The sequence below is a fragment of the Choloepus didactylus genome, chromosome X, assembly GCF_015220235.1.
Source record: "Choloepus didactylus isolate mChoDid1 chromosome X, mChoDid1.pri, whole genome shotgun sequence".
Lineage (NCBI taxonomy): Eukaryota > Metazoa > Chordata > Mammalia > Pilosa > Megalonychidae > Choloepus > Choloepus didactylus.
Window position 1 is genome coordinate 152,381,129 of NC_051334.1, and position 72,089 is coordinate 152,453,217.

General features: G+C 38.1%; 1 protein-coding gene and 1 pseudogene across 1 annotated transcript; one reads left to right on the plus strand and one right to left on the minus strand.

The window, feature by feature from the left end:
- The first annotated feature begins 3,894 nt into the window (after positions 1-3,894).
- On the plus strand, positions 3,895-19,751 carry LOC119522401 (annotated as a pseudogene).
- A 1,650-nt stretch (positions 19,752-21,401) lies between these two features.
- Positions 21,402-21,984, minus strand: LOC119523640 (small ubiquitin-related modifier 2). Its single transcript, XM_037822445.1, has one exon. It carries the CDS (start codon positions 21,899-21,901, stop codon positions 21,614-21,616), a length of 288 nt encoding a protein of 95 aa, XP_037678373.1. The 5' UTR covers positions 21,902-21,984; the 3' UTR covers positions 21,402-21,613.
- Between the last annotated feature and the right edge of the window lie 50,105 nt (positions 21,985-72,089).

Consider the following 72,089-nt stretch of genomic DNA (forward strand, 5'->3'; position numbering starts at 1 on the left):
GCCCTAAGCGAGTATGAGCTGCAAACCATACCCCTCCCCCGCCCCTATTCTCCCAGTGGCGAAATAGACGTTGAGAGGACATTTACTAGTGGAGTGAGATCGTCTGTCCCCGCAGTTGTAAACAAACGCCTGCAATGAGTTAGCTGAATTGTTTAAATGTACTCTTGACTGCAAACACATCCACTCACCAAGTCGCACTAACAACCTCCCCTTCACCTCTGGGAAGAGCATCCTAAAATTGAATTGGCAATCTGCCCGTTGTGGAGTGGAAGAAAGTGAGGTTACATTTTCCCAGGCATGCCTAGAAGGTGCTTGGCGCTCGGCAGATTTGCTGGCCGCTACTGGATCCCAGGCACCATGTCTCAGGGTGAAACGCGAAAATACACAAAACCGCACTGCTGAGGTAGTGGCTAAAGCCAACACAGACGGCTCCTGGAGCATCGACTGCCGCGTAACGACTGTCTCTTACGAAGATTGGGGTATAAGACGGACGCATCGGGTGGGGCCCCTGACGGCATAGGTGAGAAGAAGGCCCTGGAGATCCCCCCAGAACCTGGGTTCCCCGAATGAGGTTCAAAGAAAAATTGAGAAGCTAACGGGTCCTAGGGAGACGTAGGGAACGGAAAACCCGGGTGGGCAAGCCCCGAGCGTATACTCCAGGTGGGAGGAAAGCTAGAGGAGACCTGCCCCCTTCTTTATTCTAGGAACGAGACCCTCTCTCCACCCCCCACCCCACGAGCGTACAAATCCACTTGTTAGAGCGCCTGGTCTCCGGCCGAGAAAGCCTAGGAGAGTGGGTCCAATCTAGGAACCCGCAGAGTTGGTTGGCAAAAGTGCCTCCCGAGAAGCCCAGCGAGCTCTCGAGAACACCTCCAGGGCCCGCTGGAAGCCTGAACTGCCGCCAAGGCAGACCTCTCATCTCCCCCGGGGGTCCAGAGCCCTAGGGCCGGCGGAGACAGCGAGAAGAAGGAGGCAGAGAGGCTCTGCCACCTCGGGCAGGATCCCAGAACGGAGGCAGCTGGCCGTTCACATCCGAAAGCTGCCACCCTTTGCCTGCAGCCTTGGGGACAAAGTTCGCTTGGAGTCCTTAGAGTGGGAGGGGGTGGGAGAGCAGGACGGAGGTGAGGGCCAGGAGAAACGCACCTACCTAGTCCAGGTGTCCAGGCGCAACTTTCAGTGGTGTCCCCAGGTACAGTGCCCCCGCCCCCTCGCCGGGTGCTCAACCACGCTGGGCGCTGGCGGTGTCTGGGACTTCGGGCTTCGCGGCCGGCTCCTGCGGGAAGCAACTGTAATTCCACACTACTGTTCAAGCTGCGGCTCGGGCCCCCGCATCGCTCTCCTCTGCCTGGCGGCGGTGGTGTTCTCAGTCAGCGGCCGCCGAGGAGGACAGGGACCGAACCTGGCCACTATGGAGCCAACGGACGACAGCTGCCGGGAGGGTGCTTGCGCCCTGGGTCGTATGTGTGTGCAAGAGACAGTGAGTGTGCGCGTGTGTCTGTGAGAGAGTGTGTGTGCGTGTGTGCACGAAAAGGAGGGAGCTCAGCTCCCGGGGCACTCGGAGGTGAACTCCGGGCTGAGCTGGACCCCTCCGAGCTCTCGGGTGCGGGGCTTCTGCACGGTTGATGGCTGTGCTGATGTTGCCGTGGTCGCCGCCGCCGCGCTCTAAGGCTGGTCGCAGTGGTGCAAAAAATGTTTCTCCGCTACTCGAGACCAAAAAACCTGTCCTGTCTACTGAGCATGCCCGGTTTGACAGCTCCACAGCCGAGGTGGGGTTTTTTTTGTGTGTTGTTTGTCTTTTTCTCTCCCTTTTCCTCTAGACTCCAGGTTTTAGCTGCAGATCAGATGGGAGAGGGGGTTGCCGAAGGGGGGAGGAGCAGAAGCTGGAGGAGGATTGAGGGAGCTGGTAGTGGGCCTACGAAGGGAAGTGGAGATGAGAAGGATCAGGGTGTTACAAGGAGGGGAGAGGGAAGGAGAGAGCTGGAGATTGGAGCAAAGGAAGGAAATATGGACCAGCAAAATTTAGATTTCGTGCCACAATGGCCAGGGTACTTGCGGGCCCAGATTTTATTATTATTTCCTCCCAAGGGTGAGGCTGAGTGGGGGCTTCAGAGGAGTGTTTGTCAACCCTAGGATCAACCTGGGACGGCGTCTCTTAGCCATGACTCAGACGCGCGCGCACACACACACGCCCGCGGGCCCGCGCGTGCGCACACACACACACACACACACACACACACACAAAGGGAGCGCAATCACTGCTGCGATGTGTAAAGCCTCAGGACTGACTTAGAAAGAATGCGAAGTCTCTGGCCATAACTTTGGCAAAAATAAAATAAAAAAAGAGAGAGGGAGAAAGCGAAAGAGAGGGGAAGATTGCAATTGTTTGGATTCCTCCTTTGCCCCCTCTTCCCCGCCTTCCAGAGAAGCCAAGTCTGCCTAGAATCCCGGAGTGCTGTGCGGAAATGACCCCCAAGCTCTGGTGGGTCTGTCTGTGCGAGAGCGCCCCCGACCGCCTCTTTTGGACAGTGTGACCCAGCGCGCCGCGGCCCGCCAAACGCAGCCCGCCAGGTTGGCCCTAACAAAGTCCTCACGGAGGGGGCCCCAGAGCTCCGGGCTCAGCCTTGCCTGGCCGCCTTGGTCCCCCAGGTTCCCAACCGGCTCCGCCCCTCACCCAGCCAGACACTAGGGCAAGTATCCTGGCGAATCAAACTCGCTGCCCCAAACCCCGGATCCCTCCCTTCCCACCCTTCTCAGCTTCCTCGAAAAAGCGGAGGAACGGAATCTGCATAACCAGAAACTCGCTTCAGGAGCCTCGGGAGTCTGACTGGGCATTATCGAGATTTAGGGCGCCTCGCCTGAAGGCACCCTCCAGCCGCCATCTGCATGGCTGGGCCAGGTGTGAGTCTGAAGTGGTAGACGTCGGCTATGGCTTGGAGCAGGCTCCGGTTCCGGGAAGGTGGGTGGCAACGTCCACAGCCGCCTTCCCCTTCCCAGCTTCCCGGAGAGCAAGACCGTGGGACATACCAAGTGCCGAGCCAGGGGAGCCGCACGAACTAGAGAAACAGGAGTCTCACGAACTCCCGGTCCCCTTTCCCCTAGGGCCACACCCGCAGTAAGCAGGTAGGGAGCGCGCAGAGCAGTGAGCGAGCCCCGCTTGTGTTCTCAAGGACTGCTAACCTCTAGGTAAAGTAAAGAGAGCTGGAAGAGTCGAGCCCTCTTTGAACGAAGGACGTTTACTGATGGTTTTCTTGAGTGAAGAAAAGAGCGTGTGTGAATGTGTGTGTGCGTGCACTTTTGTAATTTTCCTCTGCAAGAGCAGGGACAGGAACGCGAGAAGCTACTGCAGATTTGGGAGCCCGCTAGGGGTTGCAATAAGGCAGGTTTGGAACCTTGGCTGGCGCTAATTACCAGGAAGAGCTGCTCTCCGCGCAGCGGGCGCTCACCAAAGCTTCTAGCTGTTTCCCTCCCTGGGTGGCGGCAGCTGCCAGAGGAAAGCTTCCGGGCTGGATGTTCTCAGCGCTCCTGAGCAGGGGGACTAGATTCGGTCTCCCGAAGGCAGTAGTATAAGGTGATACCAAGGGGGAGATCTCGGAACCTTGTGTTTCCATATTCCCGGCTTTTGATACAGGTATTTGCAAAGAGGGAGCATTGTAAGCCCATCACACCACCGAGGGGGAGGAAATATACCGAGCTGTACTCTTTCGGGGGAAGAAACTGGAACTCAAGAACACGTTTATTCCCATCTTCCCTTTCCCAACACCGCTTTCAGTTTCAGGCGGGAATCATTTGGATCCCTGCTGCTCCGCCCTCCCCTCCCGGCTTCCGCCCCTTCTCCCCCGCCCCACCTAGCTACCTACAAAGAAACAAAAGATGACAACCCGACTCAGTAGGAGGATGGCAACTCCTTCCAGTACCGTTTCTCTGTTGGGCTTTATGGAAAAAGCAGTGCGGAAAGGATAGCCATAAGACCTGTTTCTTGCCACCAATATGTAAACCTCCCTGAAACCTTTCTAAAAGTCTTTGAACCCCCCCCCAAAACAAAACCTTTTACTAAATAAATGAAATATTCCATATTAAGAACTGCCCAAACCCGTAAGTATGGAACTGTAGGAGAAAAGACTTCTAGGATGCCTCCTCAATCCCCACATAAGAGTTGAGGAAAAAGAAAAAAATATATATTGAGTCACTTTTCCAAAAATGACTAGAAATACGCTGAGCCTAAGGAAATTCTGTGGCCAGTTATTAAGGAAAGAGCTCCTCATTAATGAAAAGGGAATTGTGGCAGAATGGGATGGAGATGCAATATAGGGTTTAAAACAATGCTCTTCTCCTTCTTAACTCTCACTATCTCATTGCTAATCATTTTTGAAGATACTGGGAGGAAGGGACACTTGATACCTAGGGATTTTGTGAAAGGGCACAGCTTGTTTAGCTCCTGAATTTAGCAATCTGTTTAATCTCTTCTCTACTGCCTCCTCTTCATATTTTCTTTCACATTCTTCCCTCTCATTTTCCTTATCCATCTTCCCACAGTTCCTTGGTGTCCTTAATTTATTTGGTCTGCATGTCTCCCTTTGCTTCCCTGAAAAACAGTGTTCCCTTCCTAATAACAAAATACAGAGGGCTCTGTCACAGGTCTTTCCCTGAGCACTGATATACTGCTTCTAGAGGTCAATATCTTGATACTGTAGGCGAACTTCCTAAAGCATTGATTCAACTTTAGAAATCCTCTAGACACATTTAAGCAACAGGAAATTGCAGAATTTTCTTATGAGACCAAGAAGTCCTATTTCAAATGTGGATAACGGTAAGAGGCACATTAAATTGCTAGTTTCAGAATGGCCAATCAAAAGGACAATATAACCAATTGTAATGGAACATCCACTCTCCATAGGGCAGTCACCCAGTTGCTTAGTTTATATTATTCAAATAATTTGCCAGGAATTTTAAAAGAGATGCTTTTTAGGTTATCAGGAGATAGAAAGAGGGCAGAATTGGGCAATCAGTGCTTAACGAGTACAGAATGTTCAATAAGGTTGATGGTAAAGATTAAGAAGGGGATAGCACAGTACTGCGTGACAGTAACACAATATTATAGTATAATGAACAAAGTTGAGTGTGAGTATGGTTGAAAGAGGAAAGCTAGAGTCATGTATGTCACCAGAAGGAATGCTAGAGGATAAAAACGGCCTGTATAACTTAGCAAAACCTAGAGTGGACAATGATGGTTGTTAATTGTATAAATATAAAAAAGTTCTTACTTGAACTAGGATAGAAATATGTCACTATTACAAGGTGTTAATAATAGGGTGGTGTCTGAGAAAAATACAATTCCTGTAAACTAAGGACTATAGTTAACAGTAACGTTGTAATATTCTTGCATTAATTGTTACAAAGGCACTATACCAAAGCTAAATATCAATAAAAGGGGGATATAAGGGGTATGGGATTTTTTTTTCTTTGGAAGAAATGAGAATGTTCTCATATTAACTTTAGTAGTGAATGCCTAACTATATGATTATACCAAGAGCCACTGATAGTACACTTAGGATAGATTGTATGCTGTGTGAATAAAACTGTCAAAAAAAGTAATGGAGGGATAAAAATATGGGATATTTTGGGTTTTCTTTTTTATTTTTATTTCTTTTTTGGAGCAATGAAAACATTCTAAAATTGATTGTGGTGATGAATGAACAACTATGTGATGATACTTTGGTTGGATTATATGGTATGTGAATATATCTCAATAAAATTGCATTTGAAAAAAATAATAATAAAAATCCAGGAACAATAACAAAAAAAGAAGACTTTTTGTTAACGAAGACACAAACAAACAAGCACGCACTCATGCACCCTTATACCTTTATTCCTGGAACTAATGTAATTACATAAATTCAATTCATCAAATGCTTATGGAGCATCTACTATGTTCCAGGAACTATGCCAGCACTGTCAGCAGGTAAAGACATTGAGACTTAAAGAAGCAAAGTGATGTTCAAAGTTTTGTGAACAACTCGCTTATCAACAAGCACATATTGAATGGCTGTTACCATGTACCTAGAACAATTCATTCCTAGAGCACAATATTTAGAAATTTTTGCCTTGACTTTCTAAAATGTATATATTTAATCTATAGGTTGCATTCTCTGTGAAGAATGCATAGTGGAAAATTTAACTTATTTCAATCTTATTTCTAAGTACCCTCATAAATAAGAGTATAAGCAGAATACTAGAAAACTAAAGTCAATAACAATTACATAAAGAAAATCAATGTGTACCATCTGAAATGAAGGAGTTTTGTTTGGTTGTTTGTCTAATGAGGAGATGTTTTCCAATGCACACTTTCAATATGTACTTGTTGGAGTGACCCATTATTTCCTATTGCAATTGATAACAATGCCATCCTGACATCAGCTACCAAAACTATGAATGGTGCTGGCAACTTAACTTTTGGCTACAATCGTTGGAAGCAGGAAAGGTAGCTTAACGATTTTCTACCCAAAGACCTCAAGTAAACAGGGTTGTAAAATTGCAATCACCAGCCTGCAGCTAGGGACGGCCCATTTCAAGCTGACTGTGGGCCCCTGTGGGGAAAGCAGCCACACTGGAGGAAGCTCACTTGAGCCTGGATGTGAACAGTTGGTAGTCAGGATTCTGCATCCATCTGTTCCTAACAGAGCCAGAAATCTTATTTCTCAGACACCCAAGTAAAGCTCAGGAGAAAATCTGACAAGGCAGTTAAAGTTTTTTTTTTTTTTTTTTTTAACCTATTCCTATTTAGAATCCAAATGAACCCCATGGATCCACTTCTGACTGGAGTTCCAGGGAGAAGCAATTTTTTTTTTTAAACTTGGGGGTTTGACAAGTCAGTTTGTATTCCACATGACAAGCCCTGCTCATGGAAGTATACATTCATATAGAAGATCCCTTGTTAGAAAGACCCCATCAATGCTGCTGTACTTTACTCTCAAAATAGAATGTATCCTTAATACAGATTAATCATAACCTTCAGAAACCATGGCTTGTCAATAGGGTGCAATGGCAATTCATTTGTATTATTGCTATAATAGATTCAAGCAACTGCCTAAAATTAAAATTATAGACAGTTAAAAGAATAACACCTTGGTCTTTAATTTGTATAAAATTCACTTATATTTGATATGCATACACATAAACAAATATGGCAATAGCAATAATTTGTAACCTCATAAAGATAACATAATGCCTTCCCTTGCAGAACTGAGAACTAGTTTTATGCTAGTGCTTGTCTTTTTATTGGAAATAATTTAAGAATATTACTTTTTGGCAGTTTTTAACTATCACGGTTGTTGAAAAGGGGAAAAATTGATTTCAAAACGCACCATGATTTCTGTTTGAGAAATGAAATTACACTCCAGAAAAAGAATTTGAAAAGAGTGTTGAACAATTAGGATTGTTCTGTTGGCATTTAAAATGCACTTGAACTTCTCTCAAACCTTGTGACCTCATCATCATAACCTTTCAAGTGAATTATTATCATGATTGACTCACAGATAACTATTAATTTATATTGTAGTAACTAAAGTATTTAGTGCTTCTGAAGCACTTGCTTTTAATAATGGCCATAAGAAGGCTTTTATAGTCACAGACATTAACAATTGCCATTAGATGCTAACAATAATTAGAATAGTCTATCATAAACAGATTTTAAAATGTATTTTAAATAAAAATTGGGAACTAGGATATCATTTTCTATACAACACAGTAAATATGAATAATTCCTTCTTAGACTGAGAAAACAGGGTCCTGAAATGCATCTTCATTCTCTCATTCATACTTCCATTCACTAAAGATTTATAGAGCATATTCTCTGGACCTACTCAGTGCTTATTACTTGAAATAGAGGGGTAAACCAAACACACCTGTTCCTTGCCCTTGTGGAGATTACAGTCTAGTGACAAGAGACAGACATAACCAATCCCACAATGAAATAAATAGTTCTAAAGTGATGAATGCACTGAAGGAAAAGAACGAGGCATTGGCAAGAGAGTAACAGAGGTCACTCAATATAGATTGGGGTTGGGGCAGTTAGGTGGGCTTCCATGAGGCAGTGCCTATTACCTGAGGCCTAGAGCATGTGTAGTAGTCGTCCTTCCAGGCACAGAGAAACAGAATCTACATGGTATCTTATCTGAGAAAGGTCATGGCAGTGTCAAGGAACATAAGGACTGCCTGTGTATCTGGAGTATAGTGAGCATAAGTAGTGTGAGGGAAGGAGTGATATAAGATGAGGCCCAAGGAGTGATGCAAATGTTCAAGGGATGATCATGGCGATGAATGTACACTGTGTGGTGATACTGTGAACCACTGATTTTATATTTTGGATGGATTGTATGGTGTGTGAATATATCTCAATAAAATTACATTTAAAAAAAAGATGAGGCCAGAGAGGCAGAAAGGAGACAAATCATACAAGGCCTTGGAGGCCTTGATATGGATTTTGGAATTTTCCCTAAGGACAATGGGAATTCAGGGAAGATGTGATATGATCTGATTTACAGTTGAAAAGATCTTTACCTGTGTTGATCAAATCTTATATTTGCTAACTATCACATAACAAAACTTTTCTATTGTTATTCTTCCTGACCATTCCATGTCATATACTAGCCATTATCAAAGTTTTGTCCAGAGACCCCTGGCATTTCCATAGTCCCTTTTAGGGTCTCTGTGCAGTGAAAATTATTTTCATAATAATACTAAGTATTATTTGCCTTTTCATTCACATTCTTTCACAAGTGTACATCAATGAATTGCATCCAGAAGTAGAAATGAGAATTTAACTGTCTTCTATTAATCCAGGCATTAAAGATATTTGCAAAAATAATGCCATTCTTTCCAATAATGTTTTGTTTTAGAAAATACAGTAATTCTTCAAGAAAATGTTGTTTATGTTAGCATGTAATTCATGTAATATTGTTATTTTACGTACATTAATGAATAAATATTTAATTTTTGGCTCTTTTAATTTCTAATACAGTAAACATCAATAGATAGAACTCACAAAGCCATTGACCTTTTATTTTTTTTCTTAAAACTCGTTGTTGTTTCCCTCATATCAATGTGTTTTACTGTTCCTAAAGGCACAATCCTTACACCCACAATAAGAAATTGATTTTTACATTGCAATCCTTATGCTTACTTACAACTACTATCTGTGATGCATTCTGAAATTATCTATTCTATTCCAACAGAATCAATTGCTTTCTTAACCTAGTAACCCACACTTTGAAAAATGTGAATGTTCTCACCCCATTTCCAGGTTTCAGTAATTGCTTCTACATTAACATGTTTCAGACCATATCTCCTGCCCCAACATTTCCCCTAGGCTCCATTTCTAACAACTGGGCTGGACATTTGTTTCAAATGTTTCAAAATTATGTTTCAAAATTACTTCAAACTAAATGTGTTTAAAACTGAACTTATCCACAATATATTTTTCAATTGAAAAAAAGGGAAATTACAAAAGCATATAATCCCATGTTTGCACAAAGAACCTGAAACTAAAATATTTATAAATAGAGGCATGGAGAAAGGACTGGGGAAATAAATCACAATATTAATAATTATGCATGGGATTGCTAGCTATTTTAATTTTCTCTTTTATATTTTTCTATACTTTATTTTTCATAACAATTATGTATTACTTCTGTAATAAGAAAGCTATTAAAACATAAAAACAGAACTAATCTGCACAATTCCCACACCTATCTTTGCCTTTCATTTTATTTATTTATTTTTTTTTTCTGGGTTTTTTTTTACATTCAATTTTACTGAGATATAGTCACATACCATACATACCATGTAGTCATACAAAGCATACAATCAATTGTTCACAGTACCATTATATAGTTGTGCTTTCATCACCAAAATTAGTTTTTGAACATTTTCATTATGACACACACAAAAATAATAAGAATAAAAATTAAAGTGAAAAAGAGCAATTAAAGTAAAAAAGAACACTGGGTACCTTTTTTTTTTTCTACCCCCATTTTTCTCCTCATCCATCCATACACTGGACAAAGGGGAGTGTGGTCCATATGGCTTTCCTAATCATTGTCACACCTCATAAGCTACATTTTTATATGATAGTCTTCAAGGTTCAAGGGTTCTGGGTTGTAGTTTGATAGTCTCAGGTATTTATTGCTAGCTATTCCAATTCATTGGAACCTAAAAAGGGTTCTCTATATTGTGTGTAAGAGTGCCCACCAGAGTGACCTCTCAGCTCCTTTTGGAATCTCTATGCCACTGAAGCTTATTTCATTTCATTTCATATCCCCCTTTTGGTCAAGAAGATGTTCTCCATCCCACAATGCTGGGTCTAGATTCCTCCCTGGGAGTCATATCCCACATTGCCAGGGAGATTCACTCCCCTGAATGTCTGATCCCACGTAGGGGGGGAGGGCAGTGATTTCACCTGCCAAGTTGGCTTAGCTAGAGAGAGAGGGCCACATCTGATCAACAAAGAAGCATTCAGGAAGAGACCCTTAGGCACAATTATAGGCAGGACTAGCCTCACCTTTGCAGCAACAGTCTTCCCAAGGGCAAGTCCCATGGTAGAGGGCTCAGCCCATCAAACCACCAGTCCCCTATGTCTGTGAGCACATCAGCAACCATTGAGGTGGGGAAGCCCAACAACCCTGTATTCTCCACCAGCTCCTCAAGGGGGCTCTGCATATTTTTTCCATTGTTTTTGTTTTTGTTTTTTAATTAACTCTTTTTTTAATTAACTATTAACTACATCAAAAAAATTCAAAAAATAAAAACATACAAAAAAACATTTCAAACAATCCATAACAAGGGAATAAGAAGAAAACTAACCTAAAATAACTACGTTATTTCCAACATGTTCCTACTCTACCCCAAGAAAATAATCTGATATAGCAACATTTTTTTGAACTTGTTCCTACCATACCCAACAGAAATTAACAAACCGTAAATGAAATAAGCTTCAGTGGCAGAGAGATTCCAAAAGGAGCCAAGAGGTCACTCTGGTGGGCACTCTTATGCACAATATAGACAACCCTTTTTAGGTTCTAATGAATTGGGGTAGCTGGTGGTAGATACCTGAAACTATCAAACTACAACCCAGAACCCATGAATCTTGAAGACAATTGTATAAAAATGTGGCTTATGAGGGGGGACAGTGGGATTGGGGGGGCCATAGGGATCACACTCCCCTTTGTCTAGTTTGTGGATGGATGAGTGGAAAGGTGGGGGAAGGAAACAAACAAACAAACAAACAGACAAGGGCACCCAGTGTTCTTTTTTACTTTAGTTGCTCTTTTTCACTTTAATTATTATTCTGGTTATTTTTGTGTGTGTGGTAATGAGGGTGTCGGGGATTGATTTTGGTGATGAATGTACAACTATGTAATGGTACTGTGAACAATCAAATGTACGATTTGTTTTGTATGACTGCGTGGTATGTGGATATATCTCAATAAAATGAATATTAAAAAAAAACATATTCATTCCTGGGCATTCCCAAGATGTTAAATCTACCCACAAAAGCTTATCTGTTCTTATTGGGTTATTGTTCCCCCTTCCTTAATTGCTCTCTATCACTACTCCCCCTACATTCTACATTATAAGCCATTTACTTTACATTTTTCAATGTTCACATTAGTGGTAGCATATAATATTTCTCTTTTTTGTGCCCGGCTTATTTTGCTCAGCATTATGTCTTCAAGGTTCATCCATGTTGTCATATGTTTCACGAGATCGTTCCTTCTTACTGCCGCGTAGTATTCCATTGTGTATATATACCACATTTTATTTATCCACTCCTTTGTTGAAGGATATTTGGGTTGTTTCCATCTCTTGGCAATTGTGAATAATGCTGCTATGAGCATTGGCATGCAGATATCTGTTCATGTCACTGCTTTCAGATCTTCCGGGTATATACCGAGAAGTGCAATTGCTGGATTGAGGGGTAACTCTATATCTAGTTTTCTAAGGAAATGCCAGGCTGACTTCCAGAGTGACTGAACCATTATACAGTCCCACCAACAATGAATAAGAGTTCCAATTTCTCCACATCCTCTCCAGCATTTGTAGTTTCCTGTTTGTTTAATGGTAGCCATTCCAATTGGTGTGAGATGGTATCTCATTGTGGTCTTAATTTGCATCTCTCTAATAGCTAGTGAAGCTGAATATTTTTTCATGTGTGTCTTGGCCCTTTGTATTTCCTCTTCAGATAAACTGTCTTTTCATATCTTTTGCCCATTTTATAATTGGGCTGTCTGTACTACTGTCATTGAGTTGTAAGATTTCTTTATATATGAAAGATTCAGCCTTTTGTCAGACACATGGTTTCCAAAAATGTTTTCACATTAAGTTGGCTGCCTCTTCACCTTTTTGAAAATTTCCTTTGAGGTACAGAAACTTCTAAGCTTGAGTTCCCATTTGTCTTTTGTTTTTTAGTTGCTTGTGCTTTGGGTGTAAGGTCTAGGAAGTGTCCACCAAATACAAGGTCTTGAAGATGTTTCCCTACATTATCTTCTAGGAGTTTTATAGTACTGTCTTTGATCCACTTTGTGCTGGTTTGAATGTATTATGTCCCCCAGAAAAGGCCATATTCTTTGATGTAATCTTGTGTCAACTGACGTATCAGTGTTGATTAGATTGTAGTTCTTTGAGTGTTTCTGTGGAGATCTGCCCCACCCAACTGTGGGTGATGACTCTGATTGGATAATTTCCATGGAGGTGTTACCCCACCCATTCGGGGTGGGTCTAAGTTGAGTCACTGGAGCCATATAAATGAGCTAACCGACAGGGGGAACTCAGTGCAGCTGAGAGTGACATTTTGAAGAGGAGCTACAGCCAAGAGGGACACTTTGAAGAACACACAGAAGCTGAGAGTGTAGCTGAGATGAGAGACAGTTTGAAGACGGCTGTTGAAAGCAGACTCTTTCTCTGGAGAAGCTAAGAGAGGACAAACATCCCAAGAGCAACTAAGAGTGACATTTTTGACGAATGTCAGCCTAGAGAGGAACATCTTGGGAGAAAGCCATTTTGAAACCAGAACTTTGGAGCAGATGCCAGCCACGTGCCTTCCCAGCTAACAGAGGTTTTCCGGACACCACTGACCATCCTCCAGTGAAGGTACCTGATTGTTGATGTGTTACCTTGGACACTTTATGACTTTAAGACTGTAACTGTATAACCAAATAAACCCCCTTTATAAAAGCCAATCCATTTCTGGTGTTTTGCATCCCAGAAGCATTAGCAAACTAGAACATACTTTGAGTTAATCTTTGTGTAGCATGTGAGATAGGGGTCCTCTTTAATTCTTTTGGGTATGGATATCCAACTCTCCCAGCCCCAATTGTTGAAAAGAATGTTATGTCCCAGTTCAGTGGCTTTGGGGGCCTTATCAAAGATCAGTCAGCCATAGATCTGGGGGTCTATCTCCGAATTCTCAATTTGATTCCATTGATCAATATGTCTGTCTTTGCGCCAGTACCATGCTGTTTTGACTACTGTGGCTTTATAATAAGCTTCAAAGTCAGGGACTGTAAGTCCTCCCACTTCATTTTTCTTTTTTAGAGGGTTTTTAGCAACTCAAGGCATCTTCCCTTTCCAAATAAATTTGATAACAAGCTTTTCCAAGTCTGCAAAGTAGGTTGATGGACTTTTGATAGGGATTGCATTGAATCTGTAGATGAGTTTGGGTAGAATTGACATCTTAATGACATTTTGCCTTCCTATCCATGAACATGGAATTTCTTTCCATCTTTTAAGATCCCTTTCTATTTCTTTTAGTAGAGTTATGTAGTTTTCTTTTACATCTTTTACATGTAGGTCTTTTACATTTTTGGTTAACTTTATTCCTAGGTACTTGACTTTTTTAGTTGCTATGGAAAATGGTATCTTTTTCTTGAGTGTCTCTTAATTTTGTTCATTTCTAGCATACAGAAACACTACTGACTTATGTGCATTAATCTTGTATCCTGCTACTTTGCTAAATTTGTTTATTAACTCTGGTATCTTTATCATCAATTTCTAAGAGTTTTCCAGATATAAGATCATATCATCTGCAAACAGTGACAGTTTTACTTCTTCCTTCCCAGTTTGGATGGCTTTTATTTCTTTGTCTTGCCAGATTGTCCTGGCTAGCACTTCTAGCACAGTGTTAAATAACAGTGGTGACAGTGGGCATCCTTGTCTCATTCCTGATCTTAGAGGGAAGGCTTTCAGTTTCTTGCCATTGAGTGCTATGCTGGCTGTGGGTTTTTCTTATATGCTTTTATCATATTGAGGAAGTTTCCTTCAATTCCTACCTTTTGAAGTGTTTTTATCAAAAAGGGATGTTGGATTTTTTTGAATGCTTTTTCAACATCTATTGAGATGATCATTTGATTTTTCTCTTTTGATTTGTTAATGTGTTGTAATACATTGATTGATTTTCTTATGTTGAACCATCCTTGCATGCCTGGAATGAACCCCACTTGGTCGCAGTGTATGATTTTTTTAATGTGTCTTTGGAATCAATTTGCAAGTATTTTGTTGAGAATTTTTGCATCTCTATTCATTAGGGAGATTGGTCTGTAGTTTTCCTTTTTGGTGGCATCTTTGCCTGGTTTTGGTATTAGATTGATGCTAGCTTCATAAAATGTGTTAGGTAGTGTTCCATTTTCTTTGATGTTTTGAAAGAGTTTAAGTAAGATTGGTGTCAGTTCTTTTTGGAAAGTTTGGTAGAATTCCCCTGTGAAGCCATCTAGCCCTAGGCATTTATTTGTGGGAAGTTTTTTGATGACTGTTTGGATCTCTTTGCTTGTGATTGGTTGGTTGAGGTCTTCTGTTTCTTCTCTGGTCAGTCTAGGTTGTTCATACGTTTCCAGGAAATTGTCCATTTCCTCTACATTATCCAGTTCATTGGCATACAGTTGTTCATAGTCTCCTCTTATATATTTTTTTTAATTTCTTCAGGATCCACAGTAATATCACTTTTCTCATTCCTTATTTTGTTTATATTGGTCTTCTCTCTTTTTGGCTTTGCAATCCAGCTAAGGGTTTGTCAATCTTGTTGATCTTTTCATAGAACCAACTTTTGGCATTATTTATTCTCTCTATTGTTTCTTTTTTATTTTGTTTTCCGTATCATTTATTTCTGCCTTAATCTTGTTATTATTTTCTTCCACATGCTTTAGTATTAGTTTGCTGATCATTTTATAGCTTCTTCACTTGTTTCATTAGTTCTTTGATTTTAGCTCTTTCTTCCTTTAAAATGTATGCATTTAGAGCTATAAATATCCCTCACAATACTGCCTTTGCTGCATTCCATAAACTTTGATATATTGTGTTCTAATTTTCATTCATCTCTAGATGTTTAGCAATTTCTCTTGCAAATTTTTCTTTGACCTACTGATTGTTTAAGAGTGTTATTTTACCTCCACATATTTGTAATTGTTCTGGTTCTTTGATAGTTATTAACTTCTGTTTGTATTCCATTGTGGTCAGAGAATGTGTTTTGAATAACTTTAATCTTTTTGAATTTTTGAGCCTTGTTTTATGCCTCAGCATATGATCTTTCCTGGAGAAAGTTCCATGATCACTAGAGAAGAATGTATATCCTGGTAATTTGGGATGTAATATTTTATATATATCTGTTAAATCTAATGCATTTATCCCATTTTTAAGTTCTCAGTGGTCTTCTGTCTAGATATCTATCTATAGGAGAGAATGTTGTATTGAAGCCTCCCACAATTATTGTGGAAACACCTATTATTTCCTACAGTTTTGCCAATATTTGTCTCATATTCTTTGGAGAACTTTGGGTGCATAAACATTTATAATTGTTATTTCTTCTTGGTGAATTGTCCTTTTTATTAGTATATAGTGTCCTTCTTTGTTTCTTATAACATTTTTGGATTTAAAGTCTCTTTTATCGGAAATTAGTATTGCTAGCCCTACTTTCTTTTTTCTATAGCTTGCATGGAATATTTTTTTCCATCTTTTCACTTTCAATTTCATTGTGTCGCAAGGTCTAAGATGAGTCTCTTGTAAACAACATATTGATTGTTCATATTTTTTAATCCATTCTTTCAATCTATATATTTTAATTGTGGAGTTTAATCCATTCACATTCAATGTTATTACTGTGATGGCTGTTCTGGAATCAGCCATCTTATCTTTGTTTTTTTATCTGTCAGATCTTTTTTTACTCTCTCTCTCTTTATTTCCTTTAAGGTACCCTTACTAAGACTCTTCAGTTCTGTACCCTTCTCCAGAGCTCTCTCTCCTTCCTTTTTTTCTCAGTTGGTAGAGCTCCCCTTAGTAGTTCTTGTAGGGCAGGTCTCTTGTTAACAGATTCTCTCAGCATTTGTTTATCTTAGAAAATTTTAAGCTCTCTTTCAATTTTAAAGTAGAGTTTTGCTGGTTAAGGAATTCTTGGCTGACAATTTTTCTCTTTCTGAATTTTAAATAGACCATACCACTGTCTTCTCACCTCTATAATGCCCCCTGAAAAGTTGGTCCTCAATCTTATATTGTTTCCCTTTTATGTGGTAAATTGCTTCTCTCTTGCTGCTTTCAGAACTTTCTCATTCTCTTTAGCATTAGACAATCTGGTCAGAATATGTCTCAGAGTAGGTTTATTTGGATTTGTTCTATTTGGAGTTAGTTGGGCATTTCTGCTTGCATATTTACATTATTTAGAAGAGCTGGGAAATTTTCCTCAGTAATATCTTCAAATACTCCCCATAGCCCTTACTCTTCTCTTCCCCTTCTGGGACACTGATAATTCTTATATTTGTATGCTTCATATTGTCCATCATTTTCCTGAGATCCCTTTCAAATTTTTCAATTTTTTTCACTATTAGTTCTTTTGTACTTTCACTTTCCATTACCCTATCTTTGCATTTGCTAATTCGGTTCTCTACCTCTTCAAATATAGTGGTATGTGTCTCAAGAATATTTTTAATTTGATCAACAGTATCTTTTATTTCCATAAGATCCACTATTTTTTATTTACTCTTGCAAATTCTTCTTTATGCCCTTCTAGGGTCTTCTTCATGTCCTTTATATCCTAAGCCATAGTATTAATGTTTGTGAGTACTCATTTGATTACTTGTTCCAGGTTCTATGTCTCCTCTGGGTTTTTCATTTGGATATTTGCATTATCCATCTCTTCTAGTTTCTTCATATGCTTTGTAATTTTCTGTTGTTTTTGGCCTCTTGATATTTGGCCTCATCTTGATAGGATTATCTTAGAGTATGCATGATTATTTAAGCATTTATCTATAATTAAACAGAGTTACAACTTGGTGGCATGCACTTTCCTGACCTGCCATCAGGTGACACTCCTGAGCCACCTTTTACCCTTAAGTCAGTTCCCCTCAACTTCATTTATGTACTGAGTGGGAGTCCAAATCATATGGGGTTCCAGTGCACCAATTTTCCATGTGCACTGGGGACCGTCAGTCCTATGGGTGGGGGGAATGTCCTGTGCAGTTTAACAGAGAGTCTGCTCCAGGGCCCTGTGGTCCTGGCCATTCCTGGGTCTGCAGATGGTGTTCTCTGGGGCTGCAGATCTTATTTCTCACCTTCCAGTTCAAATTCCCCACTATCCCTCTCTGTCATGCACTACATGTCCCTGGGATTGGTGGGGGGGGGGCTCCTGGCTTTCCTGCAGTACCCCTGTCTCTATGCTGTGGGCACCTTGAGCCTCTATCGAGGAAGAGGGTATGCCAACACAAGCACACCAAATCCCAAGTTCCCTCAATGAAACTTCTGGCTGCTGGGCTGTAGAAAGTTATCTTCCAGCCAACTACAAAGTCCTGGCCCTGGGGCCACAAAAGGCTATCTTCTAGGCCACCACAAAGTCCCTGCCCTGGTGCCACAAAAGGCCCTGGTACCATGAAAGGCCATCTCCTAAGCAACTGCAAAGATGGCTGCATCAGGCATGGAACACAACCCCTTCCATGATTGCCTGCTCAAACCACCATTCCCTGGCATGGAAGCTCTCAGCTGTGGGTATGTGATGGGTTATCCCCTGTGCTTAGTACTTTGTAGGGTGCCCAGGGTATGGAAGGCTACTTCCCTCCACACCCTCAGCTGGCTCACTGGCATTCCAGGCTGGACAGTCACCCATCTTGAACACAGCCTCTCGGTTTCTCCAAGTAGGCAGTCACTATGGGTATACAAGTCCTTGTTCAGGTGGTGGGACCCTGGAGCTGCTATTCTGGAGCATGTTCTGTCCTTTATTTAGTCATTCCCAAGGCATCTACATCTCCAGGGGAGTAAATGTGTCTGCTCTGAGCAAAGATATCAACTGGGATTTTACATTTTGCAAAAGCCTACAGGTTGGTAGTTATATCACTGTTGGAGATATTTATGGAATTGCCAATGAGAATTTGCTCATCAGACATAAAACCATGTTACCACCATGAAACAGAGGAACTGTAACTGACATTGCTCCACTTGGGAACTATGGTACCTCTGATGTTGTCTTGGAGTTTGAATTTGAATGTGTAAAGGAGAAATTCAGCATGGTCCAAGTATGGCCTGTACTGAGAAGCTGCCAGCCAATTGTCTATTGTTGACTTGACAGAGATTTCAATCAACAGAGATTTCCCATGTGTACAAGGAATAGCTGGTGCTATTGCTGGGGCTTTTGGCTGTGGAAAGACGTGATATCACAGTCTCTTTCCAAGTATTCCAACCATGATGTCATCATCTATGTAGGATGTGGTGAAAGAGGAAATGAGATGTCTGAAGTTTTCTGGAACTTTCCAGAGCTCACAATTGATGCTTATGGTAAGGTAGAATTGATTATGAAGAGAACAGTTTGGTAGCCAACAGTTCCAACATATGTGTTGCTGCTAGAGAAGCCTCCATTTATACTGGAATTACACTGCCAGAATATATCCAAGACATGGGCTGTCACCTCAGTATGATGGCTGACCCCACCTCCAGATGGGCTGAGGCCCTTAGAGAAATCTCTGGTCACTTAGCTGAAATGCCTGCAGATAGTGGATATCCTGCATATCTTGATGCCCTTCTGGACTCTTTCTATAAGCAAGTAGGCAGGGTAAATTGTCTTGGAAATCCTGAAAGAGAAGGGACTGTCAGCATGCAGGAGCAAGTTTTCCACCTGGTGGTGATTTTTCTGGTCCAGTTACAGCAGCTACTCTTGTTATTGTTCAGGTGTTCTGGGGATTAGATAAGAAACTAACTCAATGTAAGCATTTCCCCTCTGTCAATTGGCTGATCAGCTACATCAAGTACATGCATGCCTTGGATGAGTACAACGATAAACACTTCACAGAGCTTGTTCCTCTTAGGACCAAAGCTAAGGAGATTCTATAGGAAGAAGAAGACCTGGCAGAAATTGTACAATTTGTGGGAAAGACTTCTTCAGCAGAAATGGATAAAATCACTCTGGAGGTAGCAAAATTTATCAAAGATGGTTTCCTACAACAAATTGGTTATACTCCTTATGACATGTTCTGCCCATTCTACAATACAGTAAGGATACTGTTCAACATGATTGCATTTTGTGATATGGCCCATAGAATTGTTGAAACCATGCCCAAAGTGACAATAAAATTACTTGGTCCATTATCCATAAGCGTATGGGGGAGATCCTCTATAAACTTTCCTCCATGAAATTCAAGGATCCAGTGAAAGTTGGTGTGGCAAAGATCAAGGCAGACTATGCACAGCTTCTTGAAGATATGCAGAATGCATTCTGTGTCCTTGAAGATTAGAACTGTGATTTCTTTCCTCTTTTGTTCTCATCAAATTCATGTATGAATTTTCCCAAATTTCTCATCTCAAGCCTTTTACTTCTTCATTGTGCAGCTTGAGACTAGTGCTTATATGTGTAATTTGTTTCCCTGCTTATTTTCTAGGTCTTAAATAAAACAAACATTCCCTTGTTCCCATGTTTAAAGGGCCTCCCTGATTCTTTATCTTTGGTGGTGAATGTAGTAAACATGATATAAGATGGCTACATTACTGTAAACTTGTATGTAGGCTGACATCCCTTGTCCTAGGTTTGCTCTTTACTCTTCACCATTAAATTATAAACAGTACTACTGCATATATTCTATTTGTAATGGATTTGGAATGGAAAGCCAGATTTCTATACCTTTTGACAGTTGCTCTGTGAAATAACTCAATATCTATGTAATAAGGTTATTTGCAACTTAGCATTTTGCTAAGTAACTACTTTGCAGGAAATATTTCCATTTTTGAAACATGAATGATTATGCATTGTTTCCCCAGTATAAATCAGGAATATTTGGGGGAAACTGTTGGGAACTATACTATTTTCAAAATAGGCAATTGTGGGGTTCAGCATAATATATGAATCAGTACCCTCAAAAATAGTGAAAATAGAACTAGGCAGTCAAACTTAGATTAAAATCATCTTATTAGATCATATTTTATTTCACTAGGAAAAATTCAGTATCAAGGGCTATTGTACTGCATTACTAGGAAAATCTTTTTAAAATTACATTTTAAAAAATCACTTAAAACTTTATCCACATCATACCCTGTTTCTTTTCCTCAAACATCTTAGAAGCCAAAGTTTCTTAAAATGATGTAGCAATGTGATCAGCATTAAAATGCCACAGCAGATTTTTAGTAGTAGTTGAAATGTTTGCACCTTTAATGATCAGCTGGGCTTTATTATTTCTTGGGGCCACAGTGGCATTATGTTTTCACAAAATAATGAAACGTGTCACATGTTTGCACATTTGTTTGCACATTGCATTTCTAAACAGCCAGCTTACCATTTGTAGAAATATTTTCTTTCGTGTAGTTTTTTACTAACTGGCTCAAAGTTTTCTTAAAACATCTATAGCCACAGCAGCATAACAATTTCTATTCTCTTTGATCGGAATGAAATTCTTATATCTGATGATAGCAGAATCTGTGTTGTGTAGAAAACAAGATAATTTCATTCTCTCTTTTCAGTATATTTTTTTTTTTTTTTTTTTTTTTTTTTTTTTTTCATTTTAAACAAGAAGTTTATTTAAACAACAAGACGCTTGACTTGAAGGGAAAACTATCTAGGATTCATTTCTTTTAGAGTAATTTATCCCTACTTAAAGACAGATTGCCCTACATGTAACAGCTACGTACAAAAAAGTTATAAAATTGTCCTTGGTTTTACAATGATAAATGAAAAACATTAAAATTCTCCAATCGAACAAGGTATGCAAGGATTTTTTATGTTGTTGGTTTTTGTTAACAGTGAGAGCAAAATAACTTACTGGAATATAAAGATAAGAGTTGAATGAGCATGCCACTAATGGAGAAAGGGGGTATTTTCACAGAACCAGTATTTTTTTTCCCCATCCCATCTCCATTTGATGTCAATCAAAACATACCATTGGCCATTTATTAAAAAAAAAAAAAAAAAAAAAAAGCAATATGCTTGTGCACATACACCAGTTACTTTATGTACAATAAAGGAATGGGGAAGGGAAAAATGAAAGAATAGAGAAAACTATACTGTAGTAGTCAGGATGTGGTGGAACCAAATTGCAGTTTTTCTAATTGAGAATGTATTCTTGGTCTGTAGGAACAGAGTTCTGGAGTAAAGTAGCAGGCTCCCGTTTTAATAGACACCTCCTGTCTGCTGCTGGAACACATCAATTGTATCTTCATCCTCCATTTCCAACTGTGCAGGTGTGTCTGTTTCATTGATTGGCTGCCCGTCAAACCGGAATCTGATCTGCCTCATTGACAAACCCTGTCGTTCACAATAGGCTTTCATTAGTTTACTAAGTGGTGTATGCCTCTTAATCTTAAACTGCACCACAGAACCATCCTGCCCCGCCACCTTCAAATTAATATGATCGTTGTTCTCAGTCTTGACTCCTTCCTTGGGTTTTTCGTCGGCCATGACGAGAGCCGGGGTCTCCTCAGCTGCCGCTTCACAAAAGAGGTACCAGGTCCACACCGAACGAGCACACAAGCAGCACCAGAAGCGGCCTTCAGTATATTTTTATAATAATGATTTTTGATTTTTGTATAATAAGGCACAATGCAGAGCAGCTCCAGGAGCAACAATTTCCCATTAACTCTTTCTGACCAATAGTGCTGGCCCCATTGTTTCCTCGATGGGAAGAGGAGAGGGTGTGTAAACATGTCTAACAATATCAAATACCAAAATGTGGTAGTATAAAGTATTCATTTTATGCCTCATTATATTATTATTTAAATTTTTTGGTAATACATTTCTGTCAGACTATTAAGGAAAGAGGCAATCAATAAGAATTCAGCTATAGTATATTTAATCTTTCAGAATATTGGCAGATAAAAATTATGCAATGATTTGTTGACATGTAGAATTAATGGTGCTGCTCATTCAGTTTGCTTCCAATGTGGCCTCCTATTAGAGGTCCTAAGACTGATAGAAATTAAAAGGATTTCAAAAACTTTCTATTCATACCTTAAACCTACCAGCAAACTAGGATTGTGATAGGAATGAATGATATGATGAAGAAAGTTTGACAAGTTTTTTGTTGTTCTGAATTTGCAATGTATCCTTTTAAGAATGCCAGTGTATAAGTGTGAAGATGCTAGAGAAACAATGTGAAGATGCTAGAGAAACTATGCTCATTTTAAGTGTTCCTTCACCACCTATGTGCTGTAGAATTTCTGATTAGTGCACTAATCATATTTTTTAGTAAGAATGTATTAAAATTACAACAGTCTCTTAAAAAGATGATTCAGTTCTATATTTATTGTGCTGTGCCTGGTCCTAAGTGGAGCCAGTTAAACAAGTTTCATATGTATTTTTTCCAGCATTAAATCTCATACATTGTACCCTTTGGAACTTTTCTTCCATCCTGAATAATGAATGGGAGAGGTCATATATATTGTGACCTTATCCTTGAGATTTCACTATCTTTATGTTACAAGTTGTGTACAATTGTTAAAATCTGTGAATGAAAAAATTAATTTAAATTAAAAAAGAGTTTTCAATAGTGCCTGTTTTCTAAGTAATGTAAAGATGGTGCACAATATTTCTTCATAGGAAGACTTCCAAATTATTAAATATAATTTCCTTGGAAAATGGGGAGAAATAGTTTCCCTGATGTCTATGTAAAATTTAAATGAAAACAAATGTGATTTTAGTGTTAGTATTCACAGCTGCTGGTTCTTCTCTGTTAATTTGCATTTATATTCTTAATGTCTAGGTTGAGCCTAGGGAAATTTAAAACTCAACTTCATTAATGCTATAGCTTCCATAGGAATCTCAATATGCATAGAAGTTCCTACATTGCAGAGTTATTTGATGAGAATATAGCAGCTAAGCATAATTACTAAGTCATTATGATAGTTAAATGTGTACTGTCAGTTTTTACTTTTGACATTCCTTCGGGCCTAAGCCCAATGTCTGAAAAGTTAAAAAAATCCATGAAGCTAAGATAGTAAATTTAACATCTTTAAAATGGAAACATTACATTTCTGAACTATTGCCTATTTGTGATTAATTATAATTTAAACTAGATCATGTTTCACATTTGCAACAATTACATTGACATACATGATGTCTGCAATTACTGCATAACCCACTAAGTTAGGGCACTTTCATTTAGTTACTTATCTTGGAAACACGAAACACTACTCCTGGGGGCAAAGGTACTATGAATAGGAATACAAGGTCCAAACAATAATGGTTTCCCCTGAGATTCATATATATATAACTTTTTTCTTTACTTTTTTACAAAAGCTATGTGTAGACATACTTTAAAATTATAATACTTAAAGTTTTTGCTTATGAGGCAAGCTTTTTAGTAAGAAAATCCCTGAACACTTTTCCAAAATTCTTAACAGAAATAATACTTTAATTTAACCCTATTTTTAATTTTCACTGATCATTTTGATTAGATTATTCCCCAACTCACCATGAATTCTGTATTAAAGTTATGTCCCACCCAGAGAAGTTCTACAGCTCTAAGATTCCAGATTTTTAGGCTTCTGAAACTATGAGGCATGAGAACTCTGGCTACAGACTCCTTTGTCTTACTGCACTCTCTCATAGCCCACAGCTAAAGTCCTTTATATAAATTTCAATTACTTGCAACATTAGTGGAGTAGTAAGAGGGGAAGGGGTAAAAAAGGAGGAAAGAGGAAGGGAAGGAGAGGAAAGGAGAAGAAAATACTACTGGGCAGTGATTAACAACCTCCCTGCCTCTAATCACATTCATGCATACACTCAAGGCTGTAGCAATGATTCTCTACAAAGGAAGCCTCCTCTAGGAATCAGTATCACATGGTGGGACAGAAAGGGAGGAAAGAAAGGGGTATATGTTGGAGGTTTGAAAAAGTATTCCAAGTGATATAGAATGTAAAAAAAAATAAAAATAAAAGATTTATGACTATGTAGATACTTTTCATCTAGAAGGAATTGTCTACTTATTAGAAGAATGAAATGGTGCCTTAATGGTTTTTTGCTCTTCATTTCTGAAGCTGGAGACAGAGGTAACTCTATTTAAAACAAATACTGAGGTGGGGCAAGATGATGCAGAATTTAGTCTCTCCTCTAGAGCAGCTGGTAATTACCCAAGAACTATATGAAACAGTGTTTTTGGGGTCTCCAGTAATCAGTCACTCACTGGACACAAGTTTGGAATTGGAAGAAAAGCTGAGATCACAGCAAACATTGTAAGTTCCCCCGACCGACCAGGGGTCTGGCACCCCTCCCCACCCAGACCCCATGGACTGTCTTGCTGCTGGCTCCCAAAAAGGGAAACAAAAAACAAAAAACAACAATCTGCTGAGGGCAAGAAGGGGGGCTCAACCCAGCCTCTACTGCAGAATTAATTAACAAATTAATTAACTAATTTTTGGAGCTGGGGGTGCTAAAGAAGGGCTCAGCTCTGAGAAGAGGGGGCACATAAAAGTGGGCACTCATTCCTAGGCTCCAAAAAAGTCTTTTTTCCCCCTGCATTTTGTCTCTTTTCCCTTCTCACTGACTCCTAATCTTTTTGCATTTCAGTAGCCCCCTGCAGGGGTGGAATTGAAGCTGTTGGAGAGCAATTATCAGACAGTAGCCCAAAGTACATCTTTAAATGCTCTATTCTGACACTGAAAAACTGTCCAGGCTGGGGAAAGGCTTTTAAAAGGGACTCCATTTTTTTTTTCTTTTTTCTTGTTTTTCTTTTCTATTTTTTTAATCTAAAAGTAATATATGTGGTTATTTTCTATTAGAAAGCCCAAGTTGAAGGACTAGGCTAGTCCAGAACTTCTTTGCATTCCAGATTCACTTCTGAAGAAGGTCTCCACCCCTGTCTTTAATTGGCAACTCTGGCTGACCAAGGAATTAAGCTGCAGTCACATCAAAGAGGAGAGGGGAGAAGGGAATAGTGCCTCTGGGAGACAGCTGGAGTTCCTAGAATTGGGAGAATGGAGGGAGATCCAGCTCAACTGTCAGCCCTCCTTCTGGGAACTCAGACCCCAGGGGCTGGAATTCATATTCCAGCTTCAGTCTGACAGGATCAGAGTCACCCAGAGAGCTAAAGTCTCCATACCTCCTTACACTGGTGGGGGAGCTGCAGGCTGGCAAGCACCACCTGACAGGAGAGGAAAAGCACTGATTTTAAAGGCCTCATAGGAGAGTCTCATTCTCAGGGAAACTCCATACCCTCCTCATGAGACCTCAGCCTCTCTAAACTGGGAAAATCTGACTGGGGTTGACCATATCTGAGGAGACCCTTTCACAAAAAGGCTACATAGAGACAGGGCAAGAAACAGAAAAATTCTGATCAACTAAATAGAACATAAGTTCAAGGTCCAGAATGAGTTGAACCGAGCAACAGAAGTCAGAGAACAAAGCCAACCAACAAGAAATCCCTAGGTAAAAGAGTGAAAATGACCTCCAGAATAAACTAATCAAGAAAATCAGATGCCTAGACAACTTAAGATAACAAGCCATACCAGGAAACATGAAAATATGGATCATCCAGAGGAACAAACTAATAGTTCAACCAAGATACAGGAGTTGAGGCAACTAATGCTAAATCTATTCAATGAACTGAAGGAAGATATATCAAAAGAGATGAAGGATATAAAGAAGACACTGGATGACCATAAAGAAGAATTAATAAACTTGAAAAAACAAATGGCAGAACATATGGGAATGAAGGCCACAATGGAGGAGATGAAAAACACAATGGAGGGACACAGCAGTAGATTTGAACAGGCAGAAGAAAGGATCAGTGAGTTGGAAGAGAAGACATTTGAATTCATACACACAAAAGAATGGATGGTGGAAAAAAATGGAAAAATATGAGCAGGGTCTTAGGAAGCTGAGTGACAACATGAAATGCAAGAATATACATGTTATGGGTGTCCTGGAAGGAGAAGAGAGGGGAAAGGGGGCAGAAAGAATAATAGAAGAAATATTCACTGAAAATTTCCCAACTTTTATGAAAGACAGAAAATTAGAGATTCAAGAAGTAGAGCACACCCCAAACAGAATAGATCCCAATAGACCTACTCCAAGACATTTACTGATCAGACTGTCCAATGTCAAAGACAAAGAGAGAATTCTGAAAGCAGCAAGAGAAAAGCAATCCATCACATACAAGGGAAGCTCCATAAGACTATGTACAGATTTCTATGCAGGAATCCTGGAGGTGAGAAGACAGTGGCATGATGTATTTAAGATACTGCAAAAAAAAAACTGCCAATGAAGAATTCTATACCTGGCAAAACTGTTCAAAAATGAGGGAGAGATTAAAATATTTTCAGACAAAAAGACACTGAGAGAGTTTGGGAACAAGAGACCAGCAGTATAAGAAATACTAAAGGGAGTGCTGCAGGCTGATAGGAAAAGACAAGAGAGAGTTGGAGAAGAGTGCAGAAATGAAGATTATCAGGAAAGGTAAAAGGAGAGAGAGGAAAAAGTAAGATATGACACATAAAGTGCAAAAGACAATGGTAGAAGAAAGTACCGCCCTTACAGTAATAACACTAAATGTAAGTGGATTAAACACCACAATAAAAAGACAAAACCTGGCAGAATGGATTAAAAAACAGGACCCATCTATATGCTGTCTACAAGAAACCCACTTTAGACACAAGGACAAAAATAGACTGAAAGTGAAAGGTTGGAAAGGTATTTCATGCAAACAACAACCAGAGAAAAGTGGGAGTAGCTATATTAATATCAGACAAATTAGACTTCAAAAGTAAAACAATTAAAAGAGACAAAAGACACTATATATCAATAAAAGGGTCAATTCATCAAGAAAACATAACAATCATAAATATGTATGCACCAAACCAGAATGCCCCAAAATTCATGAGGCCAACACTGAGATCACTGAAAGGAGAAGTAGACACATCAATAATAGTTGGAGGTTTCAATACACAGCTGTCATCAATGGATAGAACATCTAGACAGAGGATCAATAAAGAAACAGAAATGTTGAATTGTATGATAAATGAACTAGACTTGACAGACATTTATAGAACACTACACCCAACAACAGCAGGTTACATGTTTTTCTCAAGTGTTCATGGAACATGCTCTAGGATAGACAACATGTTGGTTCACAAAGCAAGTCTCAACAAATTTAAAAATATTGATGTTATACAAAACACTTTCTCAGACCATAATTAAATGAAGTTGGAAATAAGTAACAGGCAGAAGGTCATAAAATTCACAAATATATGGAGGCTAAACAACACCTTCTTAGAAAACCAGAGGGTAAAGGAAGCAATTACAACTGAAATTAGTAAATACCTCAAGGTAACTGATGATGAAAACACAAAATATCAAAACTTATGGGATGCAGCAAAGGCAGTGCTGAGAGAGAAATTTATTACTATAAATGCCTATATTAAAAGAGAAGAGGGCAAAAATTGAAGAATTCACTGTTCACTTGGAGGAATTAGAGAAAGAACAGGAAACTAACCCAAAAGCAAATGGAAGGGAAAAAATAACAAAGATTAGAGCAGAAAAAAATGAAATTGAGAACAGGAAATCAATGGAGAGAATCAACAAAACCAGAAGTTGGTTCTTTGAGAAAATCAATAAAATTGATGGACAGCAAGCTAGGCTAACAAAAAAAAAGAGACAGCAGATGCAAATAAATACAATCAGAAATGGGAAAGGAAACAGAACTACTAACCCTGCAGAAATTAAGGAGATAATGAGAAGATACTATAAGCAACTACATGCAAATATACTAGACAACTTAGACAAAATGGACAACTTCCTAGAAAAGCATAAACAGCCAACATTGACTCTAGAAGAAATAGATGACCTCAAAAAACCAATCACAAGTAAAGAGATTGAGTCAGTCATCAAAAAGCTCCCAAAAAGGAAAAGCCCAGGACCAGCTGGCTTCCCATGTGAATTCTACCAAGCATTCAAGAATGAATTAGTACCAATCCTGGTCAAACACTTCAAAAAACTGAAGAAGAAGGAAAGCTACCTAACTCATTCTATGAAGCCAATATCACCCTAATACCAAAATCAGACAAAGATACTACAAAAAAAAGAAAATTATAGAACAATCTCTTTAATGAATATATATGCAAAAATCCTCAACAAAATACTTGCAAATTGAATCCAGCAGTGCATTAAAAGAATTATACACCATTACCAGGTGGGATTTATTCCAGATATGCAAGGCTGGTTCAACACAAGAAAATCAATTAATGTAATACACCACATCAATAAATGAAAGAAGAACCACATGATCATCTTGATCAGTGCAGAAAAGGCATTTGACAAAATTCTACACCCTTTCATGATGAAAACACCTCAAAGGATAGGAACAGAAGGGAACTTTTTCAATATCATAAAGGCAATACATGAAAAAAACCACATCTAGCATCATACTCAATGGGGAGAGACTGCAAGCTTTCCCTCTAAGATCAGGAACAAGACAGGGATGCCCCCTGTCACCATTGTTATTCAACATTGTGCTGGAAGTGTTAGCTAGAGCAATTAGGCAAGAAAAGGAAATAAAAGGCACCAAAATTGGAGAGGAAGAAGTAAAACTTTCACTCTTTGCAGATGACATGTTTCTATATGTAGAAAATCCAGAAAAATCTTCAACAAAGTTACTAGAACTAGTCAATGAATACAGAAAAGTGGCAGGCTACAAGATCAACATGCAAAAATCTGTAGTGTTCCTATAGACAAGGAATGTGCAACAAGAGGAGGAAATAAAGAAAAAAGGGCATTTGCAACAGCAACCAAAAGAATCAAGTATTTAGCAATAAACTTAACCACCAGGACACAAAAAAACCTTTACACAGAAAACTATAAGAAACTGCTAAAAGAAATTTTACAGGTCTTAAAAAAAATGGAAGAACATACCATGTACATGGATTGGAAGGCTAAATATAGTTAAGATGACAATTTTACCTAAACTAATTTATAGATTCAATGACATACCAATTACAATCCCAACAACTTACTTTACAGAAATAGAAAAACCAATAACCAAATTTATTTGGAAGGGCAAGTCACCCTGAATAGCCAAAAATATCTTCAGAAAGAGGAAGGAAGTGGGAGGTCTCACATTACCTGACTCTGAAACATATTACAAAGCTACAGTGGTCAAAACAGCATGGTACTGGCATAAGGATAGATATACTGACCAATGGAATCCAATTGAGTATTCAGAAGTACACCCTTGCATTTATGGACAATTGATCTTTGATAAGGCAGTCAAGCCAAAGTAACTGGAACAGAGCAGCCTCTTCAACAAATGGTGTTTGGAGAACTGGATATCCATTTCCAAATCAATGAAAGAGGACACCTATCTCATACCTTGTACAAAAATTAACTTGAAATGGATCAAAGACCTAAACATTAGCACCAAGAACAGAAGACTCTTAGAAGAAAATGTAGGGCAATATCTTAAAGATCTTATAATAGAAGGTGGTTTCCTAGACCTCACACTCAAGGCACGAGCAACCAAAGAACAAATAGAGAAATGGAATCTCCTCAAAATTAAACACTTTTATACATCAAAGGACTTTGTTGAAAAAGTAAAAAGGCAACCTATGCAATGGGAGATGATATTTGGAAACCACACATCAGATAAGAGTTTAATATCCTGAATATATAAAGGGATCCTACAACTCAACAACAGAAAGACAAACAATCAAATTAAAAATGGGCAAAAGACATGAACACTTTTCTGAAGAGAAAATACAAATGGCTCAAAAACATATGAAAAAATGCTCAACTTCACTGGCTATTAAGGACCAGCAAATCAATATCACAGTGAGATATCATCTCACACCTACCAGAATGGCCATTATCCAAAAAACAGAAAATTACAAGTGCTGGAGAGGATGTGGAGAAAGAGGCACACTTACTCATTTTTGGAAGGAATGTAGAGTGGTGCAACCACTCTGAAAGACAGTGTGGAGCTTCCTCGGGAGGCTAAGTATAGATTTGCCATATGACCCAGCTATTCCATTGCTAGGTATACACTCCGAGGAACAGAAACTTAAGACACAAGTGGACATTTGTAAACCGATGTTTATTGCAGCATTATTCATGATTGCCAAGAGATGGAAGCAGCCCAAATGTCCATCAACTGATGAGTGGTTAACAAACTGTGGTATATACACATGATGGAATATTATGCAGCTGTAAGACAGAACAAAGACATGGAACATATAATGAGGTGGATGAACCTTGAGGACATTATATTGAGTGAAGTTAGCCAGAGACAAAAGGACAGATACTGTATGGTCTCACTAATATGAACAAACATTAATGAACAAACTTTGAGAGTTAAAAGCTGAGAACACAGGCTATCAGGAGATAGAAAGAGGGTAGAGATCAGGCATTTGATGCTGAAGGACTACAGAACATTTAGCAGGATTGATTGCATAGATCCAGAAATAGCATAATACTGTGTGATGGTAGCACAATATTTTAACTACACTAAACAAAGATGTCTGTGAGTAAAGCTAAAAGAGGTAGGATAGGAGAATGTATGATACCAGAGGTAAACATAGATGATAAAGACTGGAACTGTATAACCTGGCAAAAACTGGAGTGGCCCATGACTGTTACTAAAAGTACAAATATAAAAATGTTTTTACATGGAGAACAAATGAATGTCAACCATGCAGAGTGTTGGAAAAGGTATGGTATTTAGGAAAAAAACATAATCAAAGCAAACTGGTGTCTATGGTCAACAGTCACATTCCAATATGCTTCCATTAAATTTAACAAAGGCAATATACCAAAGTTAAATGTGTATGAGAGGGGGATACAAGGGAGGGATATGGGATTCTGGGTAGTGGTATTGTTTTTTATCCTTACTATAATATTGCATTCTATGACATTTTTTTCTTTTTATTTTTTTTTATTATTCACCAAAAAAACACCAATTTTTCATAATAATCAATATGTTCAAGTGCTGACTGTGGTGATAAATGTACAACTATGTGATGATGCCATGAACAACTGATTGTACACTGGATAAATGTGTGGTATGTGTCTATAACTATAAAATTGTAGGAAAAAAATATAAATAGGAGTAAAAGTGTTGGAGAAAACATGGAGGCGATGTACCTATCTACTGTTGATGAGAAGGCAGAATGGTATAGCCTTTCTGGAGGTCATTGTGGTGGTTCCACAAAAAGCTAAGTATGTGGGACCATAAGGTCCTACAACCTCATTATGAGGTATGTAGTTGGAAGATCTGAGAGCAGAGACACAAATGTACATTTGCATACTGGTGTCCACAGAGGCAGTATTCCTGATTTGCAATGGTTGGAGGTGGCCTAAGGGTACGTAGACTGAGGAACAGAATGGTGAACTGGGGTGTATGCATACAATGGAACATTGAGCAACTACGAGAAGGAGTGAAGTTCTGAGACATGCAAGGAGGTGAATGGATCCTGTACACAGCATTTTGAGTGAAGTACATCAGAAATAAAGGCAAACAGTATAATGCCTCACCAATATGGACTAACTACAATGTGTAAACTCAGAATTGAATCTTAGCACACAGCCTAAGAGGGGAACGATTACTGTAATGTTCCCTGGATTGTAAGCTCTTACAGCATTCAAATCTATTCCTGAATTGTAATGGCTATCTCCAAACTTTGAGATGCTGATCCCTTAGTATATAACCTGATGGATCTCTGGAACATTGGGTATCTCTGTGACACCTGAAACTCAGAGCTAGATCTTGGCAGATATGAATGTCAGTATTAGTGCATACAGTAACTTTAAAAAAAAATAAAGCTAAAAATGAGCCCAAACTTCAATTAGTGATGTGAATGAAGCAGATATGGTTAAGACTAGGGCAAACTGGGCCAAAGGGTAAAGGTTGAAACTGGCTGTATTTTAAAACTTCAACTTCCATGTGAGACCAAGGGAGGAGATGTTTATTTGGTGCAGGATCTATATTTTCTAAACAGTATAACTCTGCAGTCAGTTTGTTCAAACACCACAATTACATGGAACTTTGAACAGGAAGTGATATATGGTAAGTTTGTATAGGTGAGAGTGAAACAGTGACACATCCCAAAGCAATTTGGGCAAAGAATAAAAATATGTTTGCAGGGCCCCCTGAGGAACTGGCAGAAAACACGGAAGAGTTGGACTTCCTCACCTGGACTGATGCTGATGTTGTCACAGACATTGAGGACTGGCGGTCTAATGTGCTGAGCCCTCTATCATGGAACTTGCCCTTATGAAGCTCATTACTGCAAGGGAAAGCCTTGCATATATTTTTGCCAAGGAGTCTCCCCCTGAGTACCTCCATTGCTCAGACGTGGCCCTCTCTCACTCTCTCTAAGCCACCTTGGCAGGTGAACTCACTGCCCTCCCCGCTATGTGGGACCTGACTCCCAGGGGTGTAAATCTCCCTGACAACACAGGATATGACTCCCAGTGATGAATCTGGACCTGGCATCATGGGATTGAGAACATCTTGACCAAAAAGGGGATGCAAAATGAAGTGAAATAAACCTTCAGTGGCTGAGAGATTTCAAATGGAGTCAAGAGGTCAATCTGGTGGACATTCTTATGCATTATTTAGATAACACTTTTTAGGTTTTAATATATTGGAATAGCTAGAAGTAAATACCTGAAACTACCAAACTCCAACCCTGTAGCCTTGATTCTTGAAGATGATTGTATAACAATGTAGCTTACAAGGGTTGACAGTGTGATTGTGAAAACCTTGTGGATTGTACTCCCTTTATCCAGTGTATGGATGGATGAGTAGAAAAGTTAAAACTAGGGTAGGATGGGAGGTGATTTGTGGGTTCTTATTTATTTTCATTTTTTATTCTGATTCTGATTCTTTCTGGTGTAGGGAAAATGTTAAAAAATAGATTGGGGTGATGAATGCATGACTATATGATGGTACCGTGAACTGTTGATTGTACACCATGGATTATTGTATGATATGTGAATACATTTCAGTAAAACTGAATTTAATTAAAAAAAACAAATACTCCCTTTAACAACTTTCTAGTATTGTAAGTACACAAAAATTTATTTGATTCAAAGCATTATGGACTTCTCAGTGTTTTTATTCCAAAAGAGATTTTAAGCACAATTGAAATGAGCTACTTTTAAAGCAGACTTCATGTAAGCATATCTTAAAATCCCTCCTCTATTAATAATTTTGAAACTTTGACATTTTAACAAGATATCAATGCATGATGTATATTCAGCTAGGAATCCAGGATCTTTATTTTTATTGCTTTAAATATTACAAATATGAAATTATTACATGTAAATGTATATTAAAGTTTCACTCCTCCAGCACATTTAAGAGGGGCATAAGCAATTGTTCAGGTACAAGCATTCAGGATATGCTAAGGTCCTGGGTCATGCCTGCCACTGTTCTCTGAAGCTAGTGGTCACTAACCCCTTCTGATAATGCCTAGAGAATATATTTTATTGACATAACTGAAGAATAATATATCTCTAGTAATTTTGAAATTTTGGGTAGGAAAAGTAGGGACTTGATACACAGGTGGAATTTTCTTTCCTTTTTTTCCAGGTGAATATCATGATTTTGAAAGAGATGAAAGGATATAGTGGTCCTTCCACCAAAAATAACTATTAAACAGGTGAGAACTGTCTGAAACGACTGTTCTGAAGCTCTGAAGGTCAGAAGAACACTTCACCACACCCAGGGAAAAGTAGGAGAAAGAGGCTGATGAACTACATTTAAAAAACATGGTAAGTTGCTCTCTCCATGAGGCACAGCTGCCAGCACCAATCCTGCACTATCTTGGCAGGCCACCTTGGGATTCAGTCCCTGGCTAGCTCAATAAGGATAGAAAGGGACTTAAAACTCCTCTTCCTCAAGAATAGGGTGGACACAGTGGATCACTGATCACAGCTTTTGATTAGCAAATTTGGATCACTGGATCCTGGCTCTGAGCTAGTTTTTTAATCTGCCCTGGACAAAGGTGGTGGCAGCCATTGTTTTAACCATGGCCCAAAGAGGGGAAGAAGCAGTGGAGTTTTAAAGAGCAGTGCTTCCTCATGGATTGGGGAGGTGGCAGTTATCTATAGGGCTATATTTGCTGGTCAGACCAGGGGAAGCACAGATTTGGGGAGGTTTCAAAGAAGCTTTTGGTGCTCTTCCTGATGCCCTCCCCAGGGCACTTTGGAGCAGGTCTGGATGCCCTTCATGGGTCCCAAACCCTATTTTGGCTGGGAAATACTGACTTGGGAAAGTCATCTGTGTGGTCAATGTCATCCCAGAATTTGCCTTCAAGGAAAAAGCAGGTAGAGACAATGAAAGGACTGCAAAAAAACAATAGAGAAAAACAAAAACAGCAGATAGATCAAGATTCTTGGACAAGGAACAGAGGAAAGGAAGCTTTCCCCTGGAGGATAAAGAATTGCAAAAAAAAAGCAATCTAAAAATTGTACCACATTTCCAGGGCAAAAATCAGATGAAGAAGAGCTGAAAAAATATGATCACATAAACACAGGATATTCTAAAGGCTTAGAATCAGGTGGACTAACTCTCAAAAAAGACCCTTAACACAAAGCAAATTAACAATGCAACCCTTGACAAGAGGGAAAAACTGGCCTTCAGAGTAAACTGATCAAGATAATGAGAGGCCTAGACGTCAGCAAAAAATTACAAGCTATACTAAGAAACAAGAAGATATAGCCCAGTCAAGGGAAGAAATTGAAACTTAAGAGGAGACACAGAATTTGGAACAACTAATAAAGGATGTTCAAACAAATCTACTAAATCAATTAAAGGAGATTAAGAAAATATGGCTAAAGAGATAAGGGATATTAAGGAAACAACCTGTAAACAAAGAAAAATTTGTAAGTATAAAAAGAAGCAAAACAAATTATAGGGATGAAAGGCAAGATAGAAGAGATTAAAGATAAACTAGAGGCATACAACAGTAGATGTAAACAGGCAGAAGAAAAAATCAGTGAATTAGCAGACAGGACAATCAAAATCTTATAGAGAGAAGAACAGATAGAGAAAATAATGGGAAAAAATGTAAGCAGTGTTTCAGGGATTTGAATGACAGCACAAAGTGCACACATACATGTGGCATGGGTGTCCCACAAGGAGAAGAGAAGGGAAAGGGGGAAGAAAGAATATTTGAAGAAATAATGGCTGAAAATTTCCCACATCTTATGAAAGATACATATATATGTACAAGAAGAACAATGTTCTCCAAACAGAATTAATCCTAACAGACCTACTCCAAGACATATACTTGTCAAAATATCAAATGCCAAAGGTAAAGAGAGAATTCTGAAAGCAGGAGAGAAAAGTGATTCACCACAAACAGGATACACAATAGGCTAAATACTGATTTCTCATCAGGAAACATGAAGGCAAGAATGCAGTGGTATCATATATTTCAGGTACTGAAAGAGAAAAACTGCCAGCCAAGAATTCTTCATCCAGCAAAACTGTCCTTAAATATGAGGGAGGTTTTAAAATATTCACAGATAAACAGAAACTGAGAATTCATCAACAAGACACCTGCCCTACAAGAAAGACTAAAAGCCATTGAACTGGGACAAACCAGTCTTTTCAAAAAATGGGGCTGGGAGAGTTGGCTATCCATATCCAAAAGAATGAAAGATGACCTCTACCTCACATGCTACACAAAAATTAACTCAAGGTGGATCAAAGACCTCAAAATAAAAGACAGTGCCATAAAACTCCTAGAAGATAATGTAGGGAAACGTCTTCAAGACCTTGTATTAGGCAGCCACTTCCAAGACCTTACACCCAAAGCACAAGCAACTAAAAAAAATAGATAAATGGGAACTCCTCAAGCTTAGAAGTTTCTGTACCACAAAGGATTTGTCAAAAAGGTAATTCAATGGGGAAAAATTTTTGGAAACCATGTATTGGACAAAAGTGATATCTTGCATATATAAAGAAATCCTACAACTCACTGACAATAGTATAGACAGCCCAATTATAAAATGGGCAAAAGATATGAAAAGACAGTTCTCTGAAGAGGAAATACAAACGGCCAAGAAACACATGAAAAAAATATTCAGCTTCACTAGCTATTAGAGAGATGCAAATTAAGACCACAATGTGTGTGCTGGTTTGAATGTATTATGTCCCCCAAATGCCATTATCTTTGATGTAATTTTGTGTGGATGGACCTATCAGTGTTAATTAGATTGGAATTCTTTGAGTGTTTCCATGGAGATGTGCCCAACCCAATTGTAGGTGATAACTCTGATGAGATAATTTCCATGGAGGCATGTCCTCACCCATTCAGGGTGGGCCTTGATCAGTGGAGCTATATAAATGAGCTGAGGGGCAGAGGGAACTCAGTGCAGCTGTGAGTGACATTTTGAAGAGGAGCTACAGCCAAGAGGGACACTTTGAAGAAAGCACAGGAGCTGCAGATGAGAGACAGTTTGAAGACGGCCGTCAAAAGCAGACTCTTGCTCTGGAGAAGCTGAGAGAGGACAAATACCCCAAGTGCAACTAAGAGTGACATTTTTGAGGAACTGCATCCTAGAGAGGAACATCTTGGAAGAAAGCCATTTTGAAACCAGAACTTTGGAGCAGATGCCAGCCATGTGCCTTCCCAGCTAACAGAGGTTTTCTGGACGCCATTGGCCATCCTCCAGTGAAGGTAACCAATTGTTGATGTGTTACCTTGGATACTTTATGGCCTTAAGACTGTAACTGTGTAACCAAATAAACCCCCTTTTATAAAAGCCAATCCATCTCTGGTGTTTTGCATTTCAGCAGCATTAGCAAACTAGAACAATGTGATACCATCTCACACCAATTAGAATGGGTGCCATTAAACAAATAGGAAACTACAAATGCTGGAGAGGACATGGAGAAATTGGAACTCTTATTCATTGTTGGTGGGACTGTATAATGGTTCAGCCACTCTGGAAGTCAGTCTAGATATAGAGTAGATATAGAGTTACCCTTCGATCCAGAAAAATTGCACTTCTTGGTATATACCCAGAAGTTCTGAAAGCAGTGACATGAACAGATATCCGCACACCAATGTTCATAGCAGCATTATTCACAATCACCAAGAGATGGAAACAACCCTAATATCCTTCAACAGAGGAGTGGATAAATAAAATGTGGTATATATACATGATGGAATACTACGCAGCAGTAAGAAGGAATGATGTCATGACACATATGACAACATTGATGAACCTTGAAGACATAATGCTGAGTGAAATAAGCCAGGCACAAAAAGAGAAATATTATATGCTACCACTAATGTGAACATTGAAAAATGTAAAATAAATGGTTTATAATATAGAATGTAGGGGAACTAGCGATAGAGAGCAATTAATGAAGGGGGAACGATAACCCAATAAGAACAGATAAGCTTTTGTGGGTAGATTTAACATCCTGGGAATGCCCAGGAATGACTGCGGTTTGTTAATTTCTGTTGGATATGGTAGGAACAAGTTCACAGAAATGTTGCTATATTAGGTTATTTTCTTGGGGTAGAGTAGGAACATTTAGGAAGTAAAGTAATTATTTTAGGTTAGTTGTCTTTTTCTTACTCCCTTGTTATGGTTTGTTTGAAATGTTTTTTTCTTTTTTTTCTTTGTGATTTATTTTTTTGATATAGTTAATAATTTAAAAAAAGAGTTAATTTAAAAAAAAAAACAATGAAAAAAATATGCAGAGCCCCCCTGAGGAGCTGGTGGAGAATGCAGGGGTATTGGGCTTCCCCACCTCGATGGTTGCTGATGTGCTCACAGACATGGGGGACTGGTGGTTTAATGGACTGAGCCCTCTACCATGGGACTTGCCCTTGGGAAGACTGTTGCTGCAAAGGAGAGGCTAGGCCTCCCTATAATTGGGCTGAGTCTTCTCCTGAATGCCTCTTTGTTGCTCAGATGTGGCCCTCTCTCTCTAGCTAAGCCAACTCGGCAGGTGAAATCACTGCCCTCCCCCCTATGTGGGATCTGACACCCAGGGGAGTGAATCTCCCTGGTAACATGGAATATGACTCCCAGGGAGGAATCTAGACCTGGCATCGTGAGATGGAGAACATCTTCTTGACCAAAGGGGGGATGTGAAAGGAAATGAAATAAGCTTCAATGGCAGAGAGATTCCAAAAGGAGCCAAGAGGTCATTCTGGTGGGCACTCTTATGCACAATATAGACAACCCTTTTTAGGTTCTAATGAATTGGAATAGCTAGCAGTAAATACATGAAACTATCAAACTACAACTCAGAACCCATTAATCTTGAAGAGAATTGTATAAAAATGTAGCTTATGAGGGGTGACAGTGTGATTGGGAAAGCCATAAGGACCACACTCCCTTTTGTCCAGTGTATGGATGGATGAGTAGAAAAATGGGGGCAAAAAAAAAAGGCACCCAGTGCTCTGTTTTACTTTAATTGTTCTTTTTCACTTATTTTTTATTCTTATTATTTTTGTGTGTGTGGTAATGAAGATGTTCAAAAATTAATTTTGGTGATGAATGCACAGCTATATAATGGTACTGTGAATAATTGATTGTACACTTTGTACGACTGCGTGGTATCTGAATATATCTCACTAAAATTGAATTTAAAAAGGTGAATGGGGTTAAAAGGGGAAATGTTAGGATGTATATATTACTACAATAAAAATTAAAATTTAAAACACAGAAGTGCAAAGCACTGTGAAACCTATTGTAGATAATGGACTATAGTTAATAGTAAAAGTACAACAATTTTTTTCATGAATTATAGCAAATGTACAATACTAATACAATGTGTTAATAATAGGGTAGTGTACAGGGAAATATACCTAATGTAAATTATGAATGATAGATAAATGTATGATTTGAATAATTTTTCATCAGTTGGGACAGAGGTAACTGCTGCTAAAAAATAGGAGAATTATTTTTAAAATGCTATCATCAATTTTTAACAAATGTTCCACACCATTGCAAGGTGTTGGGGGTAGGGTGATGTATAGCAATCCCGTATTTTATGGATGATTGCTTTGTAAAGTCACAACTCCTCTAATAAACAAAATCAAAACAAAGGATGTGGTAATTTATCAGCTGGTTCTATAGGCAGTATATAGTAAGATAATCTGTTTCTCAGAACCATGGTATAAATCTGCATGTCCCCAATTTTCTAAATAAGATCCTTCCCATTCAGATTCTCATTCAGGGGATTTGGGGTCATTCCTTGGGATCCATTTTACTTTGTTTTCATCAAGCACCCCAGGATATTCTTATCATTAGGGAAATTTGGGAAACTCTATAAAGCTATAGGAGCAGTAGCCTCAGGAACGTGGAGAAAGTTCTCTTCCCAAGAAGTGGAATAAATTATGTTGGGCAGAAGACTCACTGATCTCATCATGAGGGTAATAAATTTAATCTTTAAGGTTAAGGGCAAAACTGCCTGGAGGAAATTGCAAAATTGGATACTATGTTGACTATAGTTATGAATCAGGAAGCAGATGAATTTTGGAGGCAGTATCCCTCTCCCACAATAGTGGCCTCAAAAATCTATATTACCATGCATAAAATAGATAAGCCCCAGTAACCTTGCTGTTTCAGTTTGCTAATACTGCCATTATGCAAAATACCAAAAATTGATTGGCTTTTATAAAGGGGATTTATTAAGTTACAAATTTACAGTTCTACAGCCATAAAAGTGTCCAAACCAACACATAAACATGAGCATACCTTCACTGGAGAAAGGCCATTGGCTTCCAGAAAACCTCTGTTAGCTGGGAAGGTACGTGGCTGGCATCTGCTTGCTCCCAGGTTGCATTTCAAAACGGTGTTCTCCCAAGTGTCTAAGCGTCAGTCAACATCAGGGTTCTGCAACTCCATGCATCTCTGAGTTAAGCCTACAATCGCCTTGGTCTGGTCAGCATTTTTAAAGGACTCCAGTAAACTAATCAAGACCCAAGGTGAATGGGCAGGGCCACACCTCCATGGAAATAATCTAATCAACGGGTCACACCCTAATCAAAGGTATCACTCACAGTTGGGTGAGTCACATATCCATGGAAACACTCAGTCAAAAGACTCCAACATAGTCAACACTAATATGTCTGCCTCCACAAGATTGCATTAAAGAACATGGCATTTTGGGGGACATAATACATCCAAACTGGCACACTTGCCATTTAATACAAGCTACTAAGTAATATGTCTAGTAATTGATGGTTTAGTTTCCTAGGCTGCTCAAGCAAATATCATGAAATGGGTCAGCTTAGTCTTTGGGAATTATTAGCTTATGGTTTTGAGGCTAAAAGAAAATCCAAATCAAGGTGACATCAAAGTGATGATTTCTTTCCAAAGACCCATGTTCTGGGGATGGCTGAAAGTGATCCTTGGCTCCCCTATCATATGGCAAGGCATATGTCAGCATCTCCTGGTCTCTTCCATCTTTTCCATTGATTTCAGCTTCTGGCTGCTCCCTCTATGACTTTCTCTCTGAGTTTCATTCTGCTTATGAAGGACTCCATTAATAGGATTAAGACCCATCCTGATTGAGGTGGGCCATGCCTTAACTGAAGTAACCTCTTCCAAAATTCCTACTTACAATGGGTTCACACTTGCAAGAATGGTTAGATTTAAGAATGCATTTTTCTGGGTACCTACATCTTCAAACCACCACAGATGTTGTTTTAGTTTCCTATTGCTGCTGTAGCATACTACCATAAACTTCATGGTTTAAAACAGTGCACATTTATTATCTCACAGTTTCTGTGGATCCAGATTCCAGGTATGGGTTAGCTGATTCCTCTGATTAGGGTGTCATCAGGCTGAAATCAATGTGTTGGCTAGGGTTCCAGTTCTCATCCGGGGCTCATTATCTTCTTTCAAGCTCACTAGCTATTGCCAGAATTCAGTTTCTTGCAGTTGTATGCCTGAGGTCCTCAATTTCTTGCTGGCTATTGGCTGGGGACCACTCTTAGCTCCTAGAGGCTACCCACAGTTCATTGCCATGTGATCCCCATAGGCAGTTCAAAGCACAGATGTTTGCTTCTTCCAGGTCAGCAAGAGAAGTGCCTCGCTGACACTTCGCCTCCTTTTAAAGGGATCACCTGATTGTGTCAGGCCCACCCAAGATAATCTCCTGTTTTGATTAATTCAAAGCTAATGATCTTAATCACAGGAGTTATATCTCATCATATTCACAGATTCCTTTCACACTCAAGTGGAGGAGATTATACATGGTGTGTACACCAGGGGTCAAGAATCTTTGTGGCCATCTTAGATTCTACCTCTTGCAGATATGATTCATAATCAGAATTTGACATTGGAAAGAAAAAACAAATAAGGACCAAGGAATGACATTGTTCATCATATCCATAAGGAGATCCAAGAATCTTAGGGTATAAATGCAGTGGGGATATTTAATATGGATAAAGGGTAAAGAGAGATAAATTATATGATTTTTTTAAGCTACTCAGATAGACAGGGCATATGGGAGATATCTGTGTTAAGATCTCCCAGTTCTTGCATGGGCAAGATATATGAGTGATAAGAACTTTTAATTTCTGCATATACATATTTTAGAGTTATTTCTTCTAAAATTAGAAAAACTTATAAAGTATCATTTTAATATTGCTGACAATGTAATTCCTTAGAAGAAAAGAGAGGAAGCAGCCAGGGAAAGCATTGATTTGAACTTTATTTTTATTAAGAATGCAGAATTGAGGAATAGGTGGAAGCATTCAAAGAAGGTGATCACTTTTATACTTGTAATAGCCAAGAAAAGAACACAGTATTGTAGGCTTTAAGAAAATAAACATTAAACATTAAAGCATTTAATTTAAAGAAACATTAAAACATTTGACAAAATAAAACCTGGTGAATACATTTTTTAAAATAGAAGAAGTATGGGAGACTTTTGAAGGTGAGAGGGAAATGAGTCAAGATAGATTTTCCAGAGGAAAGAATTCCTGGACCAAACCTTGAAGAACCAGAGGGAATTAGGTCCAGAAGCAGGGATGGTAATGGTGAAGGGAATGAGATGAAGAGATAGGATTCTGTTTCCAAGGAAGAAGGTATAAAGTAAAAAGAGAAGAGATCCTAGGACAGAATTCCAAGGAACATCAACATGTAAGGACGGGTAGAAGGGTACAAGAGATAGCAGGAGAGCCTAGAGAAAAAGTGCTGTGGAAGCCAAAGTAGGAAATCATTCAGAATGGCCTACAGTCCTTAACCAAGATTTCAAATAAATGTATCCACTGAATTTGTCAAGTAGGAGTCATTGGGGACCTTGGTGAGAACACTTTACTTGCAGTGGTAGGGCAAAAGACTCCTTACAAAAAAGGAGTCAAGGAAGCAGAAATGGAGACAATGAGTGAATCAGGAGAGGCAGTAAAAAATGTCAATAGACTTTGACATCTGCCTTTAAAATTTTTGTTTATTTGTTTCCAACTAGATTCTAGACATAACAGTCAGCTGTCTCAGAAAAAAAAAGCATCTATAAATGTATTGGGCTTTTAAAACTGTGATAGAGGTAAAGTGGCCAGGAGATCTGTAGATTATAGTGATAGTGGGTTAGATAATAATAAAGCCATCTTCAAGTATAAGATATTTTAACAAGAGGGTGGAGAAGTAATGGTTTGAAAATAGTAAAGAGCAGCTAGAAAATAGTGAATCCCAGGAAGTCTATCCTTTCCCCCCAAGGCATAACAATAAGTACCTTTCCCTCCAGGGAGCTTCTGGGGAAGCGTGTCCTGGGGAGAAAGCAACAGCTTAAGTCAAAGAGGTAGATGGAGTGCTTCATAAAGAGATTGAAGAAGAATGTAGGTTGTTTATCATGAAACAGATTGGTATAGAGGAATGCATTGTAAAGGAGGTAAATGTAGAAAGGATGAAGAAGGGAACACTATCCCAATGGGAAAAATTAGAAGGAGGAAATTCAAGCCATAGAAGCTTGAGAGTTTGGGAAAGCAGAAGAGATGAAAGGATTGGAGACAAGTTATGATTGACTGGCTTCAGATTTCTAAATATAATGTTTCAGTGTTAACACATAATATGAGAAAGATGCTAGAGGGCAAAATATAGGTTATCCATACCTTTTGAATTTTGGACATTTCAAGCCTTTTCTCCACCTTGTCTTCAATAAGATTCACATAACGGAAACAAAATCTAACATTTATGACTTCCTGAGGACTGTGACTGATGCCAGTACCTGGATAAAACTGATAGGCTAGGCATAAGGCCAATGTAATCAACAGTCAAAAGAAAATGTGCTGGGCTGATACTTGAGGTGGAAAAACTTTTAACTGCATGGATGCATGATCAGATACAACAAATCCAAATGCCTCTAAATCATGCAACAATTTTGGCAAATACATTATCTTTTCAGATTACTTAAGAACAGGCATAGTGAGATATCAGAGGAAGTTGTTTTCTCAAGATTTTACTCAGGAAGAGAATAGATAATAACTTCAGAATTGAGGGAAAGCTTTAGTGATGATACAAGTGACTTTCTAACTTTACAAAGCTCATCTTGAGATATTTGGCCCTTATCCAATTAGATAGTAAATTAGGAGTTGTGTATTCTTTCTATGAAAACATTCCATATGAAGAATGTTTAATAGAACCTACATTGATCAGCCAAAGGAAGAGAAAAGATATAATCGCTACCTTAAAATACTGTCATGTGGAGAAGAGATTAAAGATATTTCTGTCTTTTTCAAGAACCCAACTAGGTTGGAAGTATAGACAGTTTAGCAGGACAGAAAAAATCTAAAAATTATCAAGTATGATAATGGAATGAGCTACTTTTCATACTACTCTGTGGGCTCCTCATCACTGGCAAGATTAAGCAGAGTTTGGATGTCCTGCTAGGCATGGTGTAAAGGGAAACCAAGCACTGCTCAAAAACTATTCTTGGTAACTTTTACAGTTCCTTCTAACTCTTAGATTCTGTAGTATATAAATAACTCATGAATTTAGTCAGAGTTGGTGGAGGAATTGGGCCAAAAAGTGGTTTCTCATTTTGCAAACATTTACATTTATTTTTTTTTCTGTCATCATGTGGTAATAGAGACAACTTCGTGTTTTAAACAGCAATGCAAAGCACACAGTGCTTTCAAATAAAACTTCAGCTCTTTTATGTTTTAATGTATCCTTTGAATATAATGAGGCACTAATGTCCTCTTCCTGTGGGACATAGTCTTTGGCTGGTTTCCTTTTTAATAGAAACAACAGATTGTTATGAATTATTCATTCTCTTTACTCAAGTCCTCTCTGTGACTTACAAACATTTGTCTGTAAATCTGACTGGAGTTACTGGTCTTGTTTGTGGCTTTGAAACAATGTAAAATTAACAGCTTTATCCCCAAGGCTATTGAAACTTTGACACTTTTAATCCCATTCTCCACTCAAATAAACTGGACAAACGCTATCTAATGTAAACTCCATGTACCTTTCGGAGTATATTCTACCTTTGATTCATGGCATACATGTGTGCCATTAATTGAATTTGTTTGGTATTTAGCAGTCATCAAAAAATGTTTAGGGACATAGGATTTCCCATAAAAAGAATATCATACCAACATGGAAAGATAATCTAATACGGCAGAGGCAGTATAATATGGTGGCTAAATAAATATATAGAGTGCAATCAGACACTCTTGGTTAAGGTTTAAATCTCAGCTTCACTACTTACTAGCTCTGTAATCCTGGACAAATTGTTTTACTGCTGGGTGTCTTAGTTTTCTCACCTGTAAAATGGAATTATAAAAACATTTTTTCTTTAAGTATTGTTTTGAGCAATGAATGTGACAATACATGTAAAGCCACAAATTTAACTATTATTATTATTAATGAATTTCATAACTATGTGAAATTTAAAATGTTACATGATATGTAGTGGCATTTGCTAATGCTGCCAGAATGCAAAACACCAGAAATGGATTGGCTTTTATAAAAGGGGTTTTATTTGGTTACACAGTTACAGTCTCAAGGCCATAAAGTGTCCATCAACAAAGGTTACCTTCACTGGAGAAAGGCCATTGGCATCTGGAAAACCTCTGTTAGCTGGGAAGGCACATGGCTGGCATCTGCTTGATCCCAGGTTGTGTTTCAAAATGGTGTTCTCCAAAATGTCTGCATCAGCTTCCAATGGCCATCTTCAAAATATCTGTCTCAGCTCCCGCTAGCTATGAGCTCCTTCTGTCTGAGTTTATATAGTGCTCCAGCAAACTACACAAGGCCCATGCTGAATGGGCAGGGCCACGGTCTCCATGGAAATTATCCAATCAGAGTTATCACCTACAGTTGGGTGGGTTACATCTCCATGGACACTGAACCAATAGGTTCCAACCCAATCCACACTAATACATCTGCCCCCACAAGAATGCATCAAAGAATATGGCTTTTTTGGGGGGACATAAATATAAAAACCAGCACAAGTAGCATGAAATGTTAAATTCAATTTGAAAATATACATAGGAATAGTCTTTAATAAGTGCATTTTAAAAGATGTTCATTTATCCTATTTCATGTAAAATTACTAATTCTGTTCTCCCAAAGAAAACAATGAATAGATGCAGCAATGGCACATTTTAGTTTATGTGTAGTTAAACCTTTCCTGGAGGTAATAAAATGTAATATAAAATACCATCTGTTGCACCATCTAAATCATAAGGAGTTTACTAAAACTAATGAACTGATTTTGTGAAACAAAATTTACATGTTAGAAAATGTATGGTTGTAGAATTCCAGGTTGACAAGCAGCGCACAATAACAATAGCATTTTTCTACTAAAGGAGATAAAACAAACTTTGATTTGCTATTAGATACCCAAGCTGTGATTTCTATGATTAACATAATCTTTCATAACACACTGAAAATAAAAATTTGTATGATTTCTCATTCCCCTAGTATTACAAAAGGAAATGTGGTTCTGCAAACCACAAATGAACTGTGTTAACAATTATGAACTGTTTGACAGTGGAAAACATTATTGTTGAAAAGTCTAATTTGGACAAATAGTAAATTGTGTGACATCCAATCAGGTCACATTGAAACTGTGATTTGGTTCACTGTTATTAGTGTTACTTCTCTCTTACCACCAATCTTTGAAAAAGAAAAAGAAAACAGAAATAACATGCTACGTTTTGTTATTTACACACAGAATCTACAGTGGGATGACTGAATGAAATGGTTTTTATCACATTAAAAAAGATTTTGCACATTATCTTTACACTGGTGACATATAGAAGAAATATATCTTAAAAACATTTTGCCTTTCCCTTTTTAAAAATTGCATGAGAGGAAAATGATAGAGCTTGTAAAATAGAACACATATCTAAACTGGAATAGAAATCCTATGAATTTTGAAAGCCCAAATATATTTAGAAAATCTGTGTATGTATTGCAATTTTTCTTGAGCTTGTGTAGTTTTTTAATTCTATCAGCTGTGGAGATCCAGAGACCTTATGTGTTTTCTGTATTCAGGACTGACTTTACTATCATGCACAGTGCCTAGGGCCCATCATACTTTTAGGGGCCCACAAAATGGTTTTAATTTTAATTTCTTTTAAAGTGAGAAGAAAAATGAATAAAATAATAATGAATTTATGCCAATAAATCCAGACTGGAAAACACGAATCTTTATACAAATGTAGTCATAAAATATAATTTTAAATATTTTTTTTTATAGAGGAAAGGGCTAAAAAGGCAAAAGTGCCTCGGGTCCATGGGATTCATAATGTGGTCCTGTATGTATCCTAGGAGAGTGTTCTAGGCTGAATCATGCCCCACCTCACCCCCCAAATATACCCATATTCTAATCCCTGGAATCTGTGAATGTTACCTTATATAGAAAAAGGGACTTTGCAGATGTGATTAAGTTAAGGATCTTGAGATGGGCAGTCTATCCTGGATTGTTCAGGTGGGCTTTAAATACAATCACACGTATGCAAATAAGAAGGAGGCAAAGGAAGATTGACACACAGAAGAGGAGAAGGCAATGTGTCTCTGAAGACAGAGATTGGAATGATGTGGCCACAAATCATCAAGGAATGCTAGCAGCCACTGGAAGTTGTTAGAGGCAAGGAATGGATTCTCACCTAGATCCTCTTGAGGGAGTGCTGACCTGCTGACACCTTGATTTTGGCATAGTGAAAGTAATTTCAGGATTCCTGCTTCCAGTACTGTAAGAGAATAAATATGTGTTGTTTTAAACTACAAATTTGTGGTAATTTGTTATAGTAGTCACAGGAAACTAATACAGACAGTGCACAACTTTAATGTGAATTTGTTCATTCCTTAAAAACATTTTTCTTTTTGTACTTAAAAAGAAAAATAAATGGTATATATGATAATGAGTATTGATAAAAGAATGATCCATTTGTAATATTTAAGGGAAGTAAAAATTGTCATTATGCTTGATATGAATATTTGACCCCATATATGGAACATAGTTGAATGGATGGATGGCATTTATATTTTGTTAATGCTAATTAACAATGATAAATTTATCCAAAATTAAATAGCTAAGTAGATTAACCTCGGGAATCTCCTGTAAACATGAACACTACATCTTTACATCATTAACCCTTTCCCTGTTAGAAGAAAATATATTTCTTTTCATCACAAGAGAAATGGAAGAATACAAATTTTCTGAGCTGCTGAACCTTGTGACTGAAATTAAGCTTTATGGCACTGCTTACAGAAACAAGAAGGACAAATGTCAATGCTTTTTCAAAAGCAAAGGCAAAGAATGGATTGTTAAATGGGCAGAGTTAAGTGGTATTCTGAAAAGGGCATCTACTAAAAATGATACATCAATGAAGTAGTCTTAATGCATTGCCACAGATCTGTTATTGTAAGCTCTGAATTCAACAATATCCTTCCTTTATCATTTAATATCTTTGAATCACAGTGGTTTTCAGTGAGATTGATCTGTTTAAAGGCTGAGTGAATTGGAAAATACCAAACCCTTTTTCTCATCTTTAAATAAAGTGTTGTGTATTTCAGAGTTCATCAAGAAGTGGAGAAGTAGTGACCTTATTTTTCTAACAATCTAGTCAGTTTTCCTTTATAAATTTACAGAACCCAATAAACCATATCAATGTGAACATTCTCCAAAGTTTCTCAATAAGTAATTCCTTGTGGAAGAAGGCTTTCTAAGGCACAATCCTTCCTTTTAGGTTTTTTCATCAATTGCTTCCTCTTCACATGAAAACTGAGCATGTCTCCAGTGCAATTCAAATCATTTTACAACCAAGGCATAAGAATACCTCTGCCATAATATATCTATGCAGACAGAAATAGCCATTGCTTTATGTTCTAAATAATATCTTAGTCTTAGATATTATTCTATAACCCTGGGGGTAAAAACAATGTCAGTCTTGTTCACCATCACATTTCCAGTGCTTAGCAGAGTATCTGGCTCTTAATAGTGGTAAAGAAATATTTCTTGAATGATGAATAGATAAATAAATAAATGAATGCATGAACTAAATAACTACTACACTGTACTAGAAGCTGTGGATGTTGTAGTGAAAAGATACAGCTGGTAAAGAACTTGAGATCGGCCTCTATACAGGTAGAGAAAGTGCCTACCTATGCAGTATGATTTTAGAAGTACAGTGAAAAGTCCCATGTGCCTAAAAATAGTGCCCACCACTCCCTTTTAATGCTAACAATCTTACCCCTAGAGAATCATTCCTTGGGGTGAATAGTTTGCATTCTCCAATGTTACCTTTTGAAATTCAGACACCCCTGGGGGAAGATAACACTTTCCTTTACTCTTAACCATCAACATAATGACAAGAATTTGTTTATAGTCTGCATCACTTGGGATTAAGAAAAAAACTTTGAAGTTAGATCTGGTTTGGAATCTGGTTCTTCCACTTTGGAGCCATGGCATGTCAACTGAATTAATCTCACTGAGCCTCAGTTCCCTCATTTGTAAAATTGTGGAAGGAAAAATACTTTTTTTCAGGGTTTTTGTGAACATTAAATGAGATATTTTATGTAAAATGCTTGGCTAGGAGCTTGAAACTTAGTGCTCAATAAACAGCAGCCTTAATTATTATTATAACAACAAATCCAGTAAATGGTCAGGTTTGAAAGGGACCAGGGTAAGGAAGAAAAGGCTGATCTTAAGAAAGTATTCTGGATCCTGAGAGGCACAAGGGGGCACAAGATCTGAAACAAAAAGCAAGAAGGCCTAGCAAATTTACCTCAGATCAATCCTGACAAAGATGGCTATTAATCAGGGGTGATAAGATTTCTTTTGTTTCCCAAGCTAAGGCAATTGCTTTTGTTTTGCAAAGGTTTGCTTTGTTTTATTTTGTTATTATCCTGCTCAAGTAGGTGCTATCTTTGCTCAATAAAGGTGATACTTTGGCCAAAAAAAAAAAAAGGTTGTACTAAGGGGCTCTGGCCTAAGTCCTGCAAACTGTAAACAAAGAATAAGGGGACTCAGGACAAACTTAGTTGAGGGCCACGATTTATACTTCTGTCATTGGTGTTATACCTCCAGCTTAGTACTTTCACTGGTACTGTGTTTTAATATCACCTGGTTTCCCATAGTCCTCACACTGTTTTTAAAGGTCTTTTAATACAGGGGCCATGCCTTATTTATCTCTATATCTTCCTTGCTTGGCAGATACTAGGTGCTCAACAAACAATTGTTAAATTGAAGCAAACATAAAAATTAATGATACTCACCAAAGCTTTTTAAAACTTTACAAAGCAGCTTAACTTAGCTCATCTTGATGTGTCCTGATTTCAAGCAGGGGGCAGGGAATGTTATTTCTGAGAGTATCAGAAGAACCCTTTTGTAAGACCATTTCATTTACAATATGGTGCCATGCCATGAGCCCAAAGACAGCATCACAGAAAGAAGTTGATTTCTGAGTGGCCATGCATGCCTTTTTGAATGCACTCATTGCCTGTGTTTTCAGGTCAAATATGCTACTCCATAGAGAGATTTCTTACTGAGCTTGTTTATTAATCAGGCACTTTATCACTTAGAAGAATTTAATATTCTTAATGTGCACTTTGATTCTTTATGCCTTTATCTTTGTTCTGAATTGGGGTGGAGTTTTCTTCTTTGGGGAACGTCTGCTTTCCAGTGGATACCATCTCTATTATGCCTGGGGTATTCTATTTCATCTTGGTTAAGTGCTGCTTTTGTTCAAATAGTCTTTTTGACTTGAAGATCTTTTTAATCAAGTCTTTTGCTCATTTAAAAAATCCCTTGCAGGGGATATGGATTAATTTACTTCTATCTTGTCTTCCTTCTAGACATGTTGATTTAATCTTGGTCACATATGCTAAGCTTATATCTCACTGGTCCTTTTCCAAATTCTCCTCTTTTATTAGTCTGTGGAGTGAAAGTCTTTGATAATGAGGAGGAAGATAAGTATCCATGTAGCCTTGTATCTTTAAGCAGTCACTGTTTTACTCTAAAGTGAACTGAAAATAATGGGAACAAAGTCATTAGTAAAACTAAATATTTCAGATAATTGAGGGGAGTACAAATAATACATGCATATTACTATCAGAACTTGGTATTTATCTCTTCTGTTTTACAATGCAAATCTGCATTTTTCTCCCAAAGGAATGCTGGGAGCTGTGGCTACTTGCATGGCTACTCCCAATAACTCCATTTAACTGAAAATCTGGATACTTCACACTCACATAGTAGAAAAAATACTTTTTATTTTATTAGTGATATCAGCCTTGTATTGCCTTGCTTCTACAGTGAGTAGCATATATCACATAAAACAGGTCAGGAGGGAAACAAATTCCTGAATGAATTTAAGTTTCATGAGTTTGATGTCAATAAATGATTTGACATCAAATTTAAATATGAAAAATTAAGTAATGCATTTTCTGGTAAACTACAAAGTGTTTCATAGAGTCAAACAACAGCCCAGTTCCTTTCATAGGTGTGAAAACTAGGGCCCATAGCAGTAAAGTGATCAGCTTCAGATCTTCTAATTTGTCAAACTAGCATATTTTCCAGGCTTTCAGATTTCAGGTCCAGGGCTCCTTTAGTTTTCACAGGCATGTGACCTGTGTCACATCTTACAAGAGTTGGAGTAAGGTGTGCCATTTTGAAATCAGTTAGATCCTTCTGAACTGAACTGGGAACTTCCTTATGGATAGGAATGGAAAAAGAAAGGAACATTTACTGAGAGTCTGGTCTGTGCCAGGCTCTATGTTAACCACTTTTCCCCACAAAATTTCTTTTAATTCCCCCAAAGAACACTGAGCACAGTACCTGTCCAATCTGCCTTATTCACGGGACTGGATTTTGTCCGTGCACCAAAGCACTTATGTCTGTCGTCTGTTGTACATTAGCTTCCAGTTTTCCCCTATTTGTTCTTTTCTGAAGTGATTTTACAGGTATCCCTTCTCCAGGTTATTATTTCTCCCTCTTCTGGAGATCACCATTCAAAGACAGCTGCCCCTAGTTTTGACTCCATAATAGACTTAATGAATCAGAATCCTGATGAGTAGAGTCCATGCCTGCCAGATATTTTGAAATAGGTGTCCCTAGTAATTTTGATGTGCATTCCTGGTTGAAATCCATATGTAGAGCTTAATTCTTCCATTTTATAAATGAGTAAAGAGGTTAAAATGAATTAAATGATTTATTTAAAGTCAAACAGCTTTTCAGTGTAAGAGTTTGAATTGAAACCTTGATTTTCTGACCCCCAACCCAATGCCCTTTTCACTATGCTGTCTCCTTGGGCATCCTAGTTGCCAGCAATTTGATAATATGTACAACATATGAAAACACTCAACCACATCATATATTAGAGGAGTGCTTCTCAAACTTCAGCATGTATAAGAGTCACCTCGGAATCTTTTAAAAATGCAGATCCTTATTTAGTAGGTTTGGAGCAGGGTCATATTGTGTTTCTAACAAGCTCATAGGTAATGATGATCCTGCTAGTCCATTGATTATGTTTTAAGTAACATGGTATTAAAACAGTCTCCAAAGCTTGGCTTAAGCAGGCCAAACTTCTGACATGAAACTCTATCATGTTGCATTGTGAATAATGATGAAGATAATAATAACAGTTGCTAACATTTACTGAGCAATCTGTTAAATACTCCATATATATTATTTAATTTAATACTCCTAAAAATCTTATGAGGCAGGTACTATATTGACCATCATTTTACAGATAAGAACATTGAAATTTAGTAAGAAATTAAGTAATTGCCCCAATATTACTTAATTGAGTGACAGAGCTAAGATAAAAACTCTGTATTTCAGAGTTCAGGCTCTTAATCACAACAGGCTATTTCTTTGCCTTGGAAAATGCTAATATTGAGGAAGTGAAAGGGAAGAGAAGTTGGAAAAGGGAACCAATATTTATTAAGAAACTATTATATGCCAGGAACTGTGCAAGTCCATTTTCCATATTATCTCATTTAATCACAAAAACTATCCTGAAAATTGGGTATTATCCTCCTTCTAAGGATGAGAAAATCAAGGATCAAAGATGTTAAGTCATTTGTCCATGAATATCCACACTCATGCAGTTAGTAAATGGTAGGGTTAGGTGTTCAACACAAAGTTCATGTTAAATACATTAAATGCTACTGTTCCTTATTATAATCAGTGGAGTAAGAGATATAGTTTTATTTTGCTTTTTTGACTTTTAGAAAGTAAAGCAGGAGGTCTTAACTAGTGTGGTGGTTTGGAGCTGTTATGTACCTCAGAAAAGGCCATGTTCTTTTAACACATTCTGTGAATGCAGACCTGTTGTAGGTGGGATCTTTTTGTTAGGTTATTTCAATTGAGATGTGACCCATTCAAGGTGGGTCTTAATCCTTTACTGGAGTCCTTTATGAGAGGATAAAACACATACAGAAGCAGAGAGATGAAACCAAGAGAAGCACATGGAGAAAAGTCCCAGAGAAGCTAAGAAAGGTCCCACAGAAGCTGAAAGAGGAAGCCACTGAAGCCAGAAACTGAAAGCAATGAAACCTGGGAGAGAAGGACCAGAAGACACCAACCATGTGCCTTCCCATGTGACAGAAGTGTCCCAGGTGCCTGTAGTCTTTGTTCAGAGAAGGTATCGTCCTGTTGATGCCTTAATTTGGACATTTTCATGGCCAAAGAACTGTAAATTTGTAAGTTAATAAATCCCCATTGTAAAAGCCAATCCATTTTGGGTATATTGCATTCCAGCAGCTTTAGCACATTGAAACAACAATGATCCAAAAGATCCCCAAAGGATTTTTTATTTCCATCCTACTTCTTTGAAGATTGCCTTTATGGGAGAGTAATTGTATTATTAAGGTATTGCTTCACTCTGAGGGACTCTAGAATTGTATCGCAGACATTTTTACTCCTCACTGATATCCAGTTATGTTTCCCTGTGTATAACTTTAAGACTGCTCCCTTACATGTATGTGGGGTCATGTGCCTATTTCTGGTTAATAGACTGAGTAGACATGGTATGTATTACTTCTTGGCTGAAACACTTAAGACCCAGTGCAAAATTCTTCAGCTCTCACTTCTTTTCCTTGGTGACTGTGGAACATTGTGTTAAGATAGTTGAGTCAAATTATTGGAGGTGTCTAGATTGTTAATTCACTATGAGATGGAGGAAGACTGCCCTGGAGTATTGCCCAGGCCTACTCTGGATTTTGTGGAAGTGAGAAATAAACTTTTCTTGTGTTAGGATACTACAATATGGTTGTTTATTTCTGCAACATAAGCCTAACCTATTCTAGCTAATACAGGTAGCAAGGTGTGCTAGCTGAGCACCCATCAGTATGTGATCCATGTTATTATCATGTTATGAAATCTAAAATTATTTCCCTTGTTAACAATAAGAGAAAATTCATCCAGTTATTATAATTAAGGATGATTGCTTTTGTTTACAATGAACCTAGCTTACATTATAAAACTTCAAAAGAAAGAAAGCAAAACAATGTCTAAGTATCCATTGATTTCCCTTTCATTGCAGAATGTGAGAGAATATAAAAACTGTGACACTTCTAAGATGACATGGCTTAAACCAATGGAAGCATGAACATATTTTCATGTTTATTAAATAATTATAAATTACTTTATAGTTGATGGAACTATTTCTAGAAAGGATTACTCATCCCCTGCTTTTATAGATAGAATCTATTTAACACAATTCCAATTTATGTAATGAGTTTAGGTTCTCATTATGAACACCCATACCCTGTGATTTCCATGATATAATCATGCTCACAGGAGCTATTAAGGTGTAGAGCAGTTATAGATAGTTATGTCATTATCTACCTATCCATCCATATCTATCTACATATAGACACACACACGTACACATATGTATATGTATGTGAATATATGTATGTATATGCATATATTACCTATATATATCTAGGTAAAACTTTATTTTTCTTATGTTGAAAATTGTGTGAAAAATAATTTAGTGAAATACTGTAATTAAATGTGGCATGGTATAAAATATATGTTTGCAAATATATATATTCACACACATATATGCATATGTGTGTATATATGTGTGTGTATATATATATATATATATAATCTTCAGTGTTTCTTCCATTGTTTTGAAAATTGTAGCAAGGAAATATTTTATTCAAATTATGTTATTAAATGTGAGGTGGAATGGAATGCCACTAGCAGCTAATATTGCAATGCTATGACTTTTCATATGGCTTACTACTTGTGCTGGTTTGAATCTATTATGTTGCCCACAAAAACCATGTTCTTTAATACAATCTTGTGGGGGTAGACTTATTAGTCTTTTGATTAGGGTGGAACATTTTTATTGAATGATTCCATGAAGATGTGACCCACCCAACTGTAGGTGAGACCTTTTGATTAGATAATTTCCATGGAGGTGTGACCCCGCATATTCAAGGTGGGTCTTCTTAGATCACTGGAGTCCTTAAGAAAGCTGAGAGCCCACACAGCCCCAGACACCTAGAGACACTGGGAAATGCAGACAGAAGGACTTTTGGAGATGCTAAGCTAAAAGATGAAGCCCAGACTTTGCCCCAGAGAAGCTAAGAGAGGACTCCCAGATGCTTAGAGAGAAATGCCTCAGGAGAACCAAACAGAGAGCTGAGAGAAGCTAAGAGAGATTGAAGCCCAGAGACATTTTGGAGAAAACCATTCTGAAATGCAACCTTGGAGCAAAAGGACCAGCAAACACCAGCCATGTGCCTTCCAAGCTGACAGAGATGTTCTAGACACCATTGGCCTTTCTTCAGTGAAGTTATTCGCTTGCTGATGCCTTAGTTTGGACATTTTTATGGCCTTAGAACTGTAAACTTGTAACTTAATAAATCCCCTTTATAAAAGTCAATCAATACCTGGTACAAATTAAATAAAACTTAGCTCACAAGCTCACAATAAATGGTACCCTGTTGTTTATATCTTCCCAAGCTTAAGTCGGAAAATTTGAAATAAAATCATGCTTAAAATATACTTTGGTTTCACTTTCACTACTAAATGTGATTTGACACAAAGCCACAGTTTTCCCCATGTGTCAAAGATTTTGCCAATGGAAGCTCGAAGATAACATTTAGTTGTTGTTTTTGTTTGTTTGTTTAAGATAGCTCAATTTGAAAAGACAAGGAAATTGCTAAAACTGGAATTCACCTCAATGCAAAATTTGCCTTTTTTGGTAGATCCCTAAAAGATTGCTTATTGCATTGCCACCCAAAATATGTCACTTATACTGTGAAGGATTTAGTGAAGCCATGTGCCCTGGAAATTGTTGAATTGTGATGTAGCTTAGAGATAACAAAGCAAATTCAGGCAGTGTTTCTGTCAAATCCATCCATTCCATAACTGACAATTTTTCTTCTAAAATTGTGAAATGGGACATTAAGATAGGCAATGAATACATGTGCCTCTAGCAAGACACTGGAACTGAATAATGCCAATCACATCTCTCAGTGTAGCCTACTACTAGTATTTGTATGTTATATGCATGTTAATGCCATGAAAAGAATTCTTAATTTTGTGAATATCTTTTAGAAATCTTAGATATTGTTACCATTGAAATGGAAAGTTTCTGCCAAGCAAAATTTCAATGGGCAAGAAATCTTGGTACTATTTTATATAGTGGGAGTACCTGCTGTGCTTTGCCACAATCTGGTTTTCCATTTTGGTGAAGAAATAAGCTTTCTACATCTGTTGTCAGCATCAAAGGCAGATAACAGATGTGGAAGAAGTCTTTACTATTGGTGTTTTAGTTTGCTAAAGCTGCTAAAATGCAATTACCAGAAATGGGTTGGCTTTTACAATGGGGATTTATTAACTTATAAGTTCACAGTTCCAAGGCTGTGAAAAAATGTCTCAAATCAAGGCATCAATAGGTGATGCTCTCTTCCTGAAGACTGACTACTGGTGAGCCTGGGCTCCTCTGTCAGATAGCAAGGCACATGGTGATGATGTCTGCTAGTCCTTCTTTCCTGGGTTTCATTGCTCTCAGCTTCTGGCTTCAGTACCTTCCTGTCTCAGCTTCTCTTGGGCATTTTTCTGTATTTTATCCTCTTATAAAGGACTCCAGTAAGAAGATTAAGACTAACCCTTGGGCACTCCTCAACTGAAATATCCTAATCAAAATATCCCACTCACAATAAGTCTGCACACACAGGAATGTAATAAAAGAACATGATCTTTCCTGGGGTACATACAGCTTCAAACCATCACACTCCATCCTCTGGAACACAAAAAGGTATGTTCTTTCCATATGCAAAATACATTCATTCCATCACAATACTATGAAAGCCTTGAATCATTTCAGTAACAATATAAAGTACAAAGTCTCATTGAAATCGGTTACAAGTGTGGTCTGTCCTGGGGCACAATTCCTTTCTGGCTATAGACCTGTAAAACTTAAAACAAGTTATCTGCTTCCAATATACAAAAGAGGAACAGTCATATGATAAATGTTAAACCAAATAGGGGTCACCATTCCCAAACAGTTCCAAAACCAGCAGGGCATATGTCATTATATTTCAAGGTCTGAGAGCAATCTGTATAATGATTCTTTGTCTTTGGGGCTTGATAGAGCAGCAGCCCCACCCTTTCCAAGGGCTTACACAGTGATCTTGATCTCTCCAAATACTGGGGTGAGAGCTCCAACAACTCCAAACATTGGGGAAATGGCCATGCTCTTGGCTCCACCCTCATCCAGCATTGGGGTGGTGGCTGGACTCTGCAATCTCCAGGGCACAGGCTCAACCACCTCAGAACTATGGAGTGGTGGTTAGACTCCCAAATCTCCAGGGCATAAGCTCAGTTCTATAACTGTGGAGTGGTGGACAGACTCTTCCCAATCCCCGAGGAATGTGTTCCACCCTCTCTGAAGTCCAGGCAGCATCACTCTTCCTGAACAATGGGGTGGAAATCCCACCCTCTCCAAGCTCTGGGGCAAACTCATCATTTCCACATACAAGGGTGGGTCTGCTCTCCTGGACCAAGATGTTTTCACTTCAGACCTCAGCTTCCATAGTTTTGCCTTTGAAAACAATTTTCCTTAAATCTGTCCCTTTTCTTTCCCTTTTAGTCTGGGCTGGCAGTAGTTCCCTTCATATAAATCTCACAAAAAACTTGTTGGTTTTGCATGCAGTGCACAGGGTTCCCAACCGTCAGACAATAGAACTTTTATGGATAGCTGCATTTCCAATCCTAACTCACACTGAAATGGCTGAATGGTTCCATGTTCAGTTAAATCGTCACAGGGGACACTATTTACTGGGGACTTGTTTTCTGGAAGCTCAGAATTTTCCAACCAATCAATTTCTGGTTTCTTTGTACCCTGAAGTTCAGTTCTCAGCTTTATCGCTTTCCTCTCACATTTTACTATAAGCTAAAAGAAGAAGCAAAGCTGCACTTTCCATATTTTGTTTGGCGATCCCTTCAGCTAAGTATTCCAGCTTGTTGCTCTCAAAGTCTTCCTTGTATCTGACACCAGGACTCAATTTTGCCAAATTCTATGCCACTTTAAAACACGGATACCTTTCTTCCACTTTGTAATAACACATGCATCATTTCTGTCTAGGGCCTCCTTAGAAGTACCTTTAGCATCCATATTTCTACCAAGAGTCTCTTCAAAGCAGTCTAGGCCTTTTCTATCAAGCTCCTCAAAATTCTTCCAGAGTCTTCCCCTTATCCATTTATAAAGCTGTTCCAGCATTTCTGATATTTTAAATCACAGCACCCCACTCTTCTGGTGCCAAAATCTGTTTTGATTTGCTAAAGCTGCCGAAATCCAATATACCAGAAATGGGTTGACTTTTACAGTGGGGATTTATTAACTTACAAGTTTACAGTTCCAAGGCCATGAAAAATGTCTCAAATCATGACATCAACAGGCAATGCTTTTTCTCTGAAGAGCAGCTACTGGCAAGCCTGGGCTCCTCTGTCAGATAATAAGGCACATGGTGATGATATCTCCTGGTCCTTTCTTGGGTTTCATTGCTCTCAGCTTCTGGCTTCAGTGCCTTCCTCTCTCAGCTTCTCTTGGGCATTTTTCTGTGTTTTGTCCTCTTATAAAGGACTCCAGTAAGAGGATTAGGACAAATCCTGGGGCACTCCTCAACTAAAATAACCTAATCAAAGAATCCCACCCACAATAAGTCTACACACACAGGAAGGAATTAAAAGAATATGATTTTTCTGGGGCACATATGGCTTTAAACCATCAAAATTGGTGTGAATGTCAGTGGCTAGGGAGACTAAATAGTGCCTGGGGAGGGGAAGGAGTTTTGAACCCTCTTTCGCCATACACTGTCATAGCCACATTAAATCCACAGAAGTTCTCGGGTGCCCAGTTTTCACTAGGACCATGGTGAATATTTCAACTTCGTCACAGGCTGGTCCTTGAAACACCTTTTTTCAAGAGTTTCTGTGAAGAAATGGAAACAGTTTGAAATTTTTGATTACACAAATTTACTGGCTTTCTAGAAAAGTTCTGTAATATTTATTTATTTGAAATAGAGAACAGAAGCTTGCTTTAGAAAAATATCTTGGCTTATTTGATGATTTTCTTTTTTGCTATAGAGATAACATAAGCCTTTTGATTCAAGGCCTCACAATTACCATTATAGTTGACATGGAAAAATAAATATAAGCATTTTTGTGTGGGGGGGGGTGAGGGGCAAGCTTGCTATTCTGGAAGAGGAGCTTGAAAGTAGGAGACTCTACAAACTTTCTAAGCTTAGCAAAATGCCTTCTCTTAGCTAGAGACAAGACTGCTAAAGCCTGGTCAATTTCTCTTCAGGCAGAGATCTGCACATACCTAAAACCATTACCCAATTCTTTTAATGTTTCTTCTGACTGAGTTGATCTTCACATCAAAGCGTTGATTTATAAACACTCCCCTGCTAACATGGACATCATCAACATTGTAAATCCTGACAAAAGATGGCTTTATTCATTTGAGAACTAAGGATATATTGAGGCATGATTTCAGTAGGAAGAATCTTGGAGAATTCTAAGGCACGTAGCACAAGTTTACTCTCATCTGGCAAAACTGCATGAGCTCCGATTCCTTTTGTTATACCTCACAATTTTGTAGGTTTGATTTTTGTGGCCATCAAAAATTAAGTCATTTGGTGATCTCAAATCACATGTGTTACTACATAAATTTTAAACTCTTATTCAAACCAAACAAAGACATCCTCTTTGAAATTTATTTTTGAGGAAAATTAAAATTAAATTTTTGCATTCTTTTAACAACTTGGATGTGTTCTTTTTTTTTTTTTTAATCTTCATTTTATTGAGATATATTCATACACCACGCAGTCATACAAAACAAATCGTACTTTCGATTGTTCACAGTACCATTACATAGTTGTACATTCATCACCCAAATCAATCCCTGACACCTTCATTGGCACACACACAAGAATAACAAGAATAATAATTAGAGTGAAAAAGAGCAATTGATGTAAAAAAGAACACTGGGTACCTTTGTCTGTTTGTTTCCTTCCCCTATTTTTCTACTCATCCATCCATAAACTAGACAAAGTGGAGTGTGGTCCTTATGGCTTTCCCAATCCCCTTGTCACCCCTCATAAGCTACATTTTTATACAACTGTCTTCGAGATTCATGGGTTCTGGGTTGTAGTTTGATAGTTTCAGGTATCCACCACCAGCTACCCCAATTCTTTAGAACCTAAAAAGGGTTGTCTAAAGTGTGCGTAAGAGTGCCCACCAGAGTGACCTCTCGGCTCCTTTTGGATTCTCTCTGCCACTGAAGCTTATTTCATTTCCTTTCACATCCCCCTTTTGGTCAAGAAGATGTTCTCCGTCCCACGATGCCAGGTCTACATTCCTCCCCGGGAGTCATATTCCACGTTGCCAGGGAGATTCACTCCCCTGGGTGTCTGATCCCACGTAGGGGGGAGGGCAGTGATTTCACCTTTCAAGTTGGCTTAGCTAGAGAGACAGGGCCACATCTGAGCAACAAAGAGGCATTCGGGAGGAGGCTCTTAGGCACAACCATAGGGAGGCCTAGCCTCTCCTTTGCAGCAACCATCTTCCCAAGGGTAAAACCTGTGGTAGAGGGCTCAACCCATCAAACCACCAGTCCCCTATGTCTGTGGTCATGTTAGCAACCATGGAGGTGGGGTAGGCCAATACCCCTGCATTCTCCACAGGCTCCTCAAGGGGGCACTGCATCTTTTTTTTTTTCTTGTTTTTTTTTTTTTTTTAACTTTCCCTTCTTTTTTAAATCAACTGTATGAAAAAAAGTTAAAAAGAAAACAAACATACAATAAAAGAACATTTTAAAGAGACCATAACAAGGGAGTAAGAAAAAGACAACTAACCTAAGATAACTGCTTAACTTCCAACATGTTCCTACTTTACCCCAAGAAAGTTACCTAATATAGCAACATTTCTGTGAACTTGCTCCTACTATATCCATCAGAAATTAACAGACCATAGTCATTCCTGGGCATCCCCAGAACGTTAAATAGCTTATCTGTTCTTCTTGGATTATTGTTCCCCCTTCCTTAATTGCTCTCTATTGCTAGTTCCCCTACATTCTACATTATAAGCCATTTGTTTTATATTTTTCAAAGTTCACATTAGTGGTAGCATATAATATTTCTCTTTTTGTGCCTGGCTTATTTCGCTTAGCATTATGTCTTCAAGGTTCATCCATGTTGTCATATGTTTGACGAGATCGTTCCTTCTTACTGCCGCGTAGTATTCCATCGTGTGTATATACCACATTTTATTTATCCACTCATCTGTTGAAGGACATTTGGGTTGTTTCCATCTTTTGGCAATTGTGAATAATGCTGCTATGAACATTGGCGTGCAGATATCTGTTCGTGTCACTGCTTTCCGATCTTCCGGGTATATACCGAGAAGTGCAATCGCTGGATCGAATGGTAACTCTTTATCTAGTTTTCTAAGGAACTGCCAGACTGACTTCCAGAGTGGCTGAACCATTATACAGTCCCACCAACAGTGAATAAGAGTTCCAATTTCTCTACATCCCCTCCAGCATTTGTAGTTTCCTGTTTGTTTAATGGCAGCCATTCTAACCGGTGTTAGATGGTATCTCATTGTGGTCTTAATTTGCATCTCTCTAATAGCTAGTGAAGCTGAACATTTTTTCATGTGTTTCTTGGCCATTTGTATTTCCTCTTCAGAGAACTGTCTTTTCATATCTTTTGCCCATTTTATAATTGGGCCGACTGTACTATTGTCATTGAGTTGTAGGATTTCTTTATATATGCAAGATATCAGTCTTTTGTCAGATACATGGTTTCCAAAAATTTTTTCCCATTGAGTTGGCTGCCTCTTTACCTTTTTGAGAAATTCCTTTGAGGTGCAGAAACTTCTAAGCTTGAGGAGTTCCCATTTATCTATTTTTTCTTTTGTTGCTTGTGCTTTGGGTGTAAAGTCTAGGAAGTGACCGCCTAATACAAGGTCTTGAAGATGTTTTCCTACATTATCTTCTAGGAGTTTTATGGAACTTTATTTTATATTGAGATCTTTGGTCCATTTTGAGTTAATTTTTGTGTAGGGGGTGAGGTAGGGGTCCTCTTTCATTCTTTTGGATATGGATATCCAACTCTCCCAGCCACATTTGTTGAAAAGGCCATTATAACTCAGTTCAGTGACTTTGGGGGCCTTATCAAAGATCAGTCGGCCATAGATCTGAGGGTCTATCTCCGAATTCTCAATTCGATTCCATTGATCTATATGTCTATCTTTGTGCCAGTACCATGCTGTTTTGGTAACTGTGGCTTTATAATAAGCTTCAAAGTCAGGGAGTGTAAGTCCTCCCACTTCGTTTTTCTTTTTTAGAGTGTCTTTAGCAATTCGAGGCATCTTCCCTTTCCAAATAAATTTGATAACTAGCTTTTCCAAATCTGCAAAGTAGGTTGTTGGAATTTTGATTGGGATTGCATTGAATCTGTAGATGAGTTTGGGTAGAATTGACATCTTAATGACATTTAGTCTTCCTATCCATGAACATGGAATATTTTTCCATCCTTTAAGGTCCCCTTCTATTTCTTTTAGTAGAGTTATGTAGTTTTCTTTGTATAGGTCTTTTACATCTTTGGTTAAGTTTATTCCTAGGTACTTGATTTTTTTAGTTGCTATTGAAAATGGTATCTTTTTCTTGAGTGTCTCTTCAGTTTGTTCATTTCTAGCATATAGAAACATTACTGACTTATGTGCATTAACCTTGTATCCCTCTACTTTGCTAAATTTGTTTATTAGCTCTAGTAGCTGTATCGTCGATTTCTCAGGGTTTTCTAGATATAAGATCATATCATCTGCAAACAATGACAGTTTTACTTCTTCGTTTCCAATTTGGATGCCTTTTATTTCTTTGTCTTGCCGGATTGCCCTGGCTAGCACTTCCAGCACAATGTTGAATAACAGTGGTGATAGCGGGCATCCTTGTCTTGTTCCTGATCTTAGAGGGAAGGCTTTCAGTCTCTCTCCATTGAGTACTATGCTGGCTGTGGGTTTTTCATATATGCTCTTTATCATGTTGAGGAAGTTTCCTTCAATTCCTACCTTTTGAAGTGTTTTTATCAAAAAGGGATGTTGGATTTTGTCAAATGCTTTTTCAGCATCTATTGAGATGATCAATTGATTTTTCCCTTTTGACTTGTTAATGTGTTGTAATACATTGATTGATTTTCTTATGTTGAACCATCCTTGCATGCCTGGAATAAACCCCACTTGGTCATGGTGTATGATTTTTTTAATGTGTCTTTGGATTCGATTTGCAAGTATTTTGTTGAGGATTTTTGCATCTATATTCATTAGGGAGATTGGCTGGTAGTTTTCCTTTTTTGTAACATCTTTGCCTGGTTTTGGTATTAGATTGATGTTAGCTTCATAAAATGAGTTAGGTAGTGTTCCCTTTTCTTCAATGTTTTGAAAGAGTTTGAGTAAGATTAGTGTCAGTTCTTTCTGGAAAGTTTGGTAGAATTCCCCTGTGAAGCCATCTGGCCCTGGGCATTTATTTGTGGGAAGATTTTTGATGACTGATTGGATCTCTTTGCTTGTGATGGGTTGGTTGAGGTCTTCTATTTCTTCTCTGGTCAGTCTAGGTTGTTCATATGTTTCCAGGAAATTGTCCATTTCCTCTACATTATCCAGTTTGTTGCCATACAGTTGTTCATAGTATCCTCTTATAATTTTTTTAATTTCTTCAGGATCTGCAGTTATGTCACCTTTTCCATTCATTATTTTGTTTATATGTGTCTTCTCTCTTTTTGATTTTGTCAGTCTAGCTAGGGGCTTGTCAGTCTTGTTGATCTTCTCAAAGAACCAACTTTTGGTGATATTTATCCTCTCTATTGTTTTTTTGTTCTCTATGTCATTTATTTCTGCTTTAATCCTTGTTATTTCTTTTCTTGTACTTGGTTTAGGATTGGTTTGCTGTTCATTTTCTAGCTTCTTCAGTTGATCCATTAGTTCTTTGATTTTGGCTCTTTCTTCCTTTTTAATATATGCGTTTAGTGCTATAAATTTCCCCCTTAGCACTGCTTTTGCTGCATCCCATAGGTTTTGGTATGTTGTGTTCTCATTTTCATTCGTCTCTATATATTTAGCAATTTCTCTTGCTATTTCTTCTTTAACCCACTGATTGTTTAGGAGTGTGTTGTTTAACCTCCAGGTATTTGTGAATTTTCTAAGTCTCTGATGGTTATTGACTTCTAATTGTATTCCATTGTGGTCAGAGAATGTGCTTTGAATAATTTCAATCTTTTTAAATTTATTGAGGCTTGTTTTATGTCCCAGCATATGATCTATTCTGGAGAAAGTTCCATGAGCACTAGAAAAGTATGTGTATCCTGGTGATTTGGGATGTAATGTCCTGTATATGTCTGTTAAATCTAATTCATTTATCAGATTGTTTAGGTTTTCAATTTCCTTATTGGTCTTCTGTCTGGTTGATCTATCTATAGGTGAGAGTGATGTGTTGAAGTCTCCCACAATTATTGTGGAAACATCAATTGCTTCCTTTAGTTTTGCCAGTGTTTCTCTCATGTATTTTGTGGCACCTTGGTTGGGTGCATAGACATTTACGATTGTTATTTCTTCTTGCTGAATTGCCCCTTTTATTAGTACATAGTGGCCTTCTTTGTCTCTCAAAACATCCCTGCATTTAAAGTCTATTTTATCTGAGATTAATATTGCTACACCTGCTTTCTTTTGGCTGTAGCTTGCATGAAATATTTTTTTCCATCCTTTCACTTTCAGTTTCTTTGTGTCCCTGTGTCTAAGATGAGTCTCTTGTATGCAACATATTGATGGTTCATTTTTTTTGATCCATTCTGCGAATCTATATCTTTTAATTGGGGAGTTTAATCCATTTACATTCAACGTTATAACCGTGAAGGCATTTCTTGAATCAGCCATCTTATCCTTTGGTTTATGTTTGTCATATTTTTCCCCTCTGTCTATTAATATCCTTTATTGTACCCATACCGAATCTCTTTAGTACTGAACCTTTCTCCAAGTCTCTCTGTCCTTTCTTTGTTTCTCTGTCTGTAGGGCTCCCTTTAGTATCTCCAGTAGGGCAGGTCTCTTGTTAGCAAATTCTCTCAGCATTTGTTTGTCTGTGAAAAATTTAAGCTCTCCCTCGAATTTGAAGGAGAGCTTTGCTGGATAAAGTATTCTTGGCTGGAAATTTTTCTCACTCAGAATTTTAAATATATTATGCCACTGCCTTCTTGCCTCCATGGTGGCTGCTGAGTAGTCACTACTTAGTCTTATGCTCTTTCCTTTGTATGTGGTGAATTGCTTTTCTCTTGCTGCTTTCAGAACTTGCTCCTTCTCTTCTGTGTTTGATTGTGTGATCAGTATATGTCTCGGAGTGGGTTTATTTGGATTTATTCTATTTGGAGTTCGCTGAGCATTTATGATTTGTGTATTTATGTTGTTTAGAAGATTTGGGAAGTTTTCCCCAACAATTTCTTTGAATACTCTTCCTAGACCTTTACCCTTTTCTTCCCCTTCTGGGACACCAATGAGTCTTATATTTGGACGTTTCATATTATCTATCATATCCCTGAGGTCCATTTCGATTTTTTCAATTTTTTCCCCATTCTTTCTTTTATGCTTTCATTTTCCATTCTGTCATCTTCGAGGTCACTGATTCGTTGTTCAACTTCCTCTAGTCTTGTACTATGAGTGTCCAGAATCTTTTTAATTTGGTCAACAGTTTCTTCAATTTCCATAAGATCATCCATTTTTTTATTTAGTCTTGCAATGTCTTCTTTATGCTCTTCTAGGGTCTTCTTGATTTCCTTTATCTCCCGTACTATGGTCTCATTGTTCATCTTTAGTTCTTTGAGTAGCTGCTCTAGGTGCTGTGTCTCTTCTGGTATTTTGATTTGGGTGCTTGGGCTTGGGTTATCCATATCGTCTGGTTTTTTTCATATGCTTTATAATTTTCTGTTGTTTTTGGCCTCGTGGCATTTGCTGAACTTGATAGGGTTCTTTTAGGATTTGTAGACCAATTGAAGTCCTTATCTCTAATTTATCAGATCTACAGCTTCGTGGAGTACACTTTCTCTAACTAACCAGCAGGTGGCGTCCACAAACCACCTGTTCTCCACAAGCCAGTTCTCCCCTGCTTAGCCTTTTTGGTGAGTGGGGGAGTGAGTCTTGTGGGGTCCAATTGGTGTACCAAGCTTGCGTGTGTAGTTGGTGTTGCCTGCCCTGTGTATGGGGCGTGTTTCTGGGCAGTCAGGGAGGGGGGGTGGCTCTAACAATCAAATCTCCCTGGTGATCCTGGAGTTTTAAAGCTGTTGCAATAGTCTAATCCTTCAGTTCAGTCCTGCCACAGTTTGTCTCTGCCACTGACCCACAAGTCGTTGGTATTGGTGTATGGCTCCTGAGACTTGCAAGTGGGCCCCTCTTCCAGGCCGTGCACCCCGGGTCCTCTGTTGAGGGATGGCTGTGCTATGTCACAGGTGAATGCCGTCCCCCCAGGGCAGTTCTGGGCTGCTGGGCTGTGTAGGGAGGCTCCCAGTCTGCTGAGATGATGGCTGAATGGGGCTTTGTTAATTCACACTGCTCTACCTTCCCAACTCTGGGACAATCAGCTGAGGTTGCAGGGAAGGCTAATGTCCACGCCCAGTTTTGTGGTGTGTGCCTGTTATTTGAAGCACTTCCGTCACACTGGGTTGTCTGGGGCAGTTCTGGGCTATGGGGCTGGCGATGGGCAGGAGTGTTTCCTGTCCAGCAGGATGATGGCTGTGAGCAGACACCCCCCTTTTCTTGGGAAGTTGTGGTGTTTAGTGAATTTTCTCAGCCACTGGATTATTGCGTTTTGTCTCAGAGCTCTCCTAGTTCTGCTCTTGACTTGACCTGCCCAAATAGCAAGTCTTTGAAGCTTTCTGTATTGGGCTTCTTAGAGTAATTGTTTTAGAAAAAGAAAAAAGGATTAAAAAAAAAAAACAAAAAAAAACAAAACAAAACAAAAAAAACGGGCCCTTCTCAGAGATCTAATGGGTTATTGAAATGCTAAGAGACAAAGCAACCAGGGCCATTAAGGAAAGGTCCACAGGGCAGAGAGATCAGCTTTTCTTCGGGATTTGCATATGCGCCTCAGGGCTCTTCCCCTTTCTATGTTCACCAGACCTCCAAAAATCCTCCGCTTTTATTTTGGAGTTTTTCGTGTTGTTTTTTTTCTATGCCAGTCTCCTCTCTGCTGGGCTGGCTGCTCTCAGATTCTCTGGTGTCTGGTCTCAGTCTATCTATGGTTGGAGTTTGAATCAGTAGAATGAGTTTCCGATAAGGGCAGCCACTGCAGTTCTCCCTTCTCCTTCCCGGAGCTGACAGCCCCTCCTCCCCCGGGACTGAGCCTGGCAGGGAGGGGCGCGGGTCCCCTGGCCGCAAAAACTTACAGATTTCGCTGATCTCAGCAGTTCCACGTTTTCATGAGTGTTGTATGAAGTATGCCCAAAGTCAGATTTCTCTGTGGTGTCCAGTCCACGCAGTTCCTGGCTTTCTACCTACTTTCCTGGAGGAGTAACTAAAACATACAGCTCACCAGTCTGCCATCTTGCCCTGGATGTGTTTTTATGAGTGAGTGAGACATACTTTAAAAAGAAAACCCTTTTATATTATGTTTATGTGAAGGAAATATATCATTATTAGCATTTTTCTGAAGGAAAGACACAATTTGTATCAGAGACTCAAAGAGGTCTGCAAACCCAAAGTGGTTAGGAATCTTAGGATTAAGTTTTCTTATTAAATTTTGTTTTATTAATTCAATAGTTCAATTTATGGGAATTTCCTGTGAAGAACTACTGAAAATATTGTACAGAAATTTAAGCATGGAGATGTTTATCATATAGTTATTCATAATAATGAAAATTAAAACAGCCATAATTCTCAATATTAGAGGAACGTTTAAAAATTTATGGGACAAGCCCCATAATAAAGGCTTATGTCTCAAAAAAAATTTATGGGGTACCCATCTGATATAATATTATCCAATATGTTTTAAAAATTCTTTACTGACATAAAAAGTTGCTTATGGCATAATCTTAAATTAAAAGGAAATAAAACATATACTTATAAATATGATTTCATCTATATAAACATTTATGGAAATATTTGGAAAGATGTTTGTTGAAATGCAATGATCATCTCAAAAAGATCAGAATATGATAAGATCATTTCTTTTTCTTTATGTGTTTTTCCAAAATTTACAAAATCAGCATGGATTATTTTTATAACAAATGGAAGAAAATGTTAAAAAGATAATAATAATCCAAAAAAAGGGGTTGGGATAGCAATCTTCTTATAACATATATATTATTTCAATGATCCTTTCAATTAAAGAAATAATAATCAATAAAAAAACAATAAGGCTGAAAGATAAATTTCATTAATCTTCCAGCATCAGGCAGTCATTTAGACACTGAAACATTTAGCATTCATTTTATTTTTATGAATTTTGTGACATACACATATGAAATTCAGGGTTTCAGGAGCTGTAAATTGGCACTGAACAGACAAAACTCATGTTTTTGTTTGTTTAGGGTAGTTTAGAATTTGAATTCTTTAACTATTCTGTAGTCATTTGCCACTAAAATATGGAAAGAACTGTGTGGCAAATATCTAGTTTTAAATCACTGCAATTCTTCCTGGAGCATTTCCACTGAAAACACAAAGGATATAGAAATTTAAGTACATTTGGGAATACAGAAGAATCTCAAGCAACACAGTCTCTCATCAGCTAGATGTGTTCAGATAGGTGGGTAGAATTTTGCCTGTGGCTGTATGAGCTGTTTTGCCTCAAAGACATCAATTCAATTCTTCTTTGGGATTTACTGATGTTCAAAGTTCTTCAGAGGATTCTTTTTCTCACTAGAAATATTTCCTCTACTTTAGCCATCCTTAAAAATCTAAGCCATTTACCTGGAATTTTCATAAAACTTGAAAGTGAAGAGAGTCCAAAATCTGATATGGAAGAAACTATATCATAAAACCATGGAAACATTTATTTTGTTATATAAGATGTTACTGTGTGGCGATGTACCGTCTGATACATACAGCTGAATTTAAAGAAAATGTAATTGATGGGGGGGCAAAAACAATAACATTAAAATTTAATGAAATACGTTAAAGTTAATTTGTTTAAGCAAATCTCTACAGTGTTGTCACTGATTGACTTCAGCTCTTCAGGTTCGTTGTTTAAAAGGTCTTTATTTTATCCTTCCAAAAAAAAACTGAATTTGTAATTTTCATGGGTCATGACTAAATGGTAGTGGTACTTTGGTTATTATTAAAAAACATAAACAAGCAAAGAAATATAATGTAGGTATATGATTTTCTTGAGGTTTGTGTATGATCTAAAGAAGGCTGGTAGGGCAGAGCAGAGCCTGCTGAATAGAGTTTAGTACTGCAGCAACTAATTGTGGTCAGGACAAGGAGGAGCAAGCTTTGTGTGTTGGGGGGGGATTGGGAGTTATATCTCAGCGATGGGTGAGTTTCACCAATCTTTAAGAGACTTCAACTAAAGCATTACCATCAAATGGAAAATATGTCACCATTTCTTGAAAAAAAAAAAAAGATTCCCTCCCAAGGAAGGAGATGGGGAGAAAACTCACTGGATAATCTAAATACAGGGTCTGATCTACTGAAGTGGTACCTGAAACATGGAGGTAAAGGAATCAAGAACCAGGAATACCAAGAAAACAGGATGAAAAGTCAGGTACAATTAACATCACTCAAGAGGCATAACAAGTTGAGGCAGACTGTAGAGAGGTGGAAGGATGGGGGGCGAATCTTCCAGAATAGAGATGCAAGGATAGAGTAGAATGAACTTGAGCAATTGGAGAGGAGACAAAGAGGTAATTGATTCTGACGGTGAGATCATTTGAAGTTCTGAGTTGGGGGCTCTTACCTCTGGTCTATTCGGGCTGCTAGGTTGCTTTAGGTGGGTACTGACAGCCACTTCCTCAGCAATAGCATTCTTCCAACTCTGAGGTTTTTAAAGAAGTTTTTATTTATTGGGTTTAAAGTGATTTCATGGTAGACCTAAAGGTGACAACAGATAAAAGGGTGGGGGTTAAAGCAAAAGTAGATATAGTTTTTTTTAGTAGAAATATAGACATATTAAAATGTGAAAATGAAAATAAAAAATGTTAATTGTGTGTCTCATGGATAGAAAGTGGCAGTGGAGAATCTGTATAATGAACCCCACCAGAATTAGAAATTATAAAGAATGAAGAAATCATTTTCTAAAGAATAGTTTTAAAATAGTCCTACTAAATGAAATTGGCACTTGAAGTAGAAGGAAAGACAATTAGTAAGGGGAAAAATTTTCCTTCCTTCCTTAGATGAAAAAACAAAAAGGACTCTGTTAGAAAGGCAATTACAGTAATTCTTCCCAGAACATTGGTTTTATGATTTACCAGAATACATTCTGACCCTTAGAAAAAAGATTAACACCTTCTGTGATATCAAAAATTTAGAATTCAGGGATAAACTAATGCATACTCTGTGTAAGAGAATGGTGGGCAGGAAGAATAAAAATGGTAAGGATTGTGACAATCACAAAGCTATGAGCTTTGTGAAAAGACAATGTGTACAGTCCTTTGTATATGAAGATGGCATCTCTGGCACATTTATTAGGATAACAGTGTTGTTTCTCTCCCGGACAAGGAGAGATGCCTTCTACATTCCCTTAAGTACATGCATTTGCACAGCAGCTGATCAAGGGCACAACCTGTGACTAGGAAAAAGAGATTTTCTCTGTGATTACTAAACAGCCTATAAAAAGAACAAATTAGCAATTCTGGACTCAAGCTTAAATTAAACAGACAAACTAGTCCAGACCAAGAGATAGTAAGTCTACTGGCAAGAATATCTACTAATATAATATTTATAAATAAACATTATTATAATATGTTTATATATCAACTTTCCCTTTTCTGGAGTGGATTCCTTTTAATACAGAAACTACATTGAACAATTAATATGTTTGAATAAAATTTCTTTCTTCTGCATGGTTAAATATACATCACAATGCCACATTTCTTAGACTTTTCCAGCTAATGCTTTTTTTTTCTTGGATTATTCACAACTTAGATTAATGTGTACATTTTATTTGCTGTTCTCCTAAAATAAATAGCTACCTTATTAATTGCAAAGAAAAAGTGATATTGCTTTGTTTACCACTTGTACTAGGCACAGTGCCAGCGGGGCATAAAACCCATGCAGGAAGGGATAGACCATAATCTACACTGTCTTTACCACTATGAAATAATGCATTATTCTAGGAAAGGGGTAAAAAAAATAAATAATTGTCATTTTCAACTCTAGGTTTTGTGTTGAAATATACTGGACGCTTCTACAAAATCAACCTAAATGAGAAGATCCATACTCAAATGAATAAAAAAATCAAGTTTATTAAGGCTTGTTCAGAATTTAGAATGAGTCAAGTTTCAAACTTGATCCCTTCACAGTATCCAAAAGTAGGAGGCAGTGTGTAGAACTTTAAATAGAAATACTTTATTATGCATCCTGTAAGTATTTTGCTATTCTCTTTATATAAGAGTATGTATTGCTTTACAACTCTTCTCATGTTTTACATTTATTAAATGCAGAATGTCAGATCTTTGAAGGCGGAGATCTTTGTTTTCTTTACTGATGTATCAAGTG

Coding starts and splice junctions, on each gene's coding strand:
- LOC119523640 (XM_037822445.1), bottom strand. CDS start 21,901: ATGGCCGACGAAAAACCCAAGGAAGGAGTCAAGACTGAGAACAACGAT.